General features: G+C 44.5%; 2 protein-coding genes across 5 annotated transcripts; one reads left to right on the forward strand and one right to left on the reverse strand.

The window, feature by feature from the left end:
* Positions 1–16063: 16063 nt before the first annotated feature.
* LOC100279198 (uncharacterized) lies at positions 16064–33199 on the reverse strand. Of its 4 annotated transcripts, XM_020549813.2 has the most exons (14): positions 32734–33196; positions 32508–32572; positions 32259–32321; positions 32042–32131; positions 31767–31879; positions 21949–22017; positions 21718–21862; positions 21513–21568; positions 21376–21426; positions 21231–21285; positions 17360–17416; positions 17041–17160; positions 16454–16948; positions 16064–16258 (listed from the first exon to the last, which is right to left on the reverse strand). In XM_020549813.2, exons 1-13 carry the CDS (start codon positions 33119–33121, stop codon positions 16454–16456), a joined length of 1767 nt encoding a protein of 588 aa, XP_020405402.1. In that variant the 5' UTR covers positions 33122–33196; the 3' UTR covers positions 16064–16258.
* LOC111590570 (period circadian protein homolog 1) lies at positions 22671–31758 on the forward strand. The gene has a single exon (XM_023301362.2). It carries the CDS (start codon positions 24729–24731, stop codon positions 25329–25331), a length of 603 nt encoding a protein of 200 aa, XP_023157130.1. The 5' UTR covers positions 22671–24728; the 3' UTR covers positions 25332–31758.
* Positions 33200–67061: the final 33862 nt, after the last annotated feature.

Below are 67061 nucleotides of genomic sequence, written 5' to 3' on the forward strand. Positions count from 1 at the left end.
AAATATTGGGCTTTTTACCGGTTAGGAGTTCATACGATGTCTTCTTGAGGATTCAGTGAAGATATAACCGGTTGATGGCGTACACGCGGTGTTGACCGCTTCTGCCCAAAACCGATCCGAAGTCTTGTACTCATCAAGCATGGTCCTTGCCATGTCCAATAGAGTTCTAATCTTCCTCTCCACTACACCATTTTGTTGTGGCGTGTAGGGAGAGGAGAACTCATGCTTGATGCCCTCCTCCTCAAGGAAGCCTTCGATTTGTGAGTTCTTGAACTTCGTCCCATTATTGCTTCTAATCTTCTTGATCCTTAAGCCGAACTCATTTTGAGCCCGTCTCAGGAATCCCTTTAAGGTTTCTTGGGTTTGAGATTTTTCCTGCAAAAAGAACACCCAAGTGAAGCGAGAATAATCATCCACAATTACAAGACAATACTTACTCCCGCCGATGCTTATGTAAGCTATCAGGTCGAATAGATCCATGTGGAGTAGCTCAAGCGGCCTGTCGGTCGTCATGATGTTCTTGTGTGGATGATGAACACCAACTTGCTTCCCTGCCTGACATGCGCTACAAACCCTGTCTTTCTCAAAATGAACATTGGTTAGTCCCAAAATGTGCTCTTCCTTTAGAAGCTTATGAAGATTCTTCATCCCAACATGGGCTAGTCGGCGATGCCAGAGCCAACCCATGTTAGTCTTAGCAATTAAGCAAGTGTCGAGTTCAGCTCTATTAAAGTCAACTAAGTATAGCTGACCCTCTAACACTCCCTTAAATGCTACTGAATCATCACTTCTTCTAAAGACAGTAACACCTGTATTCGTAAAAAGACAGTTGTAACCCATTTTGCATAATTGAGAAACGGAAAGCAAATTGTAATCTAAAGAATCTACAAGAAAAACATTGGAAATGGAATGGTCAGGTGATATAGCAATTTTACCAAGTCCTTTGACCAAACCTTTATTTCCATCCCCGAATGTGATAGCTCTTTGGGGATCTTGGTTTTTCTCATAGGAGGAGAACATCTTCTTCTCCCCTGTTATATGGTTTGTGCACCCGCTATCGATGATCCAACTTGAGCCCCCGTATGCATAAACCTACAAAACAATTTTGGGCCTTGTTCTTAGGTACCCAAACGGTCTTGGGTCCTTTCACATTAGAAACAAGCACCTTGGGTACCCAAACACAAGTCTTGGAGCCCTTGTGTTTGCCCCCAACATATTTGGCAACTATTTTTCCTGATTTGTTAGTAAGCACATAGGATGCATCAAAAGTCTTAAATGAAATGTTATGCTCATTTGATGCAGTAGGAGTTTTCTTCTTAGGCAATTTAGCACGGGTTGATTACCTAGAGCTAGATGCCTCACTCTTATACATAAAAGCATGATTAGAGCCAGAGTGAGACTTCCTAGAGTGAATTCTCCTAATTTTGTGCTCGGGATAACCGGTAGGGTACAAAATGTAACCCTCGTTATCCTGAGGCATGGGAGCTTTTTCCTTAACAAAGTTAGATAATCTTTTAGGAGAGGCATTGAGTTTGACATTGCCTCCCTGTTGGAAGCCAATGTCATCCTTAATGCCAGGGTGTCTCCCACTATAGAGCATGCTTCTAGCAAATTTAAATTTTTCATTTTCTAAGTCATGCTCATAAATCTTAGCACTAAGTTGAGCTATGTGATCATTTTGTTTCTTAATTAAATCTAGGTGATCATGAATAGCATCAACATTAATGTCTTTACATCTAGTGCAAATAGTAACATGTTCAACGGTAGATGTAGATGGTTTGCAAGAATTCAATTCAATAATTTTAGCATATAGTATAGCATTCTCATCTCTAAGATTGAAAATGGAAACATTGCAAATATTTAATTCCTTAGCCTTAGCAATCAATTTTTCATTCTCATTTATAAGGCTAGCAAGAGAGGCATTTAATTTTTTAATCTTAGCATTTGAATTAGCATTATCATTTCTAAGATTGTCAATTGAATCATCACAAACATTTGATTTCTCAACCTTAGCAATTAATTTGGCATTTTCATTTCTAAGGTTGGAAATAACATCATGGCAAGTGCTTAGCTCACTAGATAATTTTTCACATTTTTCTACTTCCAAAGCATAAGCATTTTTAACCTTAACATGATTTTTGTTTTCTTTAATTAGGAAGTCCTCTTGGCTATCCAATAGTTTATCCTTCTCATGAATAGCACTAATCAATTCATTTAATTTCTCCTTTTGTTGAATGTTTAGGTTGGCAAAAATAGTTAATAAATCATCCTCATCATCACTAGAGCTAGCCTCATCACTAGATGTTCTTCTTCTTGCCGTCCTTTGCTATGAGACACTTGTGGCCGACGTTGGGGAAGAGGAGGCCTTTGGTGACGGCGATGTTGGCGGCGTCCTCGTCGGAGGAAAAGTCGGTGGAGATCTCGTCGGAGTTCCACTCCCGGCAAACATGGGCATCGCCGCCCTTCTTCTTGTAGTACCTCGTCTTTTCTCTTCTCTTTCCCTTCTTGTCATCGCCCCTGTCACTATCACTAGACAATGGACATTTTGCAATAAAATGACCGGGCTTACCACACTTGTAGCAAAATTTCTTGGAGCGGGGCTTGTAGTCCTTCCCCCTCCTTTGCTTGAGGATTTGGCGAAAGCTCTTGATGATGAGCGTCATTTCCTCGTTGTCAAGCTTGGAGGCGTCGATAGGGACCCTACTAGGTGTAGAGTCTTCTTTCTTCTCCTCTGTTGCCTTGAATGCAACGGGTTGCACATCGGGTGTGGAGGAGGCGCCTTGCTCGATGATTTTCTTGGAGCCTTTGATCATCAACTCAAAGCTCACAAATTTTCCTATTACTTCTTCGGGAGACATTAGTGTGTATATAGGATCACCACGAATTAACTGAACTTGCGTAGGGTTAAGGAAAACGAGTGATCTAAGAATAACCTTGACCATTTCATGGTCATCCCATTTGGTGCTCTCGAGATTGCGCACTTGGTTCACCAGGGTCTTGAGCCGGTTGTACATCGCTTGTGGCTCCTCCCCTTGGTGAAGCATGAAGCGACCGAGCTCCCCCTCGATCGTCTCCCGCTTGGTGATCTTGGTCACCTCGTCTCCTTTGTGCGCGGTTTTGAGCACGTCCCAAATTTCCTTTGCACTCTTCCTGCTGAGCGGCTTGCTCCTGCTGAGCACGCCTTCCTCCTCTGCGCCTGTTTTCTGACATCTGCAGAATGCAACCACATATTAGAACTGATCTTGCAAATCTTGCAGCATAAGAAAAGAGTATAGAATTCTCCACAACACTGAACATATGAGCATCTTCACTGATCTCCAACACAGACCACACAGCTTCTCAAATAAAGAGGAAAGTGGAATAAAAGGCTTCCCAACTAAATAACTAACTCCATTAACATAACAGGTAAACCAAAATGTGGGGGATACCCACACTCTGGTGACATTCATTACAAAGATCCAAAGCAAACATAGTTCATCATGACAAACATAAATGCACAAGATAAGCAAACTACCCTGTCTAACTAAGACTGACTAAGAGCGAGACTAACGCTAAGACTATAGCTTCTATGTATATATTTTCGTATTAATTACAAGATCCGACTCTGACGATCTATGGTTCTAAGTCTATCTTGGTCTTACAATCGGGATTGCCATAAGACAGGTGTCCACGCCGAGGTGAGCGGTACGGGTGCTGAGTCCCGACGGGAACGAGAGAACCATCGTCCAAGTGACGACGCTCCGCGTGCTCGGCCCGCAGCTGGGCGATCTCAGCACGAGCCCTACTCAGCTCGTCTAATGCATGGTCCAGCTCCGTGTTTAGCACGGCGGCTAGGTTGACTGTGCTGCTCAACCTAGGATTGTCCTCACCAACAGGTGAAACAATCACGCTTCCTGTGCTGCCAGATGGACGGCGGGGGTAATACTTCAGGTTGAGACCGTCAGCTACCCCACCGAGCACTGAGCAGTAGTGCGAAAGCGCACGCCATGCGGCATCTTGCATGGCCGCCTCAGCTGAGTCCCGCTCAGAGATAGAATAGTGCTCTGAGCAGACCTCTGCACCCCGGAGACTGTTCTCCGGACGGTGCACCAAGCAGGTCGCCTCCCAGCGGTCCGGGTAGACCCCGCGACTGTGCTGGAAGACCACACAGCGATACTCGATAGACCAAGTACAACGGTCAAGTGCCCGACGTAGTAGGGTGTCGAGCGCATCGTGGAAGTGACACCCACGAGCAGCGTCGCGAGTGATGGGTCGAGCAACCCATCCTTCCGGCTCCTGGTCAGCAGAAAAGTTGGTGTCGTGGCTCAAGCTATCGTCGCCACCTCCGTCGTCTGGGTCTCCTCCAGTAGCTACTCCAGGGGCTGGGGCGTCCAATGATGGTGCAGGGGGCGCCTCCAAGGGAAGCACAGGGGAGCAGCTCCTCACAGACTCTATCTCCTGCTGGAGCGAGAAGGAAGAGCCCTGCTGCTCCTGTCGTCGACGCTCCTGCTCCTCATGCAGGCGGTGGTGCAGCCTCTCCAAGTGGCTGGACTGACCGGTCTCGGGACGGCGAAGCAGACGCTCCGCGAGACGAGAGGGTAAGAAGGGGATGACAGACTTCCGTGCGGTGTGTCTAAGACGAGCCATCTACAAAAGACACCGCAAGCATAATAGTGAGAACATAACTAATATGACCAGCAAGTAATGAACCATAAATAAATGAAGGATTAGAATAAAACACAATTTTCAGCAAGGTATAATATATAGTAGAACATAGGTTCGGTCGATATGACCAACTTTTGAAGGGATACCAAAGTCAAGGCAGGGACATAGGTCTATAATCCTTAGAACGACCATTCTACTCTAGGTTAGCGGTCCTACAGTCAGCACGGCTTTGATACCACCTATGTCACACCCGGTTTTAGAAGGCAAACCGAATGCGAACCATGTACGTGCCAGGATCAGCAATTCACGTACACAGCAGTTACATAACATGGACATCATCACACAGTGCTCAAATAGTATTAAAAAGGGAAATAATAGTCGATTACATCATATGTCTGAGACATCCACATAGTCTTTATAATAAATCAAAGTGCGGAAAAGAAACGTAGATAAACGCGGCCTTCACAGGCAGCCGACTGGGGGTTGCCGCTAACCCACACCTAGAACTCGTCGTAGTCTTGGAACTCCTGGAAGTCTCCTTCCACGGCTTCATCCTCTCCTGAGCAGGGGTTGCAATGCTGACAACAAGGGGGGGTTTGGTGTGTAGAGCAAGGGTGAGTACACATCAACATACTCAGCAAGTATCCTGTTTGGCTGTAGTGGACTAGCTTTATGTGGGGGTAAGTCAAGCAGTTGCTTTTAGTTGGTCAGATTATTATTACTAGTAGAGAAAGCCAAGTTTTAGAATTAACCCATGTTATTAACCCAAACGTACTCCTTTCCAAACGGAAAGAGTACCACTTACCATTACCAGAGTCAAAACCAAGAACCAGCAATCTCATTGCCACCTGCAAACCGAACATCTTTGATCAAGTACCACTAATTAGTGGAGCTCCCTTGGCCGCTCATAACCGCGAGCACGACTGATATATCAGTTTCCAAACACTCTGCAGAGGTTGTACACTTTACCCACAAGTCGTGATTCCCTTTCTGCCCGGAGAGAGCTACTCCCCATTGACCACTACCTAGGTGGCCTAGCAGGGCATCACTACGTAGCCTTTACAAAGATTCCCTGGGGCTGTAGCCGCCTGTTAGGTTTTCTAAATGCACCACACTCCTCCCCAAGAGGCGAACCCAAGCTTGGCAGAGCGAGCCGCATACACCGAGCCCCATTGATGGCACGACAGCTAAGCAAACTACACCCTGGATCCTCTAATTATTCAGCTAAGGGCACCCCATTCCACCCTCATGGTTGCACTGTTTTCCCGGGCGGTCATCCAACGAACAGGTCTTTACGGAGAGGCACTCGAGAAACCGCTCGAGCCCCCTTGAAGGACACAAGTATATAATCATGAATAAGAGGGAAAACAGCGTATCATAAATAAATCTCATCATGTTCATTGATTAGAGTTGAGCAATAGCATAAAACTAAGCAATAATAATCCAACCCAGATAGGTAAACAAGGACGTGGATAACAAAAGCTAGTCAATCCTTAGGTATAACTGTGAAATGCGGGGAGTGAATTAAAGTATGTATAGGACAAAGATAGGTCAAGGGACACTTGCCTCCACCAACCGACTGCTGCTCAGGGGCTTCTCCTGCGAGTTCTTCGGGCTCTTCAACCGGATCGTTCTCTATGCGAGCGCAAACATACATACATCCACACATTTAATACAAAAGAACAATACACCATACAATAGAATGCAGTAAGTAAACAGACGTTTCACGCGGGCTCGCAATTAAGGTTAAGAGAGAAAGAGAAAAAAAAGACAGTCGAGAAACGATCACGTTACATGATTATAGATTAAACCACTCGCTTAACAGAAGGACATTAATTAGGATACTACGTTTTAGCATAAAGTAAAATCAAGTTCCACATTTAATCATTATAAGCGATTGAAGATGAATGAAAGGGAGTGGTCGCACGTCGAGACGTCCGACACGACATTTAGATTAAATTAAGAGGTAAATGACTTGCCGCGTGACAGAGCGCATAACGAGACACTTGCATTAATTATAAAGAGACGTTAAACATCGCGCGACGAAGCGCACGACGACATACGTCAACAAAGCTGAGCTTAAAGTGAAACGTCGCGCGACTGGACGCGCGACGTCACACAATAAACAACCTGAAATCAAAATGGATCGTCGCGCGACGAAGCGCGCGACACAGCACACTAATATTTATAAATTAAAAGAATCGTCGCGCGACGAAGCGCGCGACGCAGCACGTCGACTAAACAATTTAAAATAGATTAAAACGAGATTAAGCGCAATGCGACTACGGTCGCACGCGCGAAAGCACGTTACGCGTGCCGAAGGCACGCAAACCGTGAGGCACGCGGGACGCGAGTCGCCGGGGCAGGGGCGCGGCCGAGGGCGGGGTGCGGGCCCGGGCACGGCCGCCAAGGCGCGCGACGAGGGCGCAGCCGCCGGGGCACGGCCGGGGAGTGGGGGCTCGCGACGGGGCGGGCTCGGCGAGGCGAGGGCACGTGGGCAGGGGCCGAGCCGCCGGCGCCGGGCGCGAGGACGCCGGGGCGGCGCGGGCAGGGGGGCCGCGGGCGCGGGGCTGGGGAGGGCTCGCCGGGCGTGTGGAGGCCGTCGGGGGGCGCGGCGCGGCTCACCGGGGCAGGGCCGAGGGGGCGCGGGGCTCGCCGGGCCGAGGCCGGACGCGGGGGGGAAGGGGGCTCGCCGGGGGCGCGGCTCGCCGGGGAAGGGAGCGGCGGGGCGGGCCGAGCCGGACGCGGGGAGGGGAGGGGCTCGCCGGGGCCGAGCGCGCGCGGGGGAGGGCGCGGCTCGCCGAGGCCGGGCGCGGGGACGCCGGGGCGGCGCGGGCCGAGGGCGGCGCGGCGCTAGGGCGCGGGGTGCGCGCGAGCAGGGGAAGAAGAAGGGAGAGGGAGGGAGAGAGAGAGAAGGGAAGGGGAGGGGAAAAACTCACCTTTGGGGATCCAAATTCCGGTGATCTCGACTCCAAACCCTAGGGCACCACAGGGAGAGAGAGGTGGAAGACGGAGAGGGAGGTTGCTGCGCGGGAGAAATCAAATGAGCCAAACAGATCTAGGGAAGGGGGGCGCGCATGGGGAGAGGAGGGGCGCTTGGGGCGCGCGGGCCGGACCTGGCCGGGCTGGGCTGGACTGGATCACAACGCGGATCGAAACCCACGACACGCACGACCATTAAACGGACTCAAATCGCGAGTCGAAAACCGAAACAGAACAAGACGAACATACGACATCAGACAAAGAAATGTGCGTCGGCATGATGCAACACCCATGACACTTAGGTTTTGTTCATACATGACACGGACACCTGTCACTATACTGGTTTTGAACTTGGGAAGAAGGAGCGAAACGGGAAGAGAAAAGAGAGTAACGCCCGAATTTGGTGAGAGAAAAGAGGAAAATATTCTACCCCCAAATTCAGGGCGTTACAACTGTCCGGTGCGCCAGCCACGTCACCCGACCGTTAGGGTTCGACCGTTGGAGCTTCTGTCTTCTGGGTCACCGGACAGTCCGGTGGTGCACCGGACAGGTCCTGTAGACTGTCTGGTGCGCTGTCTGGCACGTGCTCTAACTTCTGCGCGCGCACTGTAGCACATTTAATGTCCTCTGCAGTCGACCGTTGGCGCGAAGTAGTCGTTGCTCCGCTGGCACACCGGACAGTCCGGTGCTACACCGGACAGTCCGGTGAATTATAGCGGAGCGGCCCCTAGAATTCCCGAAGGTGGCAGGTTTGGAGTCGGGTTCCCTGGCACACCGGACACTGTCTGGTGGCACACCGGACACTGTCTGGTGGCACACCGGACAGTCCGGTGCACCAGACCAGGGCACACTTCGGTTGTCTTTTACTCTCTTTGTTTGAACCCTTTCTTGGTCTTTTTATTCGTTTATTGTGAACCTTTGGCATCTGTAAAACTTAGTCTAGAGAAAACTAGTTAGTTCAATTATTTGTGTTGGGAAATTCAACCACCAAAATCAATTAGGAATAGGTGTAAGCCTAATTCCCTTTCATCATCAACATCTCTACATCTAGTGCAAACAGTAACATGCTCAATGGTAAATGTAAAAACTTTGTAAGGATTCAATTCCTCAACCTTAGCAATTAAACTTACATTTAGAACTTTCAGTTCTAAGACAAGAAATTGAATCATTTTGCATATATTTATCTCTTTAGTTAAGATTTCACATTTTTCAACTTCAAGAGCATAAGCATCTTTTAGCTTAACAATTTTTTTTTTGTTTTCCTTAACGAGCAAGTCTTCTTGGCATTCCAAGATTTCATCCTTCTCGTTAATGGTTTTATCAATTCATTAATTTTATTTTTTGTTCCATGGTAAGGTTTGTAAAAAGAGAAGACAAATCATCATCATTTTCACTAGAGGTACCTTCATCATCGGAAGTAGTGTATTTAGGGGTATCTCTAGAATGTACCTTCTTCTTTTTGCTATCCTTGGCCATGAGACATTTGTGGCCGACGTTGGGGAAGAGAAGACCTTTGTTAATGACGATGTTAGCGGCGTCCTCGTCGGAGGAGTTGGTGGAGCTCTCGTCGGAGTCCCATTCTCATCCTATGTGCGCCTCACCACCCTTCTTCTTGTTGTAGTATCTCTTCTTCTTCATCTTCTTCTTCCCTTTCTTATCGTCGTCCCTGTCACTATCACTTGTATATGGACATTTATCAATATAGTCATCGGACTTACCACACCGGTAGCAAATTCTCTTGGATCGGGGTTTGTAGTCCTTCCCCTTCCGTTGCTTGAGGATTTGACGGAAGCTCTTAATAATAAGCGTCATATCCTCGTTGTTAAGCTTGGAGGCATCGATTGGGAGCCTATTTGTTGGTGTAGGCTCTTCATTCTTTTCTTCCATTGCTTTGAATGCAACGGGTTGCACCTCTGGTGTGGAGGTGGCGCTTTGCTCCAAGTTGATAATGTGTTTGGAGTCTTTGATCATAAGTTCAAAGCTCACAAACTTGTCAATCACTTCCTCGGGAGACATCTGCTTATACCTAAGATCTCCACGAATTAATTGCACTTGAGTGGGGTTACAAAAAACAAGAGATCTTATAATAACCTTGACCATTTCATGGTCATCCCACTTGGTGCTTCCGAGGTTGTGTACTTGGTTCACTATCGTCTTGAGCCGGTTGTATATTTCCTGTGGCTCTTCTCCTTTGTTGAGGACGAATCGACCGAGTTCTCCCTCGATCGTTTCCCTCTTGGTGATCTTTATCACTTCGTCCCCTTCATGAGCTGTCTTGAGGACGTCCCAAATTTCTTTGGCACTCTTCAACCCTTGCACCTTGTTGTACTCCTCTCTACACAAGAAAGCGAGGAGTATGGAGGTGGCTTAGGAGTTGCAGTGCCTCACTTGGGCGGCCTCATCGGAGTCGTAGTACTCGTCGCCCACCTGTGGTGCCTGCGCTCCAAACTCAACGATATACCAAACACTTTCGTGGAGTGAGGTTAGATGGTGCCTCATTTTATCACTCCACATACAATAATCTTCACCATCAAAGTATGGTGGTTTGACTAGGGGACAGAAAGTAAAGGAGTGTGTTTAGAAATGCGAGGATAGTGAAGGGAGATTTTACTATATTTCTTATGCTCTTGGCGTATTGAAGATGTTGACTCGGCGCCAGAGGTTGAGGGTGAGGAAGAATTGGTCTCGTAATAGACCACCTTCTTCATCTTCTTTTTCTTCTTATCGCCCTTCTTATGTGACTTGATGGATCCGGCGGATTCATCTTTTTCTTCCTTGTGCTTGTGGCTGACCTCCTTTGACGAAGTCTTTTCTTAATTCTTCTTTCCAGAAGATCCAGGCTTTTCCCCGGTGATCATCAACTCCTTTTTGGCGTGTTCTCCCGACATCACTTCGAGTTGTTAGACTCTAATGAAGTACCGGGACCTGATACCAATTAAAAGTCGCCTAGAGGGGGATGAATAGGCGAAACTTGAAAATTATAAACTTTGAACACACAATTCACCCAAGGTTAGGTTAGAAACAATTAATAATGAATACGGAGTGCGGAAGATAGGTCTTCTTGCTATGAGTTGCTCAATCAATGCGAATAACTTTGGGAGCTAACTCAAAGAGTTATGAGCAAGAGAACTTTTAGAGAGAGGGGAGAGGGAAGAAACAAATCGAATGGTGATGATCAACGCAAATGAACACGGCGATTTGTTTCTCGAGGTTTGGTTCCAATGAACCTACTCCCCGTTGAGGAGCCCACAAAGACCGGTTGAGTGCTTCTTATTAATCTCAAGGGTCACAAAGACCCTGCAAGGATCACCACACGCTTATGTGTCTCTTGATAATTTTACAAATCACTTAAGAGTTTAGAAGGAGATGAAGAAAGCACAACCAAGCAACAAGAACAATAAATAAAACACAAATCTCACTCTCTCAAGTCACTAATCACTATTGATCACTTGTCTTAATTGTGAGACTTGGAGAGGATTGAAAGCTTTGAATGTGTCTCTGACCTGACGTTGCAGACTGTCTCTGACCTTCTGACGGTTCAGACCACGGTGGTAGTCGACCGTTGCTCATGGGCTCACCGGACAGTCCGGTGAATTTTAGCCGAGGAGCGCTGTGTTTTCCCGATAGCGGCCTATTCGTCGGGTACCTAGGCACCGAACACTGTTCGATGCACACCGGACAGTCCGGTGCACCGAAGGCTGATGCAATCCTATCTTGCCCCATACTTATAGAATTGTCCCAAGGGTCATTTTCCTTATTGATGTATATAAACTTTATATAACTGAGAAAAGATCAGCTAGACAAACTAGTTATGATGGTCGTCAAACATCAAAATCGATTATAGAAAATGATTGAGACATTTTCCTTTCACCAGGCATGTCCTTCCTCAAGCGCTAATAGCAGCCTTTTCTGGAGTTATAGGCAGTGGAGAAGCAGGACACGAGAGATCATCCATGAGAAACTCCCAAAGGCATAAAGCACACATGAAAAGTCACATGCATGGAACCCCATTACGACAATTAGTACCATTAAAAAGCACAGAACACGTATAGAATTAAAACACCATCAGACAAAGAGGTCAAAGACGACCATAGCAGCAATTGGCAACGAGAGTGTAGAGTGGAGGAGCGACAAACAACGATAGGTGAGTAAAAGAAAAAGAGGCACAAGTTACCTTTTTTACCGAAACCAAACAAAAATGGTTAGAATCAGACCTACGAACCTAGATCCGATCAAAACAAGATCTAGAAGGAGAGCTGTAGACGCGAGTAGAACGCAACACCACATGGACAATATGCGCAGGAGCAAAGAATCAGATATCATTGCATGAGATTAAAATATAGTTATTGTATACTTTGACTTTTGCAAGTCACTTATAGCCAAACACTTAGCTTGGCTCTACTGTTGAACTTGCTCTTAGACTACCTCCAACCGTGTTATCTATATCTCTCCGGTCTCCTCTATATCTCTCCGATCTCCTCTATATCTGTTATTTACAGACTTCTCTCATTTATCTATATCTCGTCCTCTATATGATCTCATCCTCTATATGTCAAAGTGAGACATATTTTGCTTTAGGTTATATATATATATATATATATATATATATATATATATATATATATATATATATATATATATATATATATATATATATATATATATATATTGTATATTAGCAGCCCTGGGCTTCCTTTAGTTATTGGAAGCCCAGGCCAGACAGTGCAATCCGGTCGAGCCGGACCAGGTCCAGACGTCTATAAAAGAAAATCCGTAGTGCTAGGGATCAGTTTTTACGCCCCATCTCGATTCATTAGCGACGGTTGCCAGGCCGACGGTGGCGGCCCCCGATCCAGAGGGCGAGCGGCGGCGGCGGCGCCCTTATGCGGTGGCGGCGGTTTCCAGGCCGGCGGTGGCGGCCCTCGATCCAGAGGGCGAGCGGCGGCGGCGCCCTTGTGCGGTGGCGGCGATTCCCAGGCCGGTGGCCGCAACTCCATTACCTCGACGCGCGGTGGCGGAGGTTCCTCGATCCGCAGCGAGGCCCTTGTGCAGGCAAGCGGCGGCGTCCCCGAAGCCCCGAGGAGGCGGCACTTCCAAGGCCGGCGAGCAAGCGACGCCCGTCGACGTGCGAGTAGCGACGGCGACGCATGAGGCGCGATGTTGGAGCGAGCGATGTCACGGAAGGGGCGAGATGCGCGCAGCGATGATCTCGCGTGACATCCTCTGATCCGGCGCATTTTTCTTTTCGTTTATTGTGTTTTATGCCTACCACATGTATTATTTACGCTAAAAACTGTATGTTTTTATGCTTTAACACAGAGTTCGTATATCAGTTTACTGCATGCACATTTGAAAGACAATTCCTTGATTTATGCTGTTCTTAATTTGCGCGCATGCAATGGAAACTCCCACGATTTTGCCATAATTTTTGGATCTGTATAAAAATAGAAACCGCATGCATGCGGCTGCCATGTTTTTCGGATCTGTCATAAAAATAGGATCGTAATAACAACCTACTAAAGCTATCAACCTCTAATTGACTCGGTATTTACGCTTATAATTGAGGGATTTTATGCTCAAAACTTAAGGTTTTTACGCTCCACCCGGAGATGCGTCCACCAGTGAACAACATGCCAGATTTTTTACGCAGTGTAAGGAATTGCATAAATACCTACACCGTGTAGTATAATTTGTTTCAGTATACATCATAAACTAGTTCTAATGCGTTTAGTTGCATGGCTGTTGGAGGGATCCTATATTTATGAAGGAAATAAAACATTAAATGTGATTTTTTGTTTCTATGCATGCAATTCATTTCATTTCATTGCATATTCTTTCCATCATAAATTCGTGTGCATGCAGCCTGTAGCAGATTTTTACGCAGTATACCAAATTGCATAATTATCTACACAGTGTAGCATATTTAGTATCAGTATATAGCATAAAATGGTCATTACGAGTTTTAGTTGCATGTCTGTTTCAGCGATCCTAAATTTATGGAGGTAATAAAGCATTTAAAATAGAAACCGCCACACATATCTTTTCTAAATTTACGCGCATGCAAGGGAACGTGATTGACTCATGCATGCATTTTGCCATAATTTTAGGATCTGTATAACCGCATGCATGCGACTGCCATGTTTTTCGGATCTGCCATAAAAATAGGATCGTAATAACAACCTACTAGAGCTATCAACCTCTCACATTGGCTCGGTACATACGCTTATAATTGAGGGATTTTATGCTCAAAACTTAAGGTTATTACGCTCCAACCCGAAGGTGCGTCCACCAGTGAACAACATGCCAGATTTTTTACGCAGTGTAACGAATTGCATAAATACCTACACCATGTAGTATAATTTGTATCAGTATATATCATAAACTAGATTTAATGTGTTTTAGCTGCATGGCTGTTGGAGGGATCTTATATTTATGAAGGAAATAAAACATTAAATACGATTTTTTGTTTCTATGCGTGTAATTCATTTCCTTTCATTGCACATTATTTTTATCATACATTCGTGTGCATGCAGCTGGTAACAGATTTTTACGCAGTATATCGAATTGCAAAATTATTAACACAGTGTAGCATATTTAGTCTCAGTATATATCATAAAATGGTCCTTACGCGTCTAGCTGCATGGCTGTTGCAGCGATCCTAAATTTATGGAGGAAATAAAGGATTTTAAAAACAGAAACTGCCGCACATATCTTTCCTAAATTTATGCGCATGCATTGGATCGTGTTTGACTCATGCATGCATTCCTTTTTTTGCGCTAACAGACGTGGGACAGGTGGCGCACCCGACAGCCTGTTTGGGCGCGCTGGTTGAACCAGTTTGAAGGGGTGGTCGGCCTGGGCTTCCTTTAACTATTGGAAGCCCGGGGCTCCCGTTATACCTACCCTATATATATATATATATATATATATATATATATATATATATATATATATATATATATATATATATATATATATATATATATATATATATATATATATATATATATATATATATATATATATATATATATACTGTTTTTATATATTACACCTGGGTGCATTCAATATAGAGAATGCACCCAGGCCGAACCTACGCGCCAGGTCCGAGCCAACCGTCCCACCCAGGTCGTCTTCGTCCGTCTTCGTCCCTCCCGCACGTCTTCGTCGCTCCCGCCGGCTCCCGACAAAACCTTTTCACTTTCGCGCCCACGCCCCTCTTTCTCCACGAACGACTCAACCTCTTCACATAAGTTGCAATCACATCAGACCAGCAGTTGCAATTACACCAGACAGTAGTTGCAATCATTGTTTTGTTTAACAGATTTTTGAACATAGTTATATAGAAGTTGGAATCACACCAGACCAGCAGTTGCAATTACACTAGAAAGCAGTTGCAATCACACCAGACAACAGTTGCAATCATTGTTTGTTTAACAGATTTTTGGACATAGTTATATAGAAGTTGCAATCACACCAGACCAGCAGTTGCAATTACACCAGACAACAGTTGCAATCATTGTTTGTTTAACAAATTTTTGAACATAGTTATAAAGAAGTTGCAATCACACCAGACCAACAGTTGCAATTACACCAGACAGCAGTTGCAATCATTGTTTGTTTAACAAATTTTTGGACATAGTTATATAGAAGTTGCAATCACACCAGACCAGCAGTTGCAATTACACCAGACCAGCAGTTGCAATCATATTTTTTTAACAAAATTTCCAGAGTTATTCAGTACTTGCATCCACACCACACCAGCAGTTGCAATTACAACAGACCAGCAGTTGTAATCATTTTGTTTACATTTTTAACAGATATTTGGGTAGAATTATACAGCAGTTGCAATCACACCTAATGCGAGGGACATGGAGGCGCGCTGACAAAGAGGCGCGCGGCGGCGCAGGGACAGGGAGGCGCTCGGCGGCGGTGGGAAAGAGGGTGGCGCTCGGCGGCGGTGGGGGAGAGGGTGGCACTCGGCGGCGGTGGGGGAGAGGGTGGCGCGGGAACAGGGAGACGCGCGGCGACGGGAGGCAGGAAGGCGCGCATACAGGAGGCCGAGGCGTGCTCGAGGTGTTATTGCAGGTGGGTGCATTCAATATAGAGAATGCACCCAGGTGCATTTTAGTGCCGTCGTGTATATATATATATATATATATATATATATATATATATATATATATATATATATATATATATATATATATATATATATATATATATATATATATATCATACTCTCAAATATCTTTATTTTTGATTAATATTATCTAAAGTATAAAAATAAATAGAGAAGAAAAGAGTGTTAGAGAAAATCGTTGGAAACTATAGAGAAACAAATCTTCTTGAAATATAAGTTGAGACCCTTTACTGGTTCTTGTTGGAGACATCATTAGCCCCACCATGCGACCAAAATAAAGGTACAGAAAATCGATTAGAGGGAATGAACAAAATAAGGCCATACAAAAGGAGCAACATAAATACATCTACAGCAACCAACATACTCATCAGAATATAAGATAAAGATAAGATGCTATCTAGCAACATGAAGCATGAGTACAAAATGTCTGTTAAAGTGACTGACATTGATCAAAACTCATACGGTCCCTTCCTACAGTTTCTTCATGTTCTGCAGAAAGAATATCAAGATACTCTTTGAATGATACATCATACATCATGCACAAGCGCATATTCAAACACATTGTGTGGTTTCCATCTCTAGGGATGCAAACTCAGAAACTGGTTACTGCTACTGATCTCAGCAGCATATAGAAGAGGGGAAGGATGAATCCCATATAGAAGAGGGGAAGGAGGAATCCCATACCTACGGCTCTGCAGCCTTTTCACAATCCATAGAGGTAGGTCTCCATTTTCTGTCGAAAGGTCCATAGCTTCTTTGCACGACAGTTTGTTGTTCAGTCAGTTTCCTCTCTATCAATGCTAACAACTCTTGCAATCCTGTCCCCGTCACAGCAGAAGTTTTTACATGACAAGTGGAAGCTGGTTGTGGGAAAGTGTGTCCATTTGTATCTAGGACACGAAGTTCTCCAAAACATTCTTTTGATGACAACTCTTTCATTGCTCCCATCTCAGTTGGCTCAGCAAATGACTTTTTAGATGGCAGTTCATTGCTATCTTCAGAATTTTCTTCTGATAAATATTCTGAATCTGCTCCGTCATCTACATCTACAGAATCAAAAGATGTTTGTTCTGATGGAGCATCATCTTCAGAGAATATGTCATCCTCCTGTTCACCTTCGGTCAGGAAGACTTCATCGTCAATCCCATCAGATTTAACATTCTCGTCCACAAGATCAATCTGGAATGCCCCAATAGAAAAAATATATATAATGCAAACCAACAATCTATTGTCAAATGCCGAGAAAGAAAAACTCAAGACTCAGTAGGTACCTTGTTCCAAACTTCAATCATATTGTTGATCTTCTCCTGAGAAACCCCTATCTGCTGCAGTACTTGCAATACAGTAGATCGATGCTCTTCAAGATTAGATGCACTTGAATCCAACACATGCTGCACTAATGCGTATAAGATAAAACGAGACCTCAGTCCTTTTCTCTTGTTCTCTAAACAATTCATATCTTAGAACTAGAACATCATCTGATAACTAAAACACAGATGGCTGAAGAAAACTTTGTTGCTAAATAAGGAAATCAAAAGTACATCATAAGTCATGCTCAACTCCAGACTTCAAGAAGAAAAGAAAACCTACCACTAACATGTCTGCTTCAACAACTTCTTCTAGGGTCGCATGAAATGCTTCCACAAGCTGGGGAAAAAACAAAATAAAGAGGTTAACAATAACCTGACATAGAAAGTGTCAAACAATGCAGAAGAAAGGTCAAGGTTGCCAAATCAGTACAAATTAAATTATTGAGGGTTGACTTGTTGAGGGCTTGAGGCAAGGAGTCAACACAATGAATCAATATCCCATACTCTGAGAGGAAAAAGGCAAGACAGAAAGTGGGAAGTGGCAGGGTGGATGAGAAAAAGAAAGTGGTGAGGAGGCACCAACAGCAATGTTTTTTTACCGGGAAAACTGTAGGGGATACCCCTACAGCAGGATTTTATTGCAAAGGAAAATAACCCAAGGGCAAAACTGTACAAAACAAAAACAGCTACAGGTCAACTACAGGCCAGATAGCCAGGTATTTACAGCGGCAGAAGTCTCAGGATTAGTTCTGAGCAAGTTAAGCTTTAGAGTACAAGCGAAGCTCTCCTTCCAAGACTGAAAGAGGGGACAACTCTGAAGATTTTTCCATGTCTTTCCTTCCATATCTCCCATGCTGCCACAGAAAAAAATTCCATGATGAAAGGATGCCCAAACATATCTCTGACCTTTACCAACGTATGAAAAAAAATATCCATAGTGTGATTCCTTGAATTCCCACGTAGCTCCAGCAGTTATTGATGCATTGACACTCAAAGAAAAGATGATAAGTTGTTTCGTCACACCTCAGGCCTTGTTCGGTTACAGACCAGTTTCAATCTGGATTCAATCTCGTTCCACCCTAAGATACGAGTTCACTCAGTGTTAGACTGTGTGTGTGATGGCCGTTGGCCGCCTTCCTCAACCCCTAGTGTCGGCCAACTCCTCTCTGCCCACTGACGCCCAGCAGCGCCCTGTGTGGCTCCTTCAAGCTTCTCCCGTTGCCGGCATCCAACCGCCCTGCTAGGCCCGGCGCAGGCCCCTACCCGGCTAGAACCATCCCGTCGCCCTCCTCCCCCCCCCCCTTCGTCGCCTTCGTTGGATTCGTCGCTGCCGCGGCTTTCCCGGCCGGATCCACCGTTGCCGCGACCTTCCCGGCTAGATTCGTCCTCCCTTTGGCCGGATCGTCGTCTTCATGGCTGGATTCCTCGCTGACGTGGCTTTCCCGACCGGATCCACCGGTACCCCTTCTTTTCTGTCGCGGGCGCCGACGCAGACGCGTGTGCTGCCGCCGGCCTCCCTGGCGAGGCTCCTCGATGACCTGTCGCGGAACGAAGCAAGAAGGCCCTGAGGATGCTGCTGTCCTTTTGTGTCGCCTCGCCGACCGTTGACGCTTGAACGTCAACCCCTCCCGAAGAACAGGTTACTGTTGCGTGTCTCCCGACCACGGCCACCACGACTTCGGATACCTCGGCATCAAAGGGCTATCGTCTTCTCGAAGTCCACACTGGTCTGTACTCTAGCCGCAACATTTTCGCACCCTCACGACGCTGCGACTGCGGGGGGATTTGAACCCGTCGGCTCCTACCTTCGGCTTCTACTCCAGTCTCATCGTGTGTGGTGCCCCTGTTACGTCTGCGAGGGGATGTTAGACTGTGTGTGGGCCGGCACCACTGTTGGGCTACCGGCCCATTAGGGTTAGGGTTAAGTCTCTATATATATGTAACCCCTTCTCTATGCAATATATTAAGCAGTTAGGTTTCTTTCACTCAGGCCTACTCTCGGCATGTCAGGTAGATCAATCTTTGGTCTTTGTGAAACCTCCTCACCACTCTCTGGAATCGATCCACTTCTCTAAGGTCATGGAACTAATCCCGCCTCAAATATACACTGCATGCATGGAAGAGGCTGGTCTGCTTTCCGCTGTAAAGTTGACTGCATGTTTACTCTGCACGGAGATGGAAATCAGATACTCATGGCAAATGGCTGCACGTTTACCCTGGGTGGGAACTAATCCAAGGCAACCAAACATGCCCTCAGTTGGCAGTTGGCACATCACAGAGCAATAATCCCCATTCTCCACTCGATATCTTCTCGTTCTAAGCAGATTTCTGGAGTTTAACCTATCCCTGAACATTAACCAGACAAAGATTTTGATCTTTTTGCAAATCTTGGACTTCCAGGTCCATTTTAAGGGTGGAGGTTGGATGCTTTGAAAATGCAGCCTGTAAACCTTCCCAGTCTGAAAATTGCCATTTCCTCCCCCCTGGCAGTCATATGTCCTCTTGTATTCCATTCACTAGGCCATTTATTTTGTTCTGAAACAAGCTATATTTCTCAAGAGCTTCCACCGAGAGTGGGGTATGAAAGTTCTCATGTACATCTGTGTTTGTCAGATATTGCTGAAGTGTGCAGTTTGCATTTCTTGCAGATGAGAAGAGCCTGGGAAATTATGTTGTCAGATGCACATTATTCCAAACATCCATCCAAAGTAGGAAGGTCCTCCCATCTCCTGCCTTTGGCATGGCAATCCCTCTGTATCCCTCGGTCATTCTGCTGATATCCCTCCACCAAAAGGATCCTCTTTCATTCGAAGTTTGAGATATATGTCCCCCCTGTAGTGAGTATTCCATATCAATTGGACCCAAGGTGTATTCTGCCTGTTATAGAATTTGTGCAGATGCTTCACTAACAGAGTTTGATTGGATGAGATGGTAGCAGTAGAGAAATGGAAGAGAATGAGGCTGCCAGAAGAAGAGCAGAGGAGAAGAGGAATTGAAGGGTTCCCGCACAATTCAGTTATGGCTCACTTGGTTCTACATGAGCCATGAACAGAGAGCATTAGGGCTCACCCCCCTCTTTTGCCATCTCTTCACTCCCCCCTCCTGAGCCCTGTCTCTCCTCTGTCATGCATCCCAACAGCAGGAGCTGCATTGTTTTCAGGTTCTTAGGAGGTGTGCCAAGCTTTATCTGCGAGGAACTCTACATACTTAACTCCACCTCCTTCTCCATGCAATGCAGCCATAAAATGGCCGCTACCATCAATGCCAAAGCAGCACCTATGCAATGCCTTGATAGCCATGTGAAAGAAAACTAAATATTCCTTAAAAGACCAGACTTTTATTATTGAAATTGGATTCACCCATATATTAAAATCATGGATGTTTTAAAACTAATAATAAGGTGAATATTAGTTTTAGAAATGGCTGATGAAGCAACCTAATGGACCATTTGCTACCTCCAAATCTTACATGGACCCCGGTTAGGACTTCGGATTGAAGTGTTCAACTCAGGTGTGGGTGTCCAATTCGGCAAACCTTATGGGGACATGCCAAATATCTCTTGGAATCTGACACTTGTGTAAGCTGTCAGACTCACCAAAAAAGAAAATTAGGACACAGATGTCCGAATAACACTGTTGCTAACTACTCTAGTGGGGTTTGGGGAAGGGATGAAGTGAGGCAAGCCTTCCCTCTACAAATGCGGAGAGACAGCTTCGAACAAGCGACCTGACCTGACGACTCAGTGATACAGCTGTCAACACTGAACCAGGCCTGCCTTCCACTTATTAGTCTTTGTATTATTATAAAAAAATTGCAAATGAATTGAGGTGTTGTTTGGTTCACATATCTGTAACGTAATGGGTAACTGATAACGTTAAATCATGTTTGTTTTAGTCCAACCGTAATCAGATATCACACTAAAAATTGATACCAACCTATTCAAACTTGTTACCGCCAGTAATCGAGTGTAAACCATTACCATTACCATTTGCGTTACATTTCATGAACCAAACAGCACCTGAGCTAATCAGGTTGGCTGTATACATGCATAGAATACATTTATCCTATAGATTACAATTGAATCAAAACTACACTTGAAAAAAGTTAATTTTCAAAATGGATCACCAATATTCACGCGCAAGAAAACTTACCTGTACTGGTAAATCTGAGATGAAGCCAACGGTATCACTAAGAAGTGCTTTTCTCCTGAATACACAAATGCAAGGTCATGGGCTAAACCAGTGCAAAAGCTAATCAGCTTTACCAATATATGATATCTCATATTTTCTACAGTACCCTGATGGAAGAATCACACTTCGTAACCGGGGATCTACTGTTGCAAACAGCCTGAAACAAAATAGGAGCATGATTTCTCTGGTCATAGCTGCTGCAAGTGAATACAGGTAGAACTGTAGAAGCTAAATTTAGCATACCTGTCATCACTGTATAAATCAGCTTCAGAAAGTGCACTCACAAGCGTAGATTTCCCCTATGAAAAAGACCATCATAGAACTCAATTAAGTACAATATTTAATTTGTAGAAAGCTCAAGTACATTTTGCAGTGTGATCTGAAGGAATATAGTTAATAGTTGCCAAAGAAACATAAGCTAAAAAACTATTTTAGTGGATCTCCATACAGCATTTGTATATCCGACGACTGCAACAGTTACAAGCTCTTGACCAAACGAGCCACCATGTCTTTTCCGACTTGAACGTTGTATCGCTCTAGTGCGGCGTACATCTTCAATTTGAGCTAACAAGCTCACACGGCGTTCTTGGATTCTGGAAGAGTTGTGGGTAAAGTAAAATGAGAAGTTGCTGTGAGATGCAACTTTGATAACTTTTAAAATCTATCAATTGTCAAGCACCTCCTCCGTTGTAGTTGAAGCTCTGTTTCACCAGCACCACTCATGAATCCCCTCCCCCCACTACCTCTCCTGAACAGTAAAATAGCAAGATGAGCATTGCATCCGATGATCCAACAATAATCAATGGGTCAAAAAACGAATGAATCATCACTTCAAATGATTCGATCAACCTAGTATTAGATCAATTCAGGAAAGTGGAATAGAATAGAAGAATAACAGTAATCTCTACTAATATAAAGCAGGAGTTGCTTCCTTCGTGTATCCTCCTCCCGCACACGCGAGCGCTCAGCGAGCAGCTGGCCCCAGCGCACAATGAAGCGTGCGCGAGCCCCTCCCACGCGCGTGGCCGGCCCAGCGAGAAAAAAACTGCATCCAGGATTCGAACCCTGGTTGCTTCGCTCCAAGCATTTGGAGCTTACCACTACAATTCACATCTGCTTGTGTTATATAAAAGATATATTATAAATAACCGTAGCAATGTACCGGTACCTAACTAGTAAAAATAATACATCAGTAGTACAAAGATACTATGTGGATCCCCCTGACTATAACCAAAATCAGGTTCCTTAAAACCTGAGGTGTTTTCTGGGCACCAAAAGGATCTGTGCTGCAGCAATACCTCTGTGCGTTGACACGTGGGGTCGACATTTTTGCATAAAGACCCTTCTATATTTTGGAAATGAACATGCAGTACAGATCGTCCTACCGAAGCAGTGAACATGTTGAGATATTTTTCGTGTAGAACCTTGATGTAAAACTTATTTTAGTGCGAAGCAGATAAAATTCGAGATTCTTTTCGCTTCTGCAGAAAAACTTATTTTAGTTTCGACATGCGGATATATGGCAAGGTGGCCACGATGGCTCACTGCCTCCTGCACCACCAGATCTGATGCCGGTGCCGCTGTGTGGTCCAGCTTTGTCTGGATCCAGCCTCTCCTGCCATAGATTTGCCCATCGATGTGTCTCCTATTCCAGAAACCGGGAACGTGGAACATGGCCACGTTCCTCGTTCCGGGAACGTGGGAACAATCCCGTTCCTGTAGTATTAAAACCTAGTTTTAGTAGCTTACAGCGTACCATATTCCCGTTCCTCGATCCCATCGATCCGGGAACCTGGTTACTTCCACCGTGACATTTGGTGTGGCTATCTGACGGGTAGATGCGACGTATGTGGCCGAGACACCGGCCCTTTTCCCCCATCGTGCATAGTAGCGCAGGTCTGAGTAGATTTGCTCTGCTCTCCAGCACAGCAGCAAGGCAAGACCGCAGGATGTGTGTTGTCTTCTCCGTGTAAGCGAGGTGTACTGGTAGTCTGGTATGTCAACACGTACCTAGCCAATTAATATTTGCTTTTGCCCTGATGGTTGTTGATAGGTAGGATCACTTTTTAGAGAACTGCTCCAAGAGAAATTGGGATATGTTTGGGTTCAATTAGGTCATTTCTCCAGTAGCCTTCTTGAATAGATTTATTCAGTAGCTTTCTTGAGAAGAGCCTTCAAGTTCAGGATCTACATTATAGCTTGCTAATTTCAGAGATGTGAGTCCAAGCTTAGATTATATCACAGGCAGTTTCAAAATGGAGATTTTCAATGCTAGATAGCACATGTACTCTAAATTGTGACTTCTTCCTTAGCTAGACAGGGCATTGTACATTGATATTCGACATAGTTTGCTATAAACTACTACGCACACGGAGTATGTAATTCTCGCTGAGCTAACAATTCACTTCCATACTTCTGGTTTTGTATTCTGGCCAATAGGTCCTCTGAAGTTCTGTATTTTGCTGAAAAATGGAAGGACTACAATATTGTATATTTTGTTCTTTTATTAGAAAATTATATTTGTTTCCTTACTTGCCCTTATGAAGAAAAACAAACAAATAAAACATTCATGTTCCCAATGTGCTTGGATCTTGATTTGCAATGTGAAGAGTTAACCCAGGAAGAGTTTGGCTTGCGATACAATTTTGAGGTGATGGATGCTGTTGAAAAGCTGGAGAGGCTTGTAATCATTACAAGAGTAAGTTCTCACATATTTTCTCTTATTAGTTATTACCACTTTGTGAAAGCATAGGGATGGTTTCTTACAAACACAGTGCCACAGAATCAAGTTTTCGCAGAGACAACAAGCATCAAGCAGCCACCATCGCAGAGACAACAAGCAGCAGCTGCCTGACCTTTGCCATCTCTGTGCACCACATGCAACAGCCAATAATGTTTGTCACTACTAGCGATGGCAGCGGGTCCGGTATGGTTGCGGGTAGAGAATATACCCACCTGCGACACATTAGCTAATAAAATTCTATACCCGTACCCATACCCACGGGTAAAAATTTTTACCCACACGCCATAACCGCACCTATAGGGTAAATACGCGCAGGTACACGACAGCTATGGGTATTTTATTTTATACGGAGTACCATGTAAAATCTTGTACCCTCATCTGTTATGACCGGTATACAGCCGTTTGTTAGTTTGCTTAGGTTGTTAGATCGGATAGAGTTTGTTAGGATCAGGTTGTTAGTCTTGGATAGAGTTTGAGGCTGCTATCTCAGCCATATATATAGCCCCTTTTGGCTAAGGAATAAACCACCGTGCTTCCCCCATCCCGTCTACTGATCATCGCGCCACTGTTCATCCACGGTACTGTTCACGCGTGAACAGTACCGCCCCTCCCTGCCAGCAGTCCTAATCCTGTGACGACGGCGCCCTGGTCATAGACCCCAAACCTACCACTCGTACTATCTCTGTAACCCTAGTTCCAACAATCTGGTACCAGAGATGCCAGGTTCCAACGACATGCCGCCGAGATCAGCACCACCCACCACCTCCATCGTTGCCAAAACTATTGATGTGAGGGCTGCTGCTACCGGCCCAATTTCAAAGGCGAACTTCATGGCATTCCAGCAGCTAATGGTAAAGTTGTTCACCGCCCACACAGCCGCCATCAACGGCATGTCCAGCAGGACACCGCCGCCGCCTCCAGCTTCTACCACCACCAGTGCTGCTGCTTTCCCCTATGGCATGCCAGGCTATGGTGGCATACCCCCCCTTCCCACTACCGTCGCACCAAAACCACCACCAACATCATTCCCTTCGTGCCACAGCACCCCTTCCATCGCCGATCTCTGCCTTGGTGCCACCGGCATCAACCATGCCCGTATCCATCCACCAAATCGCCTTCCCACACTCCCCATCCCCGATCCCCAGCTTCCCCGAGTATGCTCTTCCTGCACACCATCACCTTGTTGTGGGCGCCATCACCACCACCCCCACTTCCATAAATTATCCTTCCCCACATTCAATGGGAAAGATGATCCCGTGGGCTGGTTGAGCTGGTTGAACCGCTGCGAGCATTTTTTTCCATGGCCAGCGCACTCTTGAGACAGGCAAGGTCTGGCTCGCCTCGTTCCATCTCACCGGGACTGCACAACATTGGTACTACATGCTGGAGCGTGACGAGGGCTCCATCCCATGGCAGCGCTTCAAGGACCTCTACCAGCAGCGCTTTGGTCCCCTTTTGCGCAACAACTTCTTGGGTGAGACTGTGCGTCTCCAATTCTGTTCCACGGTCGAAGACTATTAGGATTGTTTCTTGGTCCTCATCTGACACGCCGACCCGCCACCAACGCCGTACCAGCAGGCACACCTCTTCACCACCGTCTTACTAGGCCGCCTCCACATCGATGTCGAGTTGTGCGGGCTAGACCTGTAGCAGGCCTTGGCCCTCGCCCGGTCGTACCAACGCCGCCAGCAAGGCTCGGACCACGCGCCTCCGTCCTCTGTGCGTCTACCGGCTACGCCATCCCCTATGCTGGCAATGCCGGTCGGGCCAGTGGCGGTTGTCCTCGCCCAGGCAGCACCGACGTTCAAGCGCCTCACCCCAACAGAGATGACGGAGCGACGACACCAGGGTCTATGCTACAACTACGACGAGCCGTCAACGGCAACGCCTCTTCTACCTTGAGGTGACTGCCGACGACGACGGGGTGGCTGTTGAGGAAGATCCCCCACTGTAAACGGAGCATCTCAGGCTGAAGCTACATGGGAACCGGTGCAGATGTTCAAGACCTCTTATCCTGCCTTCCATACCGTCGTTTGTTAGTTTGCTTAGGTTCATAGGTTGTTAGATCGGATAGACTTTATTAGGATTAGATTGTTAGTCTTGGATAAAGTTTGAGGCTGTTATCTCAGCCATATATATAGCCCCTTTTGGCTAAGGAATAAAACCAAGCAGGCAAGTATTCTTGTCTGTGCTTCCCCTACCCCGTCTGTTGTTCATCGCGTCTACTGTTCATCCATGGGTACTGTTCACCCCTCCCTGCCAGCAGCCCTAATCCTGGGACAACAACACCCAAGCGCCGGGGTCCTCCTGGTCATAGACCCCAAACCTACCACTCGTACTATCTTTGTAACCGCAGTTCCAACATCACCATACCCACGGGTGAAATTTTGTGCCCACACGCGTACCCGCGGGTAGAACTTTTCAGCCATACCCACACCCATCGGGTACCATACCCACGGGTAGGATTGCCATCGCTAGTTACCTTGACGAAGCGAAGCGGCTGAGGGTGAAGGCGGGGCACATTCACAGCAGCTGCTGCACGGTGGCTGCCGGCATAGCATAGGTAGCCAGTGGTGGTGAGGACAGGGCCGCTCCGCTATCTGGTGGACCATTTGCTTCATAATGACAACACGTCTGTGCCAAAATGGTGTGGTGAGGTAATTTCCAAAGTTTTATGTGCTTGACACAAACTGTGGTAGTTTCTGATGCATCTCTCAAACCAGTTGAACATTATAGTTTCTGTTATTATGTTGTGTGAAAATATATATCGTATCGCGGACATAATATACTTTTTCTCAGTTGACAAGGAGAACCCAACTACTGGTGCCATTTTCCCAAACAGAAATGGCACAATAAATCATCAAATGAGCCTGAACGTTGCCCTCAAGTCCATGATTGCAGAGTACAGACCCGGAACATGAGACGATGCCTCTCACTGCTGCTCGTGGGTCAGTGGACTGCATAACTAAGACCAAAAGGCTGTCGTGGTCCCCCCTGAATTTCGCTTCAGGGCGGCACTTCAGCTGTGTGGACGGTGAGTATGCTCACAGACACCACCGTGTCAGCTAGGGATGGGGGGCATCTTGTGGGTTGGCACATCCAAAGCACTGTGATTGCAAGGGAAGGAAAGACAGTTATTCTTTGTGCTTATTTTAGATCTTTCACTATTTGTGTTGCAATGATCCCAAGATAATGTGACACCTTTTCAGAACTTGACTATTTTTTTGCTTTAACTGTGATTTATCATTTTTATCTCATTAATGAGCACGAGGATAAGATAACAATTGGAAAAAAAACACTATAATTATGCTCTCCTATTCTCTTAATTACGAATTGAGCCGCTTTGGCATATGCAGTGATAATAATCATTCTCTACATAACAAAGGTAATTTGTTGACTTCACAATTCCTAACGTTTATATTTTTCTCCACAGGACAAAGTTCTATAAGATTGGAAAACAACATTATTAACCTTTATAGTTGAATATGTAAGTGCCTCCTTTCTTATTTCCTATAAAGAAGTATTGCATGTTTCTGCACAATGCTGAATTTGTCATATGTAGGGTTGGCAAGTTATTAAACCAGTACACAAGTGGAAAAAATCTAAAAGCATTCGAGCACACCCCAGTGCTAGACAAATGTGATAGCACGAAATATTGCATGTTTTGGGCTAAATAGCAGGAGTACATATATATAGGCCTCTACCAGTTCGTGCTCCACCTGATTTATGGAAACAATGATCAGGGAGACAATTTGGGAGATCAGGCGATAAAAGGAAACAATCACGCAGAAAATAATCAACTGCCGGCACCTAATCGGGGACAGCTAAGCAGGGAGGAATCAATCGTGAGCACCTAGTCAAGGAAAGTTGGATTGCACAGACACAACCTATCTGTCTTGGAAGCTCTTGTTTCTGATCAAGAGGTGTGGGAAACCATCAAAGAATTACCACCAGATAAGGCCCCTGGGCCGGATGGTTTCACAGGTCTTTTCTGTAAAGCTTGCTGGCCTGTTATTAAGACTGATGTTATGGCTGCGGTTTCAGCGATACGGGGCAGAAAATTCAGTAATTTTGGCCGTCTTAACACAGCCTACATTGCCATGATCCCAAAAAAGGATGGGGCAAATGAAGTAAAGGATTTTCGACCAATTAGTCTTGTGCATAGCTTTGCTAAAATGATTACCAAAGTCCTAGCCAATAGGTTGGCTAAAGTCCTAAATGGGTTGGTGTCACCAAATCAGAGCGCTTTTGTTCAAGGAAGATTCATACATGATAATTTCATGTTGGTGCAGCAAACTTCAAGGCTTCTACACCAACAAAATAAAGCTCGAATCCTTCTCAAATTAGACATCACCAAAGCCTTTGATTCGGTCTCCTGGCCTTTTCTAATTGAGGTAATGACACAGCTGGGTTTCGGGCAAATCTGGAAGGATATAGTTTGTGGGCAAGTACTGCTTAATGGTTTCCCGGGGGAGCCTATTAAGCATCGAAGAGGGCTACGTCAGGGAGACCCCCTCTCGCTGATGCTTTCATTTTGGTTATGGACGTACTTGGTGCTCTGTTCACTAAGGCTGAGGAGGCGGGTTTATTACAGCAGCTATCAGTGAGAAAAAAATGTCACCGGGTCTCTATGTATGCTGACGATGTGGCTCTTTTCCTTCACCCAACTGCAGCTGATATTTATGTCACCCTGGATATCCTACAACTCTTTGGAGATGCTTCCGGCCTCCATAATAATGTGAACAAATCTAATGTCTATCCTATCCAGGGTTCAGAGGACTCTTTGCTGGCAGTTCAGAACACTCTGCCATGTGAGATTTCAGACTTTCCATGCCGTTACCTAGGGGTCCCTTTATCTCTACACAAGTTGACTAGACAGCAATACCAGCCCCTAATTGATAGGATTGCAGATCAACTCCCAAGTTGGAAGGCTGAATTAATGACAAGGGCAGGAAGGAAAGTTCAAGTGCAACATGTTCTTACATTACAAGCATGATTATCTATCCAGCAATGGCAATTAACCTTCCTAAATGGGTTTTAGATGCTATTGACAAAATAAGAAAAGGTTTCCTTTGGAGGGGTTGCAAAAGTGTTAGAGGTGGCCATTGTCTGGTGGCATGGGGTAAGGTTTGCCGTCCCCTGCAGCTGGGTGGCTTGGGAATCTCTAGTCTTCCTGAGCTCTGCTGGACTCTCCGCATGCGATGGCTTTGGTTACAAAAAAACCGACTCCAAACGACCTTGGACAGATCTCCCCATCCAGGTACCAGGCAAGGCTCGTGTATTTTTCTCTGCAGTTCTGATATCTAAAGTGGGAAATGGAGCCAATACCAAGTTCTGGAAAGATAGATGGCTGCATGGAGAAAGACTTGCAGATTTTGTTCCTAGACTTTTTTATGCAATCCCAAAACGGTTGGTCAATACCAGGACTGTTCAGGATGCCATCTTGAGTCGGAAATGGGTCTCTGATATTAAGGGAGCTCTCTCAGTTGGTGTACTCATAGATTATCTTCATCTCTGGGATTTGCTTTCAGATTTTGAGCTGCAGCTTGGCATAGATGATAAACACCTTTTCAGCTTAGCCTCAGATGGTAAATATTCAGCCAAATCTGCTTACAAAGGCCTTTTCCTTGGCTCAAGCTCCTTTGCATATTATAAGATGGTGTGGAAATCATGGGCCCCGCCAAAATGCCGGTTTTTCATTTGGCTTGTTACTCAGAAAAGATGCTGGACAGCGGATAGACTTGCAAAAAGGGGCCTGGATCACCCGGAGAAATGTCTTCTATGTGACCAAGACGCTGAAACTGTGGACCACCTCCTTGTGACATGTGTATTTGCAAGAGAATTCTGGTATCTTTTGCTGAGACAGTTTGGGTTGCACTCTGTCGCACCACAGATGGCTGCTTCCTCCTTCCTAGGCTGGTGGGAAAAGGCAGCAGGAGCAGTAAGCGGGCTTATCAAAAAGGGTCTTAACTCCCTTATCATTTTGGGTGCTTGGGCGATTTGGAATCACCGGAATAAATGTGTTTTTGATGGTTGGAATTCAAATATAACTCTAATCCTTAGTTGGGCAAAAGAGGAGATGCATCGATGGGAAATAGCGGGAACAAAAGGCATTTCTTACCTAGCAGCCCCCTTAGCTGAGTCCTAGGGACTTTCCTGGCAGTGTGTGAGTTTTTTTCTGTTTTCCTATATGGATTCCTTCCTATATGTGTGTTTCTGGCCCCCGTAAGGGGTCTTTTGTATCGGGCCTTCCTTTAAACCCTAGTTTCTTTTTCTTCTTAATATAATAAGGCGTAGTTCTCCTGCGCGTTTTCGAGAAAAAAAAAAGGAAGCTCCTAACTCAACAACATCAGCATAGTCTTTTAGTCCCAAGCAAGTTGGGGTAGGCTAACTACTTAACTAGGGAAGAAAATAAATTGTCGAGGCCCACTAGGCTCGGGCCCTAGCCGAGGCCCGCTAGGCTCAGGTACTAGCTGAGGCCCACTAGGCCCAGGCCCTAGCCAACGGCACCCAGGACAGGGACGGCTGGACCAGGGGCGGTCGGGCCAGGGACAGCCACAATTTTTGTAGTTATGTGAAATTGTCAATCATACAAAAATATCATGTACAGATACTATCCGAGACAGGGAAAAACATTAATTAAACTATTGTAGAGATCAGAGAAGGTAATGTATGTATTCTCAGTTTTTTGTTTTATTTACAATACATAGTGGGGTTTTTTCCTATGTGCATCCGGTACAACTCAATCTGAAGTATAACAAATAAAACAAGCTAAAATCATAGTCACATAAAACGGGTTTGAAGGCATCGACCCTCGACCTGGGTTCGTTGACCCCGACCTAGGTTCACAGGTTCATTTTCGACCCCTAAGTGTAAACACCTCTCACAAGTAGTGTACCAAATTCCATGACCCTGTACCTCGACCCCGTCGACCTAGAAACTTTGTGGCTATGGTTAAAACTCAACAAGCATGACATCAAGAGCTATGCAGAGTTGGATTTTGTCATAACTTATGTCGCCACAAGCCCACAAGGATATAGCATAACTTAACTAGTAATTACATGATACGCACAATAAGAATGATATGCATATCAATGTAAATACTTTTTCTTCCAAAGACATCTGTGCAGCTAGGTGTCCATGTGCCCACAAGTTCATGAGCTAGTTCATAATGAAGCCAGACCAACTAAACATATGCAAATTGAAGATACCATTACTCCCTCCTGCTCTAATGATGCCTTACAACCCGAACCCTCATTTCCAAACCTTCTAAACAGTTACGTTTAAAAAAACTTATAAACAGAATTCATAACGTTCACGAAAGGGCCACTAGATAAGTTGGTTAGGTGGTCTAGGTTCAACTCCTCGTGGAAGTGAATTTCAAGTTGTGGTTAAAAAAGTCTCCTCTATTGTCCCACGCCAAAGTACAGGTCTAAGGCCCGGCCTCGGTCACGGTCGTTCTCACATAGGCTACGGTGCCGCTGTGTATGGGTGAGGCAGAGATTCAGGGGTTTTCTTGACCTGCGTGAAAAGGTCTTCTTAATATAATGTTGTGGGGCGGTCTTACCCCGTAGGTCGAGTTTTAAAATTCATAATGTTCAAAACTATCAAGAATTTGATATCTTTAACACTAAAATCAACTGTAGTTGCATGAACATAATCTCTCCCCCCCCCCAAAATGCACAGGTATAAATTTCATACAAACAAACAAATTACTATCTGCAGTTATTAAACGCAACAGGAAAAAATCATACCCTCTTGCACTGACAACCTCAGCCTCCCCACTTGGACCAAAAGTTAGTCGTCCACCTGGGCCACGTACACGGACAAGCCTAGTCTTCATGTACATGAGAGCTGCCAACTCTGACTGTGTAAAGTGGCAGACAAAGTAAAATACTTAAACAAATATCAATGCTAGTGCCATTTTATCAATACAGTATGTCCAATGAAGATCCAAATACCCCATATCCCCACCCCCACAAATATTTGACATAGTAACATATAGTTCAATATCTAGACAAACAAACACCTGTAACTTCGCTTCTTTTGTTTCAGCATGAGCATTGAATATTTCAATTATAAGCCCAACACGATCCAAAACCGACTTTCCCCAGGCAACCTGCTAAGCGAAGTGTTAACGCAAACAATAAGGCGGTATGTTATTCTGGGTCACAAAATTAAATGCAACACAAAGGGAAAACATGGGCATGTTCGAGAAAAAAGGGGGAGAGAGAAATGGTACTTGCCTCCAAGTTTCTCTGTTGGATTCCAGAGAGAATCGCATTGACAAAAACTGCATCCACATCTTCCTGTTAGGATCAAAACGAGTGAAGATTACTTAATATAGCATATTTGTGGGAATTGTCAGTACAGCATGAGTTATAACAGCAACTTCAAGCAAGTGCAAACACCAAGAAGAGACAATATTGGGTGATGCATCATCTACGAATAAAATACCACAATCCTACTCATGTAAAAGGTCAGTGAAAGTGCACCTCTGATTCCGTTGCACTCAGGTAGCACTTGACATTATCCACAGTTCCAGGCCCAAAATATGTATCTGGCATGATCAACTGTCAAATATTTTTTTGGTAATTCTAGCCAATCATCTGTAATGTGAGTATATTACAGAAACTAACCCAACTACATATGCAAACCAAAAACACTCCCAATGGACCGTCGAGCTAAGCACTAGAAATGGTGAGGCATATAGCTGGATACCAGCGTGTGAGCGACCGCGGGAGGCGGGGTTCTGGACGACGAGGTGCGGCGGCGCGCCCTTGGCGCCGAACTCGCTGTGGTAGAAGCCGTCGCGGCGCTCCTCGAGGGAGTTGGCGAGGTTGAGTGCCTCGGCGAGCTTGGACTCGAGGAGGCTTCCGGGGCGGAGGCGCGGCTGCACCACCAGCAGCCGCGGTGGGCACTCGGGGTCGCGGGATAGCACGAAGAGGCCGCGCAGGGGTCCCTCGTCATCGCAGTCCGCGGGCGACAGGGTGGGGGAGGAGCGTTTACCGCGGCGGGTGGAGAGGACGCGGAGGCGAGGAGAGGCCGGAGAGGGGTCGGCGTGGAGGCGGAGGCGAGCACCGAGGCGGGAGATGGCGCCGCGGAGCATCCCGGCTCGTGGGCAACGGCGGCGGCGTAAGGAGCGTGGCGATCCGGGGTCTCGGTCCAGACTGAGTTTTTTACATAGGTGAGTATCATGCGTTACAACGGGAAAATATAATGCCATAATAACTTTTATACAAATGTGTCTTATATTGTTATAAGAAAATATTTTATAATCCATTTGTGATCTTAGTTATACATAAATTTTGTTATTTTAATTTAGTTATTTTACTATTACATTGCAACCATCAGTATCATGCAGACTTCGATATATATCATGATTTGCATGGTCTCATCATTGGAGAGCACGTGCTACATCGGTAGAAGTTCCGTCGTACATCGTTAGTCATCAGGCACGTACGCACCACCATACACGTTTGCTTAAACAAAAAATGCAAGTGTGTATTTGCGAAGAGAATTAAAGGCATGCCGGCACAAAAGCTACCCCGACGATGGCGAGTGGTCATTGTTGTCGGTCCTCCTCTACTCACCTCCGGCGGCGAGATGACGGCATGACGCCACAATCCTTGATATAGTAGTCGTCGAACGCGCGCGACATGGTGAGTACTGATGACTCTTGGCTGAGCTGCCAAATAAAGTGCACCCCGAGCTCATCAGCGAGGTAGTACACCTGGTCATTGCACCACCAGATGTGCTACTCCTCTACATACATCTTGTTCGAGGACACTCACACAACAGCAATGATGGTCGTCATCCCAGCACACAAGAATTCATGGCCGGTCAGTAGCGACTTACGTGGCAGGTTGGGCTTCAGGTAGATGATGAGCTGGACGACGTGATGGCACCGTCGTCGGTTGCGGTGCCCAAAACAACCCGAGAGTCGTCGGCATTGGCGATGACCATGAGGTCCCCATGTTTGACGATGGATAGCGCGGTGCAGCCGCTCTGGATCGCGTCCAAGCGGCGGCTACGCCGGAGCTTGTCATACACAGCGGCGCATGGGCCACGTAGGACTGCTTCCAGAGGTCGAACTGGCAGTCGACAAGCTTCTTCTCGTCATCGATGAGCGATGCCAACGCGAGCGCCTCGTGCTAGTGGTGTTCTTTTGCACACTTGTTGCAAGATGTTCATTTTCACTCTTAAGTTTCTTGACCTCATTTTTAAGTCTTTCATTATCCACTGCCAACTCATTGTTGAAATCATTGTTCTCAATGGAAACTTTTCCTCTAGTAGTTGCATCAATCAAGTACCTCTTCAATTTTTGGTTGTCTAAAGTCAAGACTTCAACTTTTTCGGTCAATTCATCATGTAGACTAGTTTGATCTCCTTGACTCAAATCATCACATAAGGTTGCTACATCAATCTTAACAACAGGGTTAATAGCCTCATGTGTATTGCAAGATAAAAGTTCATTTTCAACAAGAAGATTATCATGATCAAATTTAATCTTAGTATAGTCTTCCTTGATTTTCACTAGTCTATCTTTCAACTCCCTATTAGCTTCATTTAACTTGTCACATTTATCCTTAGCATCTTTTAGGGAGGATGTGAGCTCATTTACAGTGGATGACATAGTTTTGTTTTCTTCTTTCATTTCATCACTAGCTTTCATAACTATGTCATATTTGGCATTCAAAGATTCATTTTCATTTTTCAACCTATCGCATTTAGCTTTTGACTTCCTAATGATTTGAGTGTATTCTTTAAGCAAGTCAGCTAGTTCATCATAAGAAGGTGAAGCAAATTCATCATCACTATCACTATCACTATCATCAGTAATGTCATTATCATTTTGTACCTTTCGTTCACCTCTAGCCATGAGGCATAAGTGAGAAGTCGATGATGGCGATGGTGGTGGTGAAGAGAAGTCCCCAGCGATGGCGGTAACTTTTTCATCATTTTCTTCTTCACTTGAAGAAGATCCACTTGATGACTCAATGTTAGTGAGCCAGTCACCAACAATATATGCCTTTCCATTTTTCTTTTTGTGGAACCTCTTGTGCTTCCCATCATTCCTCTTGAAGAATCTCTTTTCCTTTTTCTCATCATCGTTGTCATCTTCTTTCTTGCCCTTGAACTTGTTCTTCTTTGGCTTGTTACATTGATGAGCAAGATAACCAAGCTCTTCATAGTTGTAGCAATCCATTTCAGAAATGGGCTTTCTTTTGCTGGAAAAGAACTTCTTCTTTCTTGAATCAAATTTGATGCCTTCTCTGTTGAGCTTCTTTAACATCTCGGTGGTCTTCCTCACCATCAAGGCAATGTTAGCATCAAGGTCATCATCACTTGAGGATTCTTCCTCAATTTGTACTTTAGCTTTTCCTTTTCTTTCTTGATTTGCTTTGAGAGCCAAATCCTTTCTCTTGGAAGATGACTCATCCTTGTCATTGATGTGCATGTACATCTCATGAACATTGATCTTTCCCAATATCTGTGTAGGTGTGGTAACTGAAAGATCCATTTGATGCAGCACTGTGACAATGTGTCCATATTTGTCAGTTAGGAGGACACTGAGAATCTTCCTCACAACATCCGGTTGTGAAATTTGTGTAAGCCCCAAGCCATTTACTTTCTCTACAAGAATATTGAGACGTGAGTACATAGCATTGGCATTTTCATTAGCAAGCATTTCAAAAGAATTTAAATTTCTCAAAGCAATGTGATATCTCTCCTCACGCTCACTTCTAGTTCCTTCATGTAGAGCACATATGTCCATCCACAAATCATGAGCATTTTTATGATTTCTAACTCTATTAAACACATCTTTGCAAAGGCCTCTAAAAAGGGTGTTTTGGCTTTAGCATTCCATTTCTCATAATTAAACTCTTCACCTACAAGATTTGTGGGATCTTTAGGTTCGGGGAATCCTTGTGTGGCGGCTTTGTAGACACCAATGTCTATAGCCTCTAAATATGCTTCCATACAATTTTTCCAATATGGAAAATCGTCACCATAAAAAACGGGAGGAGGTCCATCCCCACCGGACATCGTTACTCTAGCAGTTAAGCTAATCTAAGAGCAACAAGGCTTTGATACCAATTGAAAGGATCACGATGCCCAAGAGGAGGGGGTGAATTGGGCTTTTCTAAAAATCAACACTAATTAAAACCTAAGCAAGAGCCCAACTTCACCCAACACCTAGCACTTAAGAGAATAATACTAGAAATACAATAGTGTTAAGACAATACTTCAAATACTTGCTAAACAAATACACAATGTAAAATGCTTGAATTAAGTGCAGAATATAAAGCAAGGTTTATAAGACTCCTCCAATTTTTCCCGAGGTATCGAAGAGTCGGCACTCTCCACTAGTCCTCGTTGGAGCACCTGCGCAAGGGTATCGCTCCCCCTTGGTCCTCGCAAGAACCAAGTGCTCACTACGAGATGATCCTTTGCCACTCCAGCGTGGTGGATCCCTCACGACCGCTTACAAACTTGAGTCGGGTCACCAACAAGATCTCCACGGTGATCATCGAGCTCCCAACGCCACCAAGCCATCTAGGTGATGCCGATTAGGGCTAGAAAATAAGCTCGAGGCTCGCGAGCCGGCTCGAGCTCGGAGTGGCTCGGCTCGGCTCGGAGCGGCTCGCGAGCCTCGAGCGAGCCGAGCCGGCTCGCGAGCTGTGTCAAATTACTTAATATGTATAATATTGATGGATATTGGCTAATTTTATAGGTTGTCAATTTATTTCTTAGCGTTTCATGATAGATATATAACAATTAATAATTTAGATTCCTCATAATAATGAATTATATCTATATATTTCATATTTATATACTAATAATTCACTATATAATGCAATTATATAATATCAGGGTGTGGCTCGCGAGCCGAGCCGAGCCGAGCCTGGTTCCTCAGCTCGTGAAATGGCCGAGCCGAGCTCGGCTCGGCTCGTTTCCAGCCCTAATGCCGATCACCGAGAGTAACAAGCCATAGACTTTCGCTTGATCAAGAGAAGTCTAATGCAAGTGGTGTGTGCTCTAGGTGGCTCTCGCTAGCGCTAATGAGGTCCAAATGCGGGATTAAGATTCTCTAATCACCTCACTAGGCTTTTGGTGCTTGCAATGCTCTACCAATGTGCAGAAATAAATGTGAGCAGCAAGACATTGAATATGGTGGGTGGAAGGGGTATAAATAGCCCTCACCCACCAACTAGCCGTTACCAGCAATGTTCTGCGCATGGGCGCACCGGACAGTCTGGTGCGCCAACGGTGCGCCACCGGTGCGCCAACGGTCGACTCCAACGGCTAGTTCTAACAGCTAGCCGTTGGGCAGATGGCACACCAGACGGTCCGGTGCGCTGTCCGGTGCGCCACTATAATTCAACTCGTGAACCTTGCACTCTTGGGTTTCTGTGCGGGGAAAACCTTCCCCGGGCCAACCTGGCCCCACTTGACAGAGGGTGCACCGGACAGTCCGGTGCCCCAAGGCCAGAAACCCTAACTTCTATTTTCTTCTGTTTTTGTTCTAACTTGTGAGTATGTTCTAGAGTGTCACCTAGCACTATATGTGAGTGTGAATATGCACCAACACTACACTAGAACTCTCTTGGTCAAACTACTCATCGACAACCCCTCTTTATAGTACGGCTAAAACAAAATAAAAGACCTAACTATATCACGAGTGTCCGCAACTCCTTGACACTCGTACTATGTAGACCTTCACTTTATGTTTCGTCGCTTTAGCCGTCGCTTCGAGTTCTTATCTCCGGGATTGTTATCACCATTGTAGTACTTCTACCTGTAATGTGACCTAACTTACCATTTGTCTCTGCAAAACACACGTTAGTCACATATAGCATTACGTTGTCATTAATCACTAAAACCAACCAAGGGCCTAGATGCTTTCATTTACCTAATAATGTTCTCTGATAATCACTGTGACATGCTCAGGTTAATTTGATGGGACCTAATAGGTTTCCCTAGTTTTGTTTATCCCACACCTTGCAAATAAATGAACTATTGGGTAGACTCACTATTGCTCTACCTGGTTTTGGGATTAATGTTATTATGATCATGTTCCATTAATATTGTTGGTTCAATTATTGTTCGTGTTAAGATCATTATATTAAATGGAACATGGAGCGACCACCCGGAAAAACAGTGCTACCACAAGAGTGGAATGGGACGCCCTTCGCTGAATAATCAGGAAAGCTAGTGTGAGTTAATCCTTTCCCGAAAGGGGCAAGCGGGGTGGAGTTGTGCAGCTGTAGGGAGATCCTCGGGTCGGACTGTTTTTCTAGCTTTCCGGACGAGAGATTCCTACATCGCCTTCGGCCCGAAATCCATAGTGGCTTCTCTCCTCTAGAGGAACTTTGTAAAGGCCTCGCAGTGGATCCCTAGCCATTCACCTTGTAAGGGTCTAACTAACTCTGGATAATCAGGAAACACGTCTTGTGGGTAAAGATGCATAACCTCTGCAGAGTGTAAAACTAGTATATCAGTCGTGCTCACGGTCATGAGAAGCTCAGACCCTCACATGATTAATTGATGTTTGCCGCCCGGAGGGGCAGCAGGGGTGAAGAGAATTGTGGACACCAAACGGAAAGGTGGGGCGGCGAGCATCACGGACACGGAAACCGGGCGACAAGCATCGCGGACTCGTGGCTATTGCGCGTGGGGTGGGGAGAGAGGGCAGAACCATGGTGCACGGATGGTCTACATTGCATTCTTATAGAGTAGTAGAGATATGCATTGCATTGTGGGTTTTATTATTAATTTTTGATCTTTTATTTAATTGGTATGGTATCTACTTACACTTAGAAACTGCTAATAAAATTTTGGCCAACTTTAAAAGCAACGCTCAACTTTAACCATCTTCTTTGGTAAGTCTTACAATTCACATGAGCCCCCACCGTAAGTGAGCTCATGCACATTATTCCCCACAACTTGTTGAGCGATGAACATATGTGAGCTCACCCTTGTTGTACTCACCCCCAGGTCAAGGACAGGTACCACAAGATAAGAAACATGAAGGATGTCGCGATTAGTTTTTGAGAGGTCTAGGCCATCGTCTCCCAGTCAACTATAGTTGTTGGATCATCGTCTTCGTATGATGTAATTATTTAGTTATTTTGTACATAACTCCTATTAGATAGTAAAGATATGACATTCGTTTATGTACCATGAGTCATCATATGTGTGAGACTTGATCCTAGCACATATTTGATTCGCGTGCGGGTTTGCCCCTTAAATCTGGGTGTGACAGGGACATAAATTTTTTTCTTGCAAAGGTGAGAAAAAAGTTTTGAATTTACCAAAGGGGGAGAAATCTTCAAAATCTGGAAAAGAATTTGATTTGCAAAATCAAAAGCGAAGTGGTGGCTTATATGGTCCAATCATGTTAAATTTGTTAAACACCCACATCCAAATTAGTTCATATTTCAATTTGCATATTATATTCTTATGGGATTGTGATGATATCAAACAAGTCAGTGAGTAAGATTTTTCATATTTGCTTTGGTTGTGTTGGCATCAATCACCAAAAGGGAGATTGAAATGGAAATGTGTTATATGCCATTCGTAGTTTGATTTTGGTGATTAATGACCAACACAACCTTGAGATCTAACTAGTTTGTAAGTATGTGCTTGCAAGTTCATAAGTGTGAAATTGAGAAAATTCAGCTTAATAATTAACTCAAACAAAGGCTAGAAAGGGCATATTTTGGATAAGGTGAGCTATGGGTAGGTCATATGTTTGGATAAGTTCTAACCACCGTTAGGAATATATTTGAGCACCTTAGAGGATCTAGAAAGTCAAATTTTAGAAAAAGGTCCATTTAGAGCCTAGTTTGAGCAAAAACCAGATTCTAAGTTGGATGAGGTAAAGAAGTGAAAATCCATGACATAGGCTAGCTAGACAGACACTAGAAGTGTATGTATAAGTCATGGGAGTACTCTTAAAAAGGCCAAATCAATTTAAAGAAGATTGCTTAATTGGGACTTCAACTTGGCAGGTCTGGGACGCACGGACCTAGTACATAGAGAGCTCTGTAGAAGGGTTTCTGAAAGTAGCCTAGAGGGGGGGTGAATAGGCTAATCTGAAAATTTTCACAACAAACTTCGAAAGATTGTTAGATACACAGTTCGACTGGTGCAGGCCGGCTCAGCAGCTACGTGCGCAAGTTGAACCACTCTGAACCAATCCAACTGTTTTAAAAAACTTTAGACTAAAATCTACTCGAAAAGTATTTCACAAGTTCTTGAGAGAAGTGAGATATAGCTAAGTGAGGATGAAAAGATGAATATGTAAAGGCTATTTTACTTCTAGATAAACTCTACGGAGAAATCTTTATGTCAATCTTGCAAGTGAAAATATCTCAAGTTGAAACAAGCAAGAACACAAGACACAAGATTTAATCCGAGGTTCGGCCACACCACAAAGGTGTCCTACTCCCCGTTGAGGAGCCCACAAAGGGCCGGGTCTTTTTCAACCCTAATCCTCCAAAAGCCGACCACAAAGGTCAAGGCAATCTCTTCTTATCTTAGCTCAAAGAGCGGGTGATACAAACTTCTTAGGGTCGTCCACAAATTTGGAGACTCCCAAGCAACCTCAAAGATCTTGAAACCTAGGGTTTCAAGAACACCAAGAACGCACAAGAGGGGTTTGCACAAGCTCAAGTCTTTGAAAGAGAGATGGGAGAGGAAAACCAAATCGTGAGCACAAGCACAAACCTCACACCCAAGAGCTCCTCCAACAAGGTTGAATCTTGAGGAAGATTTAAGTGTGAGAGAGATGGAGAGATGAGTGCTTTGTCTCAAGTTAGGTGAGCAATAAATGAGTGAGTGTTCAGCCGTATTGAAGAAGAGAGAGAGGTGGGTCTATTTATAGTCACGACTCAAAAACTAGCCGTTTGACCAAAAACCCCGTTGAAAACCGATTGAACCGCCCCCTAGGGCGGTTGAACCGCCCCCTGACAGGTCAGCAGACTGTCTGCCAGTCTGACTGGCAGACTGACCTGCAGGCGGGTCAGACAGGCCAGGACCGGTTGAACCGCCCCCTAGGGCGGTTGAACCGCCCCCTGACACCCCTGGCGACCTGACTGCCAGTCTGACTGGCAGACTGCAGATCAGAGGTCAGAGGGTCACAGACCAGTTGAGCTGCCCCCCAGGACCAGTTCAGCTGGTCTAGACCAGAGAGTTTTGGAGAGAAAACCCCAGCTCAGCTGCCCTGGGGCAAGTTCAGCTGGGTATGGTCAGAGAGGTCCACAGCTGAAGTTGAAGTTCAGCTGGAGTTGAAAGTTCAACTCAGCTGAAGTCCAGCTCAGCTGAAAAGCTCAGCTGCAGCTGAAGAAGCTCATCACAGTTGAAGTTAAGTTCAGCTGGAAAGCTCAGCTGCAGTTGAAGAAGTTCAGCTGTTTTTCAGCAAGAACACTCTAGGTTTCTCAACCCAAACCATGGTCAGCCAAATAATGTTAACGTGATTTTTGGTTTTCAAAAAAAGCTTTTGAATTAGAGGACTTGAGCTATAGCAAACACCTGTACCTGTGCGGAAAAGAACAAGGAAGAATTACATCATGCAACACAAGATTTTACATAAATTTTATACGTCCATTGCATGAAGTCCTTGGTGCTTCCTTAAGTTCCTGTTTCCTTCTAATCAAACACTGAGAACAAAAACTGTTAGTACCCTTATTTGTTTTGTCATTAAATCACCAAAACCCTCACTTGGGGTTGATTGCACTTACAATCTCCCCCTTTTTGGTGATTGATGCCAAAACAATTAAGGTCAAAAGATATATATTTGCAATAGAAAATTTCTTTTGAATGATTGTATGTAGATGGCTCCCCCTAAATGTGTGCACGATTGTGAATCCAACGTCTTGACATAATATGTCATATGAGCAACACATTTAGAGATAGTGACAACAACCATACTAAATACAATCATCTGAGGGGTGCAAGAGTGTCATAACAGGAGTTGTGATGCACATGACTATCTCTAAAAACCCATTATTTTTACTTCATAGCAGAGTAGACATTACAAACTGATAGGACACAAGATGATGGCCAGAAGACCATCGTATTACTTTGAATAACAATCCAACAGTTTTATTTCATACAATGGTAAAAAGGGTACAAGCCACAGCAGTGGCCAAAAACAAAAATAATCCAAAAGAAAAACGAAAGAACCACAAACTAGAAGTTGGATTTTCTCCCCCTTTTTGGCAACAAGTACCAAAAACGGAGAGAGAGACAAGGATACAAGAATCAGTATCCTCCAGGAGGAGGATATGACGGAGGATACGATGGAGGATATGAAGTGTAGTCAGGGAAAAAAGTCCTCATCGCGTCCTCCTCAAAAGTGGAGTCCCGAGGTGGCTCATCAGCCGCAGAAAAAACAGATGCCGAAGATGTACGATGATCAGGAGGAGGTGGAGGGTGGTGGTGGTGGTAACCAGAGCCGGATGGCCTAGAGTCACCAGGAATGGGTCCCGGACCCGGGTAAGGAGGCGGAGGGTGGGAGGATGATTGACCCGGATCCCCATGGTAGGGAGGCGGGGCAAACTCCTCGCGATCATCAACATAGACTTCTTCATCTTCATCGTCTGCAGGCATAAAAGGCACCCCGTAGGCCTGCTGGTGCCACTCGTTGATCTCCGGGGGAGGAGGATGGAGAGGCACATCAGGCGAACGAGGGACAAAAGGCATGCCCATGGAGGAAGCTTGACGACGAAGATTGTCGTCAGTCTCCCGCTGACGCCGTGCCACTTCATGGACATCAGCAGAAATGTTGCGGCACATGGAGAAAAATGCCGCAAACCCATGGACCAAGCGAGCACCCATCCCGCGGCCACGACCTTGACCACGACCACGAGCACGTGGCATGGGAGAGCCGCGGCCAGGAGAGGGACGCGAGGCAGCAGCGGGGGGAGAGGAGGATGGATGATGGGGAGGCTGGCGAGGTGGCTCAGAGGAGGAGGCAGGGCCTCCAGACCGTGAGGGAGCCCGCTTCGTACGAGCAGCTGGGTTGGAGGAATCAACCCAGTAGGGTACGTAGCGGGAGTGTTTGACGGGTTTTTCGAAGTGGGTCTGGGTGACCACTTCGATCATCTTCATGATAAAGGGTGCATGAAGACACCCTCTGTGAGGAGACCAGGAAGCACGGACGATCTCTTCCCAGATCATGTCAAACACATTGATGCGGGCGAGACTATTTGGAGCAAGGAGGAGGAGGAAGACTCGACTCTCCCCAAGGACGTTCATTTGATTACCGCCCTTTGGGAGAACGGTCATCCGGGACAAAGAATTAAGGTACCTGTAGTACCTATGCATGTTAGCGGTTGTCCAGAACTCCCGCTCAGTGGAGACATGAATGAATTCCGTCTCTTCCCGCATGGGCAGCCGAATGTCATGCACTCGCATGTTGCTGCCCTGAATGTCTGCATCAGAGAAGCCCAGAATATGGGCAAAACGACGATAACTGACTTTGTACCAGTTACCCTGGATGAAGAAATACATGACTGGGTAATCATACCCATCGGCTTCCTCATCTACTTTCTTTATCCAGAGGGTGGCATAGAACTGAGCTACCACCTCATCGTTCCAGGGGTATTCCATGGTCATAATGTTTCGTAACCCCTTTCTCTCTAAGTTTACGAGAGCTGACGACATGTCAGCATCTCCCATATTCTCACAACCCTCCCAGTCAATAAATCTATGTCGGACGACTGGGTGTTTCTTGGAAAGAATGACAGAATTGTAGAAGTCAGCCTGGAAAAGATTCCAGAACCGAGGGTCCTGGACACCAGGATGACGAGGAGTGAGAGTAGGGTTGGTAAACCTCAGACGCTGAAGGGTGTCTATTCCCTTCTGAGTAAAGTCGACGGGAGATTCATGCGGACCGCGGCTGACGTTCGCCGGATGCATGTGCAGTCCGGTGACGAAGAGAGCATCAGGCGCCGGAAGGTCGACGAAGTCGTCGAACGCCCCATCCTCCTCCTGGCAGGGAGCATACCCAGAGGAAGACGTGCTACGACGAGGACGAGAGGCGCCAACCTTTTGGCGTCTCCCGCGAGTCGGCTGTGAAGGCATAGAAGAACCCTCGCCATCCTTCCGACCAGAGCCACGTCCTCTCTTAGAGAGGGAGCGACGAGGCGGAGGAGAGGGGACGGGAGATTCCTCCTGAATCTCGTCGGAGTCGCTGCTAAACTCAACCACAGAGGGGTTGCGACGACGCACCATGATTGAAAAGGTGGTGAAACTGTGAACCGTTTGAAGTGTGTAAAGGAGAGGCTCTAAAGGTTGTGAAGCGACTAAGGCGAGAGAGAATGAAGTGGGAGAAGAGAAGAGGAGAGTCAAGTATATATAGGCAGTTGAGCTGGTCCTCAGGACCAGTTCAACCGCCCCCATGGGCCAGTTCAGCTGGTTCTGACTAGTGTGGTCAGAGAACCAGAAACAGCAGAGGGAAGATGCAAAAAAAATCAAATTTGCGCGCAGCTGCTGGAAGCGACTGGACAGGAAAAATGGGTGCCCCTGACACGCATGCAGGGCTAGTGCGCGTGCAGAGCAGAAATGTCCAAGAAAAATCTGCGCGTGCTCAGCGGAGGAGAAGTGACCGGACACAGCATGCGCACCCAGAAAAAAAGATTCTGCATGCACACCCCTGCTGACCGGACTCCACAAAAAAAAGACTGTGCGCTCAGACAAGAAGCGACCGGACAGAAAAAAGTGGCGCGCTGAGCGGCAGCAAGCAAAAAAAACTTTATCTGCGCGCCAGGGGAAGTGATCGGACAAGGCAAAGGTGTCTGCATGCACACACCTGCTGACCAGACACAGCAAAAAAAAGATTCTGGCGCGCACAGGCCCTGCTGAGCGGCTGCAAGCAAAAAAAAACAAAAAAAAGGTACACTGCGCGCGCCGCAGGGGTGGAAGTGACCGGACAGGGGCGCTGACAGACGCTGTTGAGCAGCAGCAAGTAAAAAAAATATGCGCGCCCAGCAGAGGAAATGACCGGTCAAAAAAAGTGCTGTGCGCCCTGCAGAAAGCGACCAGATAAAAAAAATCTGCGCGTCAGACACTGCTGCAGCTGACAGACCTGCGTGAACAGGCCTGCGCGGTCAGACCGGGCAGAGACCGGTTCAACCGCTCCACCATGTCGGTTCAACCGCTTTTAACCAGGATGGTCCTGGTAAAAACTGGTTAAAAACAGCTGAGCTGAAGTTCAGCTGCTAAGTTCAGCTGGTCTCCTCCAGCTGAACTAGAAAGTTCAGCTGGTCTCCTCCAGCTGAACTAGAAAGTTCAGCTGGTCAAGCTAGTTGAGCCAAAAAAATCTTAGCACTAAAATGCATTCAAATTTTAACATTTTCACCAAGTTTTTGAAAGATCATCACATAGCTTTAAAACTATCAATCAAAAATAGTGAATCAAACAATTTTTTGTGACCGTTTTCAAACTAAGTTACGAGAATCCAAGATATTTAATTCACTCCTAAGAAAGCAAAACCTAATCTCATCGAGGGGTTTTGTGAAGATATCGGCTAGTTGATTTTCGGTGCTCACATGAAACAATTCGATATCTCCTTTGGCTTCGTGGTCTCTCAAGAAATGGTGTCTGATGTCAATATGTTTAGTTCTAGAGTGTTGCACAGGGTTGTTTGCAAGTTTTATGGCACTCTCATTGTCACACAAAAGTGGAATTTTGTTAAACTCACAACCAAAATCTCGAAGGGTTTGCTTCATCCATAACAACTGTGCACAACATGCCCCAGCTGCTATGTACTCAGCTTCTGCAGTGGAAAGTGCAACACAATTTTGTTTCTTTGAACTCCATGATACTAAGGATCGCCCAAGGAATTGGCAAGTCCCAGTAGTACTTTTTCGATCTACTTTGCAACCGGCATAATCTGAGTCAGAATAGCCAAGTAAATCGAAAAGGGAGCCTTTGGGATACCATAATCCTAGGTTTTGGGTGTGAACTAAGTATCTTAGAATTCTCTTAACTGCTACAAGATGGCAATCTTTAGGATTTGCTTGAAAACGTGCACACATGCAAACACTCAACATAATATCAGGTCTAGATGCACATAAGTAAAGCAGTGATCCTATCATTGATCTATATAATGTTTGATCTACGGGTTTACCTTCCTCATTTAGGTCGAGATGTCCATTTGATGACATTGGAGTCTTGGCGTGTTTTGCCTTTTCCATGCCAAATTTCTTGAGCATATCTTGTGTATATTTGGTTTGGCATAGAAAAGTACCTTCCTTGAGCTGTTTGACTTGAAATCCCAGGAAGTATTTAAGCTCGCCCATCATAGACATCTCAAACCTGTTTGTCATTACTTTGCTAAACTCTTCACAAAATTTTTCATTAGTACTACCAAATATAATGTCATCAACATATACTTGGCACACGAATAATTCATTGTCAACTTTTCTAGTAAATAAGGTAGAGTCAGCTTTTCCTATTGTAAACCCATTCTTAATTAAAAATTCTTTAAGACAGTCATACCAAGCTCTAGGGGCTTGTTTAAGCCCGTAGAGTGCCTTGTGAAGAAGATAAACATGATTTGGCTTCTTTGGATCTTCAAAACTCGGTGGTTGCTCCACATATACTCTCTCTTGTAGTGGTCCATTTAGAAATGCGCTCTTGACATCCATTTGATATAGCTTGAAATCATGGTTAGTAGCATATGCAATTAATATTCTAATTGATTCTAACCTTGCTACCGGCGCATATGTTTCACCAAAATCGAGTCCTTCCACTTGAGTATAGCCTTGGGCAACCAATCGTGCCTTGTTTCTTGTAACCACGCCATGTTCATCTTGCTTGTTCCTAAAGACCCATTTAGTCCCAATTACATTTTGTTTGGGTCTTTGGACTAAGGACCAGACTTCATTCCGGGTGAAGTTGTTTAACTCCTCTTGCATGGCAATTATCCAATCCGGATCACCCAATGATTCTTCAACCTTAAGTGGCTCAAGAGAGGAAACAAACGAGTAAAATTCACAAAAATTAGCTAAACGAGATCGAGTCGTTACCCCTCTCCTGATGCTACCCAGGATGTTGTCCACCGGATGATCCCTTTGAATTGTATGATGGACTCTTGGATGAGGCACTGATGGTTGTCTTTGTATTTGCTCCTCCTCATCATTCACTTGATCAAGAGGCACTTCACCATCAATGCTTTCGTGTTCATCTTCTACCACTGTTGGCATCCTTTGATGATTTTCTTCATGGCTTGGATGACTTGAGGTTGATGGGTTTGCTTGGGTGGAGACTTTGTCACTCACCACCTTTGCACCCACATCAACTAACTCATTGGTCATCCATAAGGTTCCTTCTTCATCATCCCTTTCTTGAGGTCTCACCTCACCTATTGCAAGTTTCTTTATGGCCTCACAAGGTGGTTCTTCATTTCCTGCAGTGTCATTAGAAACATGCCCTTGCGAGCCATTAGACTCATCAAATGTCACGTCTATCGCTATTTCAACAAGACCGGTGGTATTGTTGAAAACACGATATCCATGCGCATTTGATGCATAACCAAGCAAGAAGCCCTCGTCCACTCTAGTAGCAAACTTTGAGCTCTTGACTTTCTTGTTAAGAATAAAACATTTACATCCAAATACTCTAAAATAATCAACTTTAGGTTTGTTACCGGTGAGAAGCTCATAAGCAGTCTTTTTGTAGATCTTATGAAGATAGAGACGGTTGATTGCATGACAGGCGGTGTTGACCGCCTCTGCCCAAAAGTTGTCAGGTGTCTTGTACTCATCCAACATGGTTCTTGTAGCTTCAATTAGAGTTCGGTTCTTTCTTTCCACAACACCATTTTGTTGTGGAGTGTAAGGCACCGAGAACTCATGCTTGATTCCCTCTTCTCCTAAGAATTCTTCGACACCTGTGTTTTTGAATTCCGTCCCATTATCGCTTCTCACTTTCTTGATTTTGAGCTCAAATTCATTTTGAGCTCTCCTCATGAATTTCTTCAAAATTTCTTGAGTTTCACCTTTGTCACTCAAAAAGAAAACCCAGGTGAATCGAGAAAAATCATCAACAATGACTAAACCATACTTACTACCACCAATGCTAATGTAGGCCACAGGTCCGAAGAGGTCCATGTGAAGAAGCTCCAATGGCCTCTTTGTTGTGACCACATTCTTTGATTGATGTGGGACTCCATGTTGCTTTCCTGCTTGGCATGCGCCACAAACCCTATCTTTCTCAAATACAACATTTGTTAGTCCAATGTTGTGATTATCCTTTTGAAGTTTGGCCAAATTCCTCATACCGACATGGGCTAGCCGGCGATGCCAAAGCCAACCCTTGTCGGACTTTGCCACTAAACAAGTCTCAGGCGTCACTTTACTTGTTGTGAAATCAACAAGATAAAGCTTGCCCTTCAAGCGACCGGTAAAGGCAACTGAGGAGTCCTCCCTTCTAAGGATCTTCACATCCACATCCGAAAATAGGCAATTATAACCCATTCCACAAAGTTGTGAAACGGACAACAAATTATAGCTTAAAGAATCTACTAATAAAACATTTGAAAGTGATTGTTGGTCTGAGATAGGAATTTTACCAATACCAATCACCTTACTTTTGCCACTATCTCCAAACACAATTTCTTGTGCTTCTTGAGTTAGTTGCAATGTATGAAACATGTCTTTCTCCCCGGTCATGTGATTTGTACATCCACTGTCAAGCACCCAACTTGACCCACCAGAGGAGTAGACCTGCAAAACAAGTTTAGGCTATGCTTTTAGGTACCCAAATTGAATTGGGTCCTACAGTGTTAGTTATAGCCTTGGGTACCCACACACTTCTTTTCATGACTTTTCGTTTAGTGTAGGCACCCACATATTTCACAACCAATTTTCCTAAATCCCAAGTCAACATATAATCACAAAGATATGAGTGGGAAATGGGAGCATTAGATTTTTGTCCACTTGAGGATCCCACTTCCTTCATCTTACTCTTTGTGGAACTCAAGTTAACCTTTACCTGAGGTGACTTGTCATTTGAGGAGTGAATCCTCCCCAAGGCATCATATAGGGTGGTTCCCTCTATGAACTTGGGGGATCTCCACCCCTTATGCACCGTGCTAGGGTTTTCCTTGGATGAGTTGAACCCAAGCCCCCTTCTTCCATTGTTGGGCTTAAGGGACTTGTACTTGGGTTCAACTTTCTTTAACCCATCATTGCTAGAGCATCTTTTCAAAATTTCTTTGACCTTCACCTGTGGGCTATTCTTCCTTGCATGGTTAGTTAGACAACAAGAAGCATGATATTTGGCACAATGTTTGCAAGAATTATCATTTAAGCTAGACTTAGATTCAAGCACTAAAGATGAGGCATTGATGTTCTTGCAATTTTCAAGTTGCACTTGAAGTTCTTGATTTTGAACATTCAAGCTTAACATGCTTGCTTCAAGTGCATTCTTTTCATTTGCAAGATTAGCTATAGAGTTTTTCATGTTAATTACTTCTTTATCTTTATTCTCTATAGTTATCTTGACTAAAGATACTTCCTTAGTCAAGACATCTAGCATTTCATCTTTATTGTGAAGCAATTCTTGAAGCTCTAGGTTTCTTTCCTTTTCAAGGATAAGCAAGTCTTCTTGAGCATCAAGAGTTGCTTTTCTTTTATCTAGCTTCTCCATTAATTTGGTGATAACATTGTATCCATTCAAGCCAAATTCTTTAATCATTTTATTTTTCATGGCAATTTGTTCATCATCATCATTTGAAAAATCATTACTAAATAAGGTTACCTTATCTCCTTTTGCCATGAGGCAAGTTGGAATGTAGAATTCGTCTTGTAGGTTGGTGAAGAGTTGCAAGCTTGATGTAGACTGGATGGCCACGTTTGCCACCACTTCCTCTTCCTCGGAGCTAGAACTCTCTTCATCGGAGTTCCATTCTTCACCAATATGGGCTTGACCATATTTCTTCTTGAAGTATCCCTTGGTCTTGCCCCCCGTTTTGAACTTGTCCTTCTTGTATTCCTTCTTAGCTTCTTGTTCCTTCTTGTTAGGACAATCCGCTATGAAATGACCGGTTTGGCCACATTCATAGCATGCCCTCTTCTTTCCTTTCCTTTGGAACTTGTCATTTTTCCTTACAAATTTCTTGAATGTTTTGATGAACATAGCAGTGTCTTCATCACTTGAGCTATCTTCATCACTTGAGGTCTCGACCACTTTCTTTGCTTTGTGGTCTTTGTTCTTCTTGGGGTTGTCTTGTTCATTAGTGATCAATGCATGAGAGTCCCTTGACTTGATAGGGGCTTCTTCGGACTCGTGTTGTTGAATCTTTGCAAATAATTGATGAGGTGTCATATCCTCATAGTCATCACGATCCCTAATCATCCTTGCAAGACTCTTATCCTTTTCTTTATAAGCTCTCATGAACAATCTTGTGACCTTGGAGTCACTCCAATCTTCACTCCCAAGAACTCTTATTTTGTTGACCAACACCATCAACCGATCAAAGAGTGATTGAAGCGACTCACCCTTTGTCCAATCATATCTTGCAAGCTCACTTTCTAAAGCTTCAACTCTATGTCTTTTGGCTTTGGGATCTCCTTCATGTGACATTTTAAGAATATTCCAAATGTCACGTGCATCTTCTCTTCCTTGAACTTTCCGATATTCTTCCGGACAAAGACTTCCTTTAATTATGCTCACTGCTTGAGCATTTCGATGAACCTCTTGCATTATTTCCGGAGTCATCTCTTCTCCTTGGGCGGGCTTATACATACCTACATTAACAATCTCCCAAAGACTAGGATGTACACCGATTAAATGCGACTTCATCTTGTCGGCCCACTCATCATAGTTCAACTCACTAAGAGTTGGTAACTTTCCAAGTGGGGCGGAAGAGAAGTTGGGAATATAATTTCTAGAGTAATCAAATTGAACTTTGCTAAATTCATTACCTTTGCTTTTGGTAGATGATCCTTCGGTGTTGAGACTTACCTTGCTCAATACCTTAGACACCAAAAGATCCACTAGATTGTCATTATAATCAAATGTTCCCTTACCTTTATCTTCTTCGGCCTTTCTTCTTGATTCTTCTTCTTCGGCCTTTTTCTTAGCATCTTCCTCTTTCATTTTGAGGAACATTCTCTCGGCAATCTTCATGGCGAGGTCGAGGACCTTGGGGTCCACTTCCTCACCGGAAGATGTGATGGGGATTTCCTCGAGGAGAGGATCCACATGGTCCCGTTGAGTAGACATGATCGTTTTCTCACGCGGTTAAGCGTAAAACGAGGTACGAAGCTCTGATACCAATTGAAAGTAGCCTAGAGGGGGGGTGAATAGGCTAATCTGAAAATTTTCACAACAAACTTCGAAAGATTATTAGATACACAGTTCGACTGGTGCAGGCCGGTTCAGCAGCTACGTGCGCAAGTTGAACCACTCTGAACCAATCCAACTGTTTTAAAAAACTTTAGACTAAAATCTACTTGAAAAGTATTTCACAAGTTCTTGAGAGAAGTGGATATAGCTAAGTGAGGATGAAAAGATGAATATGTAAAGGCTATTTTACTTCTAGATAAACTCTACGGAGAAATCTTTATGTCAATCTTGCAAGTGAAAATATCTCAAGTTGAAACAAGCAAGAACACAAGACACAAGATTTAATCCGAGGTTCGGCCACACCACAAAGGTGTCCTACTCCCCGTTGAGGAGCCCACAAAGGGCCGGGTCTTTTTCAACCCTAATCCTCCAAAAGCCGACCACAAAGGTCAAGGCAATCTCTTCTTATCTTAGCTCAAAGAGCGGGTGATACAAACTTCTTAGGGTCGTCCACAAATTTGGAGACTCCCAAGCAACCTCAAAGATCTTGAAACCTAGGGTTTCAAGAACACCAAGAATGCACAAGAGGGGTTTGCACAAGCTCAAGTCTTTGAAAGAGAGATGGGAGAGGAAAACCAAATCGTGAGCACAAGCACAAACCTCACACCCAAGAGCTCCTCCAACAAGGTTGAATCTTGAGGAAGATTTAAGTGTGAGAGAGATGGAGAGATGAGTGCTTTGTCTCAAGTTAGGTGAGCAATAAATGAGTGAGTGTTCAGCCGTATTGAAGAAGAGAGAGAGGGGGGTCTATTTATAGTCACGGCTCAAAAACTAGCCGTTTGACCAAAAACCCCGTTGAAAACCGGTTGAACCGCCCCCTAGGGCGGTTGAACCGCCCCCTGACAGGTCAGCAGACTGTCTGCCAGTCTGACTGGCAGACTGACTGGCAGACTGACCTGCAGGCGGGTCAGACAGGCTAGGACCGGTTGAACCGCCCCCTGACACCCCTGGCGACCTGACTGCCAGTCTGACTGGCAGACTGCAGATCAGAGGTCAGAGGGTCAGAGACCAGTTGAGCTGCCCCCCAGGACCAGTTCAGCTGGTCTAGACCAGAGAGTTTTGGAGAGAAAACCCCAGCTCAGCTGCCCTGGGGCAAGTTCAGCTGGGTATGGTCAGAGAGGTCCACAGCTGAAGTTGAAGTTCAGCTGGAGTTGAAAGTTCAACTCAGCTGAAGTCCAGCTCAGCTGAAAAGCTCAGCTGCAGCTGAAGAAGCTCATCACAGCTGAAGTTAAGTTCAGCTGGAAAGCTCAGCTGCAGTTGAAGAAGTTCAGCTGTTTTTCAGCAAGAACACTCTAGGTTTCTCAACCCAAACCATGGTCAGCCAAATAATGTTAACGTGATTTTTGGTTTTCAAAAATAGCTTTTGAATTAGAGGACTTGAGCTATAGCAAACACATGTACCTGTGCGGAAAAGAACAAGGAAGAATTACATCATGCAACACAAGATTTTACATAAATTTTATACGTCCGTTGCATAAAGTCCTTGGTGCTTCCTTAAGTTCCTGTTTCCTTCTAATCAAACACTGAGAACAAAAACTGTTAGTACCCTTATTTGTTTTGTCATTAAATCACCAAAACCCTCACTTGGGGTTGATTGCACTTACAGTTTCAATGGCCTGACATATCGGACCACTTACGCAAAGCAATTTACAAAAGATCTTTGGTGGTCTAGCACACGGGACCAGTACGGTGGTGCGCCGAACCACTTATGCAGAGACTTTGCATATTAGGGCATAAGATAGTTGGCGCACTGACCCAGGCCGATGTGCACTGGACCACTCGAGTTTAATGGCTTCTTTATGATTTAACGGTCGACTCCAGCTGCTAGCTGGCGTGGCTATTAGCGTGGTGGGGTACGGTGCCACCTAAGATGGAAGGCACTCAGCTAGAATCTCGTTAATTTCGCAGTGAGAGGAGGTCTGGTGGGTTCGGTGCGCCCGAGGAAAGCAGAATTTCAACAATTATTCCAATGGCTATTTAAGGGGTTTGGGCTATAAATACCCCCCAAATAGTCAACTCGATACACCAATCAACACTAGACCCTAGGAAGATGACTGATTCCGAGAAATTGGATTGCATTCTGGGACACTTGGCCACCATGAACAATCAATTGCATGGACGCCCACACTCAACGTCTTTCTCCTTAAACCCTAAACCCTGAAACCCTAAACCCTAAAACCTAAACCCTAAACCCTAGTACGATGCCCGTGCTTTGCAACGACACTCTTTCTCCTAAATATTTGCAAAATATCTACCAACCAACCTTTTCTAAGATCCCAAACACGATTTCATTTCACTTTTCCATCATCTCAGTACTGCTAGTGGAAAAGGAGGTGAGGGCCTTCAGAGCATCAAGTCTCCACGCATGAACTTCAAAGGAGCAACAACCATAATTAAGAACAGTGAGGAACAAAGGACCATCATCCATATTTAAGAACAGTGAGGAAGAAAACAACATGATTCAACAAAGAATTAAAATAGGTAGAACTAAAACATTAATTGTTTTAGGGTATGGCAGAAGAACAGACCAACTTGAAATCAAATGCTATAATTTTAGTTGGTATAGTCAGGACCCAGCTGTTTGGCCTTAACACGCCAGGCTGAAATAAGATCTTGTATAGAGAGGGGTAAAACAGTAGAGTTAACAAAGGTAAAGGTTTACTTTTTGCAGCTTATATGGTCAAGATTTGATCATTCTTGTACAACATGTAGTATGCTTTCAAATAAACTTCTTCCAAGCTGGGCGAGCGAAGGACACATGAATAATGCAGGATCATCTAGTCTTGACCTTGTTAGCTTGAAATGTTGTCGAAATCTTCTTCCAGCTCCTTGTGGCGATGAACGTCAATATGATCACCCATGAACTGTTGGAATCGATGAAATATGCCCAGAAGTAGAATGGACTCACCCAAAAATTGAATTAGAAGGGAAATAGTTCCTAGAAGAAGCTGTTCAGGTCACCTTTTTGTGTATCGAAGGCCATCGGTTTAGTCTCTACATCCTGAAATTTAACAAAGATTATTACATTTAGTTAAAACATATTTTCCACCGGTCTATATGTAACATCAGAATAGATATTTTTTGTCGTTAAATATCATTGCACACCAAGTCATGCACCTGGTACTGCTCTTGTCTGTTGATGTTAATTTCTCACTAATCACATGCCTCTTAGGTTTCTTGGAATGAATGTCCTCCAAAACAATGTCAGCTCTCTGGATGACTTCAATTGGAACACCTGCTAACAGGCAAACATAAGGACCATATTTAAATTACAGTTTAGAGTAACATGATATCATGTTTCCTTGTACTATCTCTGGAGACCATCCACATGACATTGTGACTTGTAGGTAAATTTTAGATTGCACGTCAAATTAACATGCCAATCACTTTAATACGAACTTCAACTTTTAATTGCAGCCATACAATGCTGACAACACCAATTTGATCAAAATAGTATAGAAGTTTATGGTTCCACTAAAAAAGTAACTGTGGTGATTAGAAGTTCGTCCAGGTACATACCATTAAGCTGTGCACAATGCCGACCTGCAAGGCAAAAAAGTGTTACCTTGTAACTGATTCAAAAGGATCCATAGAAAAAGTATGTAAGCTTACCAAAGCTTAAGAGAGATTGCCCAGATATCGACCTTCATCATGTGCATTACAAATTAAGGAATTAATACATAAGAAAAACAAGACAGAAACAAGAATAAAGCATGGCTAGTGTGCTAGTCATCTTTCAATTGATTGCATCTTAGAAAAAAACAGACAGAATTTCTACAACTGGCTAAAAACAGTTAAATGGAAAGAGAAGGGTGAAAGCTAGCACCTCACTAGCAAACAATCATTCTTGCCCCGTCAACAAACTGCATTCCTCCATGCACATTATTAGCAAACCGCACACCAATAGTGAATGCACCTAATAATGTTTCAGTAGAAAAAGTCATGGTGGTAGAAAAGACAAATTGTTCTTGTCTGTTGTTTTCAAAGAACAAAAAGAAAACAAAAAAGGACAGACCGTAGCATGGGATAGAAGAAAGAATCTGAACCCATTTTAGAGAAACACAAAGGTACTTAACCCAATGAAAATAAGAAACACAAAAAAAGAATTCCTAGATAAATAGATTGTGAGTCGAGTGAGCTCTTGTCTGCGATCTGTTTCCATCATCCCTAGTGTCTGATTCAAAATTCTAACTCATCCCTTCCTAGAGTAATTACTGCTAATTCATCGTTGCTTTTAATTGACGAATATCACTGAACTGGGACAACTTTGATTCTGCTTGGTGTATTGGGTGCTGGTGCTAGACTGACTGGCATCTAAAACTACTAATGTGGAGAATTACTGAGCTAAATTTTGATCCAACGAGCAATGATCTGAACAACATGGGTCATTACATAAACATGAACCTTGCCACATGTGTTCCTTTCATATATATATGGCACACATTTTTTCTAACTGAATACTATTAGGACAAGTTAGAGACAATATGGAATTTCCAAACCAATATGCTCAGACATGCATTCTAGATCACATATGATATATATACATCCTCACCAGTATTAAACAGGAGGATGCCATAACCAATAAATAAGATTTTAGTTTAATTTGCTAAGCAAAACCATATATGGACAGATGTGCAGAAGGAGTACAATCAAATTACCATAAAAAATATATGGAGAACCACAAAGCAGGTTAAAGATAAATGTCACAAAATTAGTAAATTGTCAAGCTTGTTCTTGGTTTACATGTATTCTTGGTTAAAAAGGCAGCCACAATTTTCAGTACTTTCTGATAAGTTTTGTTCTTGGTTTACATGTATTCTTTGTTTTATTTGTTTTAAAAGTGGCAATTCCCAAATACAAGTTACGACAGAGATAGAAAAGTATATATAAATTACATAAGATTATCAAAAGAATAAGGAAACAAAACATGTAAGGATCAAAGATAGCACAGTCACCTGCTTTAAGGACACATGAAAAGTGGTTTTGCAGAAAACTCTAAATTCATAACAATCTCTTTGCATATCTCTCTCCAAGTTTGACAAACAACTGCACAAGAGACTACACTCTTCCTTTCAGTGACTATGGAAACATGAGCCAGTCTAACAAGAGAAAAGAAAACTCATGTTATCCTCTAAAGTTTCTTTTCTGGTAAGAACAAAGAGATGCTGCTTAATTCAGAGTAACAAAGAAGCAACAATCTAGAGATAAAACTCTGCAACATGCCTTGTACACTATTTGAATCTCACCATGCAATTTCTCAAATACATTAGTACAATCAGTCATTATAAACAGGGGAGAATGTATCTCCCTCTTGCAAAAAGGCTTGACGTATTTTTTCCAAAGAGGATATCAATTAATTGATTCAAATAGAATAATCCACTCTAGTAGAGCATCAGACACACATACAAAGCATAAGGAACCTAGGAGCAGAGAACACAAAATAGACTACTTGGATTAGTAGTAGTAGCTGGTCATAGTAGACAAGGGAGGTGTTGAATCTGGCCAGAGCGTTCTCAATCATGGGCAATCCCACCAGATCAAACACATCGGCCTGCAAATAACCACCAAGATTTTGCTGCCACATGACGGCAATACCACGTGGATGCAGAGTCCGAGGGAAGGTGACTCGAGGCGGGAGCAGGCTGTGAGAACCGCGGAGAGGTAGCGGGAGTCGGGGACAGACCCCTCCTCCTAGGAAGCGGTGGCGCCGGTTGTGGTGGTCTTGTGCTCGTGGAGCACGCGGAGGGATGACGGCGGGCGCGGGGATGACGACACGACGATGGACTTGCGAGTCGGGGGAGCGGCTATCTCGGCGCATCGTGTGTTGGGCGGGGAGGACGATTGCGGGGGTCACCGCGGCGGTGCATTGGCCTCGTCTCCGCAACTAGAACCCGACGAGGAGGAGCCACATTAGGTGCGACAGTCCTCCTTGGTGGCAGGGCACGTGGGATTTCGAGGGGTGCCCCGTTGTCGCTCTGGACTCGACAGTGTTGTTGTGGCTAGATCTTCTGGCAGGGTTCCACACATGCATTTCTGGTGGAGGGGCGAAATCGGCCATGAAAGTCGCCTAGAGGGGGGTGAATAGGGCGAAACTGAAATTTACAAACTTAATCACAACTACAAGTCGGGTTAGCGTTAGAAATATAATTGATTCCGAGAGAGAGGGTGCAAAACAAATCGCAAGCGAATAAAAGAGTGTGACACGCGGATTTGTTTTACCGAGGTTTGGTTCTCGCAAACCTACTCCCTATTGAGGTGGTCACAAAGACCGGGTCTCTTTCAACCCTTTCCCTCTCTCAAACGGTCCCTCGGACCGAGTGAGCTTCTTCTTCTCAATCAAACGGGAACAAACTTCCCCGCAAGGACCACCACACAATTGGTGTCTCTTGCCTTGGTTACAATTGAGTTGATCGCAAGAAAGAATGAGAGAAAGAAGCAATCCAAGCGCAAGAGCTCAAAAGAACACAACAAATCTCTCTCACTAATCACTAAAACTTTGTGTGGAATTGGGAGAGGATTTGATCACTTGGGTGTGTCTACAATTGAATGCTAGAGCTCTTGTAAGGTGGAAAACTTGGATGACTTGAATGTGGGGTGGTTGGGGGTATTTATAACCTCAACCACCAAACTAGCCGTTTGGTGGAGGCTGCTGTCGCATGGCGCACCGGACACTGTCCGGTGCGCCAGCCACGTCACCTGGCCGTTGGGTTCCGACCGTTGGAGCTCTGACTTGTGGGCCCGCCTGGCTGTCCGGTGGTGCACCGGACAAGTCCTGTAGACTATCCGGTGTGCCACCCGCGCGTGCTCTGTCCTCTGCGCGTGTAGGCGCGCATTTAATGCGTTGCAGTAGACCGTTGCGCGCGAAGTAGTCGTTGCTCTGCTGGCTCACCGGACAGTCTGGTGTGCACCAGACATGTCCGGTGGATTATAGCGGAGTGGATTCCCGAAGCTGGCGAGTTCAGAGTTGCTCTTCCTTGGAGCACCGGACACTGTCCGGTGGTGCATCGGACAGTCCGGTGAATTATAGCGGAGCCCTCTGAAAATTCCCGAAGGTGAAGAGTTGGGCATTGAGTTTACCAGGGCAGCCTTCGGTTGTCCCTTGCTCTCTTTGTTTGAACCCTTTTCTTGGTCTTTTTATTGGCTTAGTGTGAACCTTTGGCACCTGTATAACTTATAGACTAGAGCAAACTAGTTAGTCTAATTATTTATGTTGGGCAATTCAACCACCAAAATCATTTAGAAATTAGGTGTAAGCCTAATTCCCTTTCAATCTCCCCCTTTTTGGTGATTGATGCCAACACAAACCAAAGCAAGTATAGAAGTGCATAATTGAACTAGTTTGCATAATGTAAGTGCAAAGGTTACTTAGAATTGAGCCAATACAAATACTTATAAGATACGCATGGATTGTTTCTTTATTTTTAACATTTTGGACCACGCTTGCACCACATGTTTTGTTTTTGCAAATTCTTTTGTAAATCCTTTTCAAAGTTCTTTTGCAAATAGTCAAAGGTAAATGAATAAGATTTTGTGAAGCATTTTCAAGGCTTGAAATTTTCTCCCCCTGTTTCAAATGCTTTTCCTTTGACTAAACAAAACTCCCCTTTAATGAAATCCTCCTCTTAGTGTTCAAGAGGGTTTTAAGATATCGATTTGAAAATACTACTTTCTCCCCCTTTTGAACACAATAAGATACCAATTTGAAATTTACCAATTGAAAATCATTAGTTTTTAAAATTAGGTGGTGGTGCGGTCCTTTTGCTTTGGGCTAATACTTTCTCCCCCTTTAGCATTAATCGCCAAAAACGGATACTTAGAATGAAATATAAGCCCTTTTGTAACTACTTCCTCCCCTTTGGCAAATAAAACATGAGTGAAGATTATACCAAAGACGGAGAGATGCTCGGAGCGACGGCGAAGGATGAGTTACGGAGTGGAAGCCTTTGTCTTCGCCGAAGACTCTAATTCCCTTTCAATACACCTATGACTTGGTTTGAAATAGACTTGAAAACATATTAGTCATAGCATATATAAAAGAGACATGACCAAAGGTATACTTATGAGCTATATGTGCAAGACATCAAAAGAAATTCCTAGAATCAAGAATATTTAGCTCATGCCTAAGTTTGTTAAAAGTTTGTTCATCAAGTGACTTGGTAAAGATATCGGCTAATTGATCTTTAGTGTTAATGTATGCAATCTCGATATCCCCCTTTTGTTGGTGATCCCTTAGAAAATGATACCGAATGGCTATGTGTTTAGTGCGGCTATGCTCAACGGGATTATCCGCCATGCGGATTGCACTCTCATTATCACATAGAAGAGGAACTTTGGTTAATTTGTAACCGTAGTACCTAAGGGTTTGCCTCATCCAAAGTAGTTGCGCGCAACAATGGCCTGCGACAATGTACTCGGCTTCGGCGGTAGAAAGAGCTACGAAATTTTGCTTCTTTGAAGCCCAAGACACCAAGGATCTTCCCAAGAACAGGCAAGTCCCCGATGTGCTCTTTCTATTAATCTTACACCCAGCCCAATCGGCATCCGAATAACCAATCAAATCAAATGTGGATCCCCTAGGATACCAAAGCCCAAACTTAGGAATATAAACTAAATATCTCAAGATTCGTTTTACGACCGTAAGGTGAGCTTCCTTAGGGTCGGCTTGGAATCTTGCACACATGCATACGGAAAGCATAATATCCGATCAAGATGCACATAGATAGAGTAAAGAACCTATCATCGACCGGTATACCTTTTGATCTACGGATTTACCTTCCGTGTCGAGGTCGAGATGCCCATTGGTTCCCATGGGTGTCTTGATGGGTTTGGCATCCTTCATTCCAAACTTACTTAGAATATCTTGAGTATACTTTGTTTGGCTAATGAAGGTGCCCTCTTGGAGTTGCTTCACTTGAAATCCCAAGAAGTACTTCAACTCCCCCATCATCGACATCTCGAATTTTTGTGTCATGATCCTACTAAATTCCTCACATGTAGATTCGTTAGTAGACCCAAATATAATATCATCAACGTAAAATTGGCATACAAACAAATCTTTGTCAAGAGTTTTAGTGAATAGAGTAGGATCGACCTTTCCGACTTTGAAGCCATTATCTATAAGGAAATATCTAAGGCATTCATACCATGCTCTTGGGGCTTGCTTGAGCCCATAAAGCGCCTTAGAGAGTTTGTAAACATGGTTAGGGTACTCACTATCTTCAAAGCCGGGAGGTTGCTCAACATAGACCTCTTCCTTGTTTGGTCCATTGAGGAAAGCACTCTTCACGTCCATTTGATAAAGCTTGAAGCCATGGTAAGTAGCATAGGCTAATAATATACGAATTGACTCAAGCCTAGCTACGGGTGCATAGGTTTCACTGAAATCCAAACCTTCGACTTGGGAGTATCCCTTGGCCACAAGTCGAGCTTTGTTCCTTGTCACCACACCATGCTCGTCTTGCTTGTTGCGGAAGACCCATTTGGTTCCTACAACATTTTGATTAGGACGTTGAACCAAATGCCATACCTCATTCCTTGTGAAGTTGTTGAGCTCCTCTTGCATCGCCACCACCCAATCCGAATCTTGAAGTGCTTCCTCTACCCTGTGTGGCTCAATAGAGGAAACAAAAGAGTAATGCTCACAAAAATGTGCAACACGAGATCTAGTGGTTACCCCCTTATGAATGTCGCCGAGGATGGTGTCGACGGGGTGATCTCGTTGGATTGCTTGGTGGACTCTTGGGTGTGGCGGCCTTGGTTCTTCATCCTCCTTGTCTTTATCATTTGCATCTCCCCCTTGACCATTGTCGTCATCTTGAGGTGGCTCATCTCTTTGATCTTCTCCTTCGTCAGCTTGAGCCTCATCCTCATTTTGAGTTGGTGGAGATGCTTGCGTGGAGGAGGATGGTTGATCTTGTGCATTTGGAGGCTCTTCGGATTCCTTAGGACACACATCCCCAATGAACATGTTTCTTAGCGCGATGCACGGAGCCTCTTCATCACCTATCTCATCAAGATCAACTTGCTCTACTTGAGAGCCGTTAGTCTCATCAAACACAACGTCACAAGAAACTTCAACTAGTCCTGAGGACTTGTTAAAGACTCTATATGCCCTTGTGTTTGAATCATATCATAGTAAAAAGCCATCTACAGTCTTAGGAGCAAATTTAGATTTTCTACCTCTTTTAACAAGTATAAAGCATTTGCTACCAAAGACTCTAAAATATGAAATATTGGGCTTTTTACCGGTTAGGAGTTCATATGATGTCTTCTTGAGGATTCGGTGTAGATACAACAGGTTGATGGCGTAGCAGGCGGTGTTGACCGCCTCGGCCCAAAACCGATCCGAAGTCTTGTACTCATCAAGCATGGTTCTTGCCATGTCTAATAGAGTTCTATTCTTCCTCTCCACTACACCATTTTGTTGTGGCGTGTAGGGAGAAGAGAACTCATGCTTGATGCCCTCCTCCTCAAGGAAGCCTTTGATTTGTGAGTTCTTGAACTCCGTCCCGTTGTCGCTTCTTATTTTCTTGATCCTTAAGTCGAACTCGTTTTGAGCCCGTCTTAAGAATCCCTTTAAGGTTTCTTGGGTATGAGATTTTTCCTGCAAAAAGAACACCCAAGTGAAGCGAGAATAATCATCCACAATAACTAGACAGTACTTACTCCCGTCGATGCTTATGTAAGCTATCGGGCCGAATAGATCCATGTGTAGGAGCTCCAGTGGCCTGTCAGTCGTCATGATGTTCTTGTGTGGATGATGAGCACCAACTTGCTTCCCTGCTTGGCATGTGCTACAAATCCTGTCTTTCTCAAAATGAACATTTGTTAATCCTAAAATATGTTCTCCCTTTAGAAGCTTATGAAGATTCTTCATCCCAACATGGGCTAGTCGGCGGTGCCAGAGCCAACCCATGTTAGTCTTAGCAATTAAGCAAGTGTCGAGTTCAGCTCTATCAAAATCTACCAAGTATAGCTGACCCTCTAACACTCCCTTAAATGCTATTGAATCATCACTTTTCCTAAAGACAGTGACATCTACATCAGTAAAAAGACAGTTGTAGCCCATTTGACATAATTGCAAAACGGAAAGCAAATTATAATCTAAGGAATCTACAAGAAAAACATTGGAAATTGAATGGTCAGGAGATATAGCAATTTTACCCAATCCTTTGACCAAACCTTCGTTTCCATCCCCGAATGTGATAGCTCGTTGGGGATCTTGGTTTTTCTCGTAGGAGGAGAACATCTTCTTCTCCCCTGTCATGTGGTTTGTGCACCCGCTATCGATGATCCAACTTGAGCCCCCGGATGCATAAACCTACAAAACAAGTTTAGTTCTTGACTTTAGGTACCCAAATGCTTTTGGGTCCTTTGGCATTAGACACAAGAACTTTGGGTACCCAAACACAAGTCTTTGACCCCTTGTGCTTGCCCCCAATATATTTGGCAACTACCTTGCCGGATTTGTTAGTTAACACATAAGATGCATCAAAAGTTTTAAATAAAATGTCATGATCATTTGATGCACTAGGAGTTTTCTTCTTAGGCAACTTAGCACGGGTTGGTTGCCTAGAGCTAGATATCTCACCCTTATACATAAAAGCATGGTTAGGGCCAGAGTAAGACTTCCTAGAATGAATTCTCCTAATTTTGCTCTCGGGATAACCGGCAGGGTACAAAATGTAACCCTCGTTATCCTGAGGCATGGGAGCCTTGCCCTTAACAAAGTTGGACAATTTCTTAGGAGGGGCATTAAGTTTGATATTGCCTCCCTGTTGGAAGCCAATGCTATCCTTAATGCCAGGGCGTCTCCCATTATAAAGCATACTACGGGCAAACTTAAATTTTTCATTTTCTAGTTCACGCTCGACAATTTTAGCATCTAATTTAGCTATATGATCATTTTGTTGTTTAATCATGGAAAGGTGATCATGTATAGCATTAACATCAACATCTCTACATCTAGTGCAACTAGTGACATGCTCAGTGGTAGATGTAGAGGGTTTGCAAGAATTAAGTTCAACAATCTTAGCATGTAATATATCATTTTTATCTCTAAGATCGGAAATTGTAACATTGCAAACATCTAGTTCTTTAGCCTTAGCAATTAATTTCTCATTTTCAATCCTAAGACTAGCAAGAGTAACATTTAATTCTTCAATCTTAGCAAGTAAATCAACATTATCATCTTTAAGATTGGGAATTGAAACATTACAAGCACTTGAATCAACCTTAGCAATTAAACTAGCATTACAGATGACATCATGGCATGTGCTTAGCTCACTAGTTAATTTTTCACATGTTTCAACTTCTAGAGCATAAGCATTTTTAACCTTAACATGCTTTTTGTTTTCCTTGATTAGGAAGTCCTCTTGGGTATTGAGAGCACCTAGAGGGGGGGGGGTGAATAGGTGATCCTGTAAAACTTAAACTTATAGCCACAAAAACTTGGTTAATTGTTAGCACAGTTAATGCCAAGTGGCTAGAGTGAAGATCTTGCACACAACGATAATCACAAGAAGTTCAACACAGAGAAGACACAGTGATTTATCCCGTGGTTCGGCCAAGTACAAAAACTTGCCTACTCCACGTTGTGGCGTCCCAACGGACGAGAGTTGCACTCAACTCCTCTCAAGTGATCCAATGATCAACTTGAATACCACAGTGTTATGCTTTTCTTCTCAATATCCCGTTTGCGAGGAATCTCCACAACTTAGGAGCCTCTCGCCCTTACACTTGAGATTCACAAAGAAATACGGAGTAAGGGAGGGAATGAGCAACGCACACAAGACTTCAAAAGATCAGAGCAACAACACGCACACAAGCAGCAACAAGAGCTCGCAACACAACTCAAAGAGTTCACAACTCCACAAGAGCTCTATATGCTATCACAATGAAACGAATGCGCGAGATCAATGTCTTGGTGCTTAGGAATGTTGTAGGAATGCTTGGTGTCCTCCTCCATGCGCCTAGGGGTCCCTTTTATAGCCCCAAGGCAGCTAGGAGCCGTTGAGAACAAATCTGGAAGGCCATCCTTGCCTTCTGTCGTCGGGCGCACCGGACAGTACGGTGCACACCGGACACTGTCCGGTGCCCGATTTATTTCCTTAAACAGCGCAGCCGACCGTTGCCGACCGTTGCAGATCTGGCGCACCGGACAGTCCGGTGCACACCGGACAGTCCGGTGCCACTTTCCGACCGTTGGCCAGACCACGTGTCGCGCGCAGATTCCGCGGCCGACCGTTGGCTCGGGCCGACCGTTGGCTCACCGGACAGTCCGGTGCACACCGGACAGTCCGGTGCACACCGGACAGTCCGGTGAATTTTAGCCGTACGCCGTCGGCAAATTCCCGAGAGCAGTGTCTTCGCCCGAGGCAGCCTGGCGCACCGGACACTGTCCGGTGCACCACCGGACAGTCCGGTGCCCCAGACCGAAGCAGTCTTTTGGCTGTACACAGCCAACTCTTCTTCTTTCTTCTTCTCTCTGTTTCTATCACTTAGACAAGTATATTAGTACACAAAACCAATGTACTAAGGCTTAGAAACATACCTTTACTTGTGATTTGCACTTTGTTCATCCATGGGCATAGATTTACATTTAAGCACTTGTGTTGACACTCAATCACCAAAATACTTAGAAGTGGCCCAAGGGCACATTTCCCTTTCAATCTCCCCCTTTTTGGTGATTTATGCCAACACAACATAAAGCAACTAGAACAAGTGCAAAATCACTTCAAATAGAATAAATTCGAGTTTTATTCAATTTTGGCATATATGGATCATCCTTTGCCACCACTTGGTTTGTTTTTGCAAATTAAACTCAAATCTCTATCTCTAAGTCAAACACACATGTTGAAGAGAGTCATTCCAGAGAGATTGATCAAAAGATTTCAAAAACTCCCCCTTTCTCCCATAATCAATACTCAAAAACTCCCCCTTTCTCCCATAATCAATACTTCTCCCCACAAGAAGCCAACTTTTGACAAAAGATACAATAAAAGAGTTTTTGACAAACCAAAAGCTCCAAAAGCTCTACTCTTCTATTTTCAAAGTTTCTCAAGTGGTAGCTGATCCATCTATTGCTTTGGCCTTTATTTTCTCCCCCTTTGGCATCAAGCACCAAAACGGGATCAATCTTGGCCCTTTAACCCCATTGCCTCACCAAAATCTCCAACTAAGAGCAAATGGCAATAAGAGTACATTAGATGGACTTGGAATAAGTTACCCTCTCATCGGAGTGCAGTGGAAGTCTTTCATGGTCCAAGTCCACCTTTTCCCTTTCAATTCTCCTTCGAGACTAAATCAAGCAAACTCAAGCATATGGTTAGTCTCAAAGGGTCAAGTTGTAGCACATCTCCCCCTAAACATGTGCATCACTTTGCAACGGACTTGTGAGGTCCAGGGAGTGTTTGTACAACTTGAGCACCATAATAAGCAACAAAATGCAGAATGGACATGATCAAAGGCATAAACACATGTATGCTACAATTCAATCCAAGTTCCGCGAATCTAAGACATTGAGCTCACTACGCAGCCTGCAAAAGGTCTTCTCATCTAGAGGCTTGGTAAAGATATCGGCTAGCTGGTTCTCGGTGCTAACATGAAACACTTCGATATCTCCCTTTTGCTGGTGGTCTCTCAGAAAGTGATGCCGGATGTCTATGTGCTTTGTGCGGCTGTGCTCAACAGGATTTTCCGCCATGCGGATAGCACTCTCATTATCACATAGGAGTGGGACTTTGCTCAGATTGTAGCCAAAGTCCCTGAGGGTTTGCCTCATCCAAAGTAGTTGCGCGCAACACTGTCCTGCGGCAACATATTCGGCCTCAGCGGTGGATAGGGCAACGGAGGTTTGTTTCTTAGAATTCCATGACACCAGGGACCTTCCTAAGAATTGGCACGTCCCCGATGTACTCTTCCTATCGACCTTACATCCAGCATAGTCGGAGTCTGAATATCCAATCAAGTCAAAGGTAGACCCCTTTGGATACCAGAGCCCGAAGCAAGGCGTAGCAACTAAATATCTAAGAATTCGCTTCACCGCCACTAAGTGACACTCCTTAGGATCGGATTGAAATCTAGCACACATGCATACGCTAAGCATAATATCCGGTCTACTAGCACATAAGTAAAGTAATGACCCTATCATTGACCGGTATGCTTTTTGATCAACGGACTTACCTCCTTTGTTGAGGTCAGTGTGTCCGTCGGTCCCCATCGGCGTCTTTGCGGGCTTGGCGTCCTTCATCCCAAACCGCTTCAGCAGGTCTTGCGTGTACTTTGTTTGAGAGATGAAGGTGCCGTCCTTGAGTTGCTTCACTTGGAACCCAAGGAAGTAGTTCAACTCGCCCATCATTGACATCTTGAATTTCTGCGTCATCACCCTGCTAAACTCTTCACAAGACTTTTTATTAGTAGAACCAAATATTATGTCATCGACATAAATTTGGCACACAAACAAATCACCATCACATGTCTTAGTGAAAAGAGTTGGATCGGCTTTCCCGACCTTTGAAAGCATTAGTAATTAAGAAATCTCTAAGGCATTCATACCATGCTCTTGGGGCTTGCTTAAGTCCATAGAGCGCCTTAGAGAGCTTACACACGTGGTCGGGGTACCGTTCATCCTCGAAGCCAGGGGGTTGCTCCACGTATACCTCCTCCTTGATTGGCCCGTT

The sequence above is a fragment of the Zea mays genome, chromosome 1, assembly GCF_902167145.1.
Source record: "Zea mays cultivar B73 chromosome 1, Zm-B73-REFERENCE-NAM-5.0, whole genome shotgun sequence".
NCBI classification, from domain to species: domain Eukaryota; kingdom Viridiplantae; phylum Streptophyta; class Magnoliopsida; order Poales; family Poaceae; genus Zea; species Zea mays.

Bases quoted from the DNA above. Each gene is read 5' to 3' on its own strand.
- LOC100279198 (XM_020549813.2), bottom strand. From the start codon at position 33,121: ATGCTCCGCGGCGCCATCTCCCGCCTCGGTGCTCGCCTCCGCCTCCAC. The intron at 32,573-32,733 runs GTATCCAGCTAT...TGATCATGCCAG, and splicing joins CCGCGGTCGCTCACACGCTG to ATACATATTTTGGGCCTGGA. The intron at 17,161-17,359 runs GTAGGTTTTCTT...GCATTAGTGCAG, and splicing joins TTGAAGCAGACATGTTAGTG to CATGTGTTGGATTCAAGTGC.
- LOC111590570 (XM_023301362.2), top strand. From the start codon at position 24,729: ATGCCAGGTTCCAACGACATGCCGCCGAGATCAGCACCACCCACCACC.